Raw genomic sequence first — 53,331 nt, 5'->3', positions numbered from 1 at the left:
CAGCCCAAAATCTCCAGACGTTGCCAGGTCTCCTGGAGGAAAACTGTCCCGGGTAGGAACCACTGGGCTAAAATATTTGCTGTCTGGCCCTTTACAGAACAAGCTTGTGGACTCTAATTCTAGCGAAGCAGCTTTGTGACCCTTTTCCTGGGATGGTTGCCGCGTGGCATGGAGACCACTGAGATGCCTGAGCTGGAGACTAGTCTGGTTTGTCCCCCTGCTACGAGAATGTCTCCTACCCAGGATTGGCATAATGTGTCAAAACCAGATACAAGCTGACCATTGGGAGTGGGTTTCCTTCTATTATTTTTATGTTGTGTGTTTCGTTGTTCCCTCGTTTTATTGTGGTGGCTCAGAATTAGGTAATCCTGTCGGCATAGCGTGAGGAGCATTAGAAGGACTTAGCTCCCTCTGGAAAGGTGATTTGAGGAGAGTCCTGAAGGAACACTTGAAAGGTTGAAACCCAGTTTCTCTTCTCCAGCTTAACAGACAGGGCTGTTAAAGTAGTGGTAGCTGTAGGCTGCCATGGGAGTCACCAGCTGAGAAGGGCATGCCAGGTTGAGACCAGCCCCTGGGCTCTGCAGAGCCCCATGGGCTCGTGGAGCCTAGTCCCTGAAAGGGGAGGGGCATGAGAGGCAGTAGTGTCATTACTGAACAGTTGCTGACTGTAGGGCAGGTAACAACTGTGCTCAAAGAATTTCCCTTCTCTCCTTGTGTCCAACAAACCTGAAAGAATGTGGTGGGCACTGTGCAGCCCTCCATGGGAAGTAAGCTTCCTTATGGCAAGCGAGCAGAGCAGCTGTGCCCTCAGGGTCAGTGGCACTCCTGCCAGTCTTGGGATGGGGGCGATTCAGCAGATGAAGAAGGAGTAACATGGAAAGGCAACGGTGCAATACACGCCCTGGCTTTTGTGGCTCTGTCTGCATTGGAGAGCTGTGGCCCTGCTTGTGGCCCTTCCTCTGTACCTACTCACAGCTTCTGCACTGCGGTCCGTGTTTGGTGGGCCCTGGATGACAAAGTGTGGGCAGAGCTCACTTGTCTGAGCAACAGAGTGGATTCTGGGGGTTGGGCAAAGGCTAGGGATTCCTGAGAAATTTCTCAGCACTGGGTACGGCTCCCGCATTTGGCATCTCCGTAAGTCCCGTAGGGGACCGAGGACCGCAGGTGGGCAGTCCCTCGCCCGAGAGGGACCAAGACCGGGAGGCGGCAGGCCGGTGTGTACAGCCGGTGCACTGCCTACGGGAGCGGGACAGCCCTCTGGTCCTAGGATGGCCCTTCCTTCACCTAGCTTTCTGGAGAGGGGTAATAGGCGGGCTGAGTGCTGGCACGAAAAGGAAGGACTGAGCCCGGTCAACGGCACCCGCCACCAGGTGTCCAGGGGTATAGGTCCGCCGGCCGGTCAGGGCCCGCCTCCTCCGGGCACCGCCCCGCGGCAGCGGCGGGCCGAAGGAGCAGAGGCGGAAGTGGGGGCCTCCAAAGAGCGCTGTGAAGCGTAGGGGGCGTGTCCAATGGGGCCTCCCCAATGGGGGCCGGCTCCGGCGACGGGCGCTGTCCAGTGAGGTCTGCGGGAAGACGGGGTCGGGAGAGCTCTCCAATCAGCACCGCCGGCCATCCTACCCCGCCGTAGGTGGGCCCTCCGGGTGCGGGGCGGGTCTGAATGGGCCTCTTCCAATGGGCTGAGGCCAGAGGGGCGTGGCCGGGGCGCGAAGACCGGCGGCGGGCGGTGGCCGCAGTTCCCGGTGCGCGCTGGCTCCGGCAGCCGCTCGGCAGCATGGCTGGTTTGGGGCGGCCAGGCCCGGGCCCCCGCACCGCGATGCCTGCCTGGAAACGGGAGATCCTGGAGCGGAAGCGGGCCAAGCTGGCCGCCTTGGGTGGAGGCGCGGCGCTGGGCGCCGAAGCTGGCGAGGCGGAGCCCGCGGGGCCTGCCGCCGAGAAGCTGGTGCTGGCGGAGAGCTTGGGCCCGCTGCGCGAGAACCCGTTCATGCGGCTCGAGTCGGAGCGGCGGCTAGGGGCGCGGCGCGGCGGCAGCGCGGGCGCGGCGGGGCCGGGGGTGCGGCCGGCTGAGCAGCTGCTGGAGCTGTATCGCCTCGTGCCGGGCGTGCGCACCATCCGCGCGGACAACATCCTCATCATCGAGTCGGCTCCCGGCTTCCCGCTGGCGCCAGCACCCGCGTCCGGCCCGGATCGGAGCCCCAGCCCGGCCGCCCGCATCCGCGCCGCCGAGGTACTCGTGTACGAGGCACCGCCGCCTCCTGGCCGCGTGAGCCGCCTGCTCCAGAAGTTCGACCCGCCGGTGGTACCGCGCCGTCGCGGGAGCCCGGAGCGCGGGCGCCCCGCGCCTCCGCCCTCCCCTGGCTCCGCCGTCCCGCGCGTGGGCGAGCGCGCCGCCTGCTTGGAGCCCGAGGTCCGCGTCGCAGGTCCCGGCCCCGGGCCCCGGCGCAGCGACTTCCTGCACAAGACCAGCAGCAACTCCTTCACTGTTCATCCTCGAGGTCTGAACCGCAGCGCGGGCACTCGCCAGCTCCCCAACGGGCCCGCATGCTTGGAGTCCCGGGCCGGCGCTGCCAACGTTCTCGCGGGATCCGCGCCTGGGACGGGCGAGTGGAAGCCAAAGGTGGAGTCCGAGGAGGCCCCCGCCCACCCGTCCCCCAGTCCCGGGACCCCCAGTGCCACTCCAGCCGCGCCCCCGGCCTTGCTCACGCCCAGCCCTGCCAGTGCCACTCCCAGCCAGCGCCAGTGGGTCTCCTCGGCCACCAGCGCCAACGACTCCTTCGAGATACGGCCGGCCTCCAAGCCAGACGTGGACACGATCCCCACTGGGGACCTCCAGGCCCGGGCCCTGGCCAGCCTTCGCATGAATTCCCAAAACTCCTTCGTGTTCATCCCCAAGTGCAAGGCTTCCGGAGCCCACCCTGGGGAAGGGAGGCAGTCTGTGGGGCCTCCAGAAGGAGAGCTTGGCTGGGCCTCCCAGCAGGAGCGTGAGGCCCAGCAGGTGCCTGGAGAGGATGGTGTATTTGTCTGTGGGAGGAGCCCCTTGGAGGCTGAGGAGGGGGGCTGCCCCAGGCCAGCCAGTGCCCTTGTGGACCCGGCTGTTAGGTGGCAGAGGCCATCCTCACCACCCCCGTCCCCACTGGACGCCACTGAAGCTGAGCCTACCCAGGGCTTCAGGATTCCCGGCTTGGCCGAGAATGGTGGGGAGCCTGGGAGGCCAGGGCTGCCGGTCACCTTCATTGACGAGGTAGACTCGGAGGACGAGTTCCCCCAAGAAGCCAAACTGCCCTGCTCCGGGGCTGGTGGGCCTCCCCAGTACCACCCACAACCCACCAGGCCTGAGCAGTCCACTTTGCTCCAGCACCGAGGGAGCAACACGTTCACAGTGGTGCCCAAGAGGAAGCCAGCGGCCCGGCAGGCCAATGGGGAGGCCAGGCCTAGGGAGGCTGAGGAGGAGGGGCCAGGCAGACTTTCGGAGCCACCTGCTGCCCTGGGGACAGCACTGAAGAAGCGTTACCCCACCGTGCACGAGATTGAGGTGATTGGCGGCTACCTGGCCCTGCAGAAGTCCTGCCTCACCAAGGCTGGCTCCTCAAGAAAGAAGGTCAGTGGTGGGGCAGAGTCACCAGCAGGGAGGGGGCGAGGTGATGGGTCACAGAGCTGTGAGTGTAGCATGTACCTTGTTCCCAGGACACCTAGCCTGGGTGTGGTATAGCTTCTGTGTGGACAGAGGGGAGCTGGGGCTGGTGGCCATGCAGGCTCCAGGGGAGGCTGAGTTGGCAGGGAATCTCTGGTCTGGATTCCAGTGGAACCCTAATGACCCTGGGCCCATGGGGACAGCTTGCCTGCTCTGTACCTTGAGAGGCTGGTGGAGAGAGTCAGTCAAGCCAGTGCCAAGTCTGCCTGTTGGTTCCTGAGGCTCTGTCTGGAATTGGCTGGGCAGGCCTGTCCCATCGTTGGTCCAGCTGTTGGCCCTGCCCTCATGTGGCTTTGAGGGGGTAGCCTGGCATGTTCTTCTGGAGTCTTGGCCTATGCGAGTAACAGGTGCCAGGATGGAAGGGGAAAGGGGCAGGAGACCTTTGATTTGGGTGGGGTCAGATTCCTACCTCCCTCTCAGCCTAGGGGCACAGCACTGGGAGCCGCTCAGGATGGCTCTCAGCTCCCAGAGGCATAGTGGCCCAGAGGTTAGCAGGACTGGCCTCTTGGGAGTGTTTATCCCGCTCCTGGTGTGTGCCAGGCCTGTCTGAGCCGGGGTGTGATGCTGGGCTGTGCTGAAGACACTCCCCTCATTGGGGGGGAGAGACTTTAAGCCAGAGAGAGCCCCAGGTGCAGGGCCAGGAGCCCTCTTGGAGCCTCACTCTCCCAGCAGGGCTGCCTGGTGGCCTGGAACCCTCTGGGCACGAGGAAACGTTCCTCAGATTCTTCCTAGTCACTCTAGCAGCTAGTTCCTCAGTCTGGCCCTGGGGCAGATTCCAAGGCCATCCCCACATGACTCTAGTCAGCAGGCGCACTGGGCAGATGCACCTTCCCCTGGAGCCAAGATGGTGCCTGGCCGGCTTCTCCTGTGGCTGCCCGCACCTAGGCCAACTTTGCCCCCAGCCTGTTTCCTTGGGGCAGTGGGGGTGATGTGCCCTGTGTCACCAGAGCCCCTTACCTGCTGTTCTGCTGTTGCTGTCTACTAAGACGTGCCACCTCCTTCCTCTGCTTCCTTTTGACTTCCTGCCTCAGAGTTGGCCTTGGCCCTTCCCTCTCTCCCTGTATCACCTGCCCCTTCTTGGGTGAGGGCCTTGGCCCTCCTGCCAGCTCCATCTGCCCCATCGGGCATCCACGCTCATCGCCCACAGTGCTTCCGGTGGCCCCACCCCCACCGTCCTGCGTGCCTAACCTTGCCTCACCCTCTAGGCAGTGCTGTGGTCAGCCAGTAGCCATGGTCACCAGCCCCACCCCCTGTCCTCTCCACCTTGCCTGCTCCTCCTTCTGCTTCCTGACCCTTGACCGTGGATGCTCTGGGAGGCCGTCCTTTCCCACATTGGCCTCAGGCAGTGGAGGTGATAGTGCTCCCTGCTTGGTAGATGAGGCTGTGGGGGCCGGAGGAGGTCATGGAGCTTGAGGGGCAGGAACCAAGTGCAGCTGTTCGAGGCCCTGTCCTCACCTGGCTGCCCTTATCCTGTGAGCCCGGCTGCTTTCTGGGACTGGAGGGCTGCGGCCTTAAGCCTGGTCATTCTCTTCCCAGCTGGGGTCAGAGCTATGGGGGTCACTTGTGGCCAAGTTGGGGTTAAAAGGTCAGGGCAGGGTCCTGATGGTGGTTGGGGCAGGAAGACGTGATAGGAAGAAGCAGGCCGGGCTCCAGTCTCCATGCCAGCCTGTGTGGTCAGGGGTCCAGATGGATGAGGCCTGGCATGGCCAAGCGGCCTGGCTAGGGCCCTGCCAGAGCATCGTGAGCTGCTAGGGGTGATTTTCTGCCTGGGCACGCACCAGCTGCCCTGCCCAGGAAGAGCCTGAACACCTGTTGGGTGGGATGGAGGCATGCGGCTGCCCAGCCATTCAGGGTAACCTTGGGCTGCCCTTGGGCTCTGCCCATTCCCTGTTGTCCCACTCGCCTGCTGCTCCTCCAGGCCTCGGGCTGAGGGTCTTCATCCTCACCCATACCACCCCTGCCAGCCTGTGATTTGGATCGCCATCCTGTTCCTCCAGTCCCACACTCCAGGGACGTGGTGGCCTGGAGGCCAGCAGGACCTCAGGGGCCACCCAGGACAGTGGTGGGAGGCGCTGGTGCCTTTTCCCGGGGGCAGGTGGGGTGCAGCTCTCTAGGGGTGGAGCCTTCCCCTAGGATGGCACCTCAGTGGAGGGCGCAGTGCTCTCACCTGGCCTTGGAGGGCTGCCGCCCTGCCCTGGGTGGTAGGGGCACCCAGCCAGCCAGGCACACATCCCCACTTAGTTATCTCTTGGCAGAATTGCAGCGGCCCTATCTCCCTACCTGGATGGCCAAGCTGGCTGCTGCAAGGCGCTGCCGCCGCGCCCCCTCTTGCCCCTGCCCCTCACTGTCCCAGTGGCCGGGGCTGTCCCACAGCCCTCCACACCTGCCTCCTGTGGGGCTGGCGCTGTGGGCGTCTCCCCTTTGTGAGGTGCCGGCTGGCCAGGCTCCTGCCTGTCTGGTGGCTCCTTCCCCTCCTGTCTGCCCTCCTCACCCTCTTCCCTTGGTCCTCTGCCGAGCCCAAGCAGGCCACGTCCCCAAGGCTTGAGCCTCAACACTGAGCCATTATCCTCACCTGCGGTGTAACAGCCACCCCCACGCAGACCACTCTGGTCCTCAGACCTCCCCTCAGCCCATGCTGCTGCCCTCAGGGCCTGCTCCGCACCTGCTCTTCCCCGGGATGCCGCTGCCCCTCCTGCGTGCAGCTGCATCTCCTCTCTGTTCTCCTTTTTCACCCTTTCTGCTCCCCAGCCTTTTCCTGCAGGCCACCCCACAGTGGTCTTTCTAGAGCCCCAGGACCACCGGAGCCAGCCTGGGCCTTCTGCCACTCAGCTTCCCCACCAGCGGGGGCCTGCCCTGGGCTGGGGGCTGCCCTCGACCCCGGGCATCCCACCTGGTGGCTGTGAGAGCTTTGCAGGGACTGCGTGGGGTGGTCCCGCGGGCCCCTGAACTCAGGCTGAGTGGGGGATGGGAGCAGGCTGGGGAGTGCAGGGTGGGGCAGATGTTCAGCCCAGCCTGGGGCTGGTGGAGCCCAGCTCCCAGCCCAGAGTCCAGGGTGGACGCCCTTCAGTAACCCAAGCTGGGCGTGCATAGGCAGGGTGGGGTGAGGGAACAAAGGGTGCTCTTCCCGTGAGAGGCAGGAAGTGGCCTAGCCAGGACCCACCTGCTGGCTGCACCTTGCAGCGGGCAAAGTCCCCAGGAGCTGAGTGACCAGGTGTGTACAGGCGCCAGCTCCTGGCCACGCCCCCTCCCATTCTGTCTGCCTGGGGTCTGGAGGCTGGCCCCCGCCCATAGCATGAGTCATGGGATGTCCTGTGACCCACAGACTTGCACTCAGAGGAGGGAGACCTGTGAGCCTGGCCGGGCGGGCTCATTCAAGGAGCCTGGAGATGGAAGGGGAGGTGGGACGTGACCTGGGCCCCGGGCCCCAGCTGGGTGCAGACTGGCCTGTGAGCACTGCCCTGTCTCTGCCTGGCCAGGCTGTGCCAGGCTCGATGCCTGTCCTCACCCAGCCCCCTCAGCCTCGCTGCTAGGCGCTGGTCACGTGGACTAATGAGGGCATGTTAATCCAGCCAGGGCCTGGCAGCTGGCCCTACCCGCCTCTTCAGTGGCGGGGGATGGGCCTAGGGGACTCCAGGTCATCAGGGACAATGCCGCATGCCCAGGAGCACCGTTCCCTGCAGGGACTTGGGGCACGGGGACATCCCTGTGCTGGTGGCCCCATCCTGCCTTGGCTCCTCCTGGGGTCTCTGTCCCTGCGTCCCAGAGGTCCAGGGTCCGAGGGGCCAGGTGACTCCATCCCTGGGCTGGCTGGCAGCAGGTGGGCTGCTGCAAGCTCTGGTGATCACCCATGCCAGGCCTCTGCCCTGCTTGGCCTCCTGTGGCGGCAGCTGGAAGTTCGGGTAGGGTCCGCTTCAGGGCAGGGCAAAGTGAGGGGGCAGCACACCTTTGAGAGAGAGGAGTGAACGTCTCAATCCTGGTTTTGCCCACCTTGGTGGTGGTCTGCCAGTCTGCTCAGGTCCCTGACTGTCCCTCTGTGCAGATGGCCAGGTCAGGGGGAGCTGTGGCTGTGCTAGTGGCTTGCGCGGTTAGTGTCCGTGTGGGAGCCGTGCTGAGACGGGGTGGTCCGGGAGAGCAGTGGGCCCTGGAGGTGCCCATGGCAGTGTGGGGCTGTGTGCACACGTGTGGCTGTGGGGGGAGCGTGGCGGCATGGCAGGAGTGTGTGCCCTTGTTTCTGGATGCTGGCACTACGGAGCGGGGCATCCTGCTCCTGGCCGGCCTGCCGTGTGTCCCCTGGGGCCAGGGCCCTTCTGCCGCCCAGGGCTGCGAGCCCAGCCCTCCTGCAAGGCCCCTGCCCATCCTGCTGTCCCTGGGTCCCCAGATTCTTTGCCTGAGGGCCTGGCTCCTGCCTCTGGCTCCTTCCAGGGGAAGAGGAGGAACTTGAGCTGGCTGCCGGTGTCCTGTGCCCTGGAGTTTAATATTTCGAGCTCCACCGGGGCTGCTCCCATCTGCTGCAGGCGGGCAGCTCTCATGTTCATTACCGACCCGCGGGGCCTGGCTGAGCCCTGCTGAGCAGACCTCGAGGGGCGAGTGGCTCTGGTGGGGAGCCTAGTCCCGGGGCGCCGAGGGCGAGGATCCTGACCCTCAGAGCCTGTGGTCCCCCTGCTGGTGCCTGTTCCCACTGCCCCTCAGAACCAGCAGCCCAGTCTGGGCTCCGAGGCCACGGAGAGGGGGAGGATTTGCCTGGGCATGAAATTCTGGAGCCTGTAGGGTGGGCAGTGTGGACGGGGGCCACATGGGCAGCTCGGGTGGGAGGAAAGGGTCACTGGTGCAGCCCCGAGCTTCCTCTGACTCAGGCTGTGAAATGTGGTGACAGCACTTGGTGCCAGCTTCCTGGGGCTGGCACATGGTGACCGCCTGGCTTCAGCACTTCGCTGGGCCCTTGGGGTCCTGGCTCTGACTCTGCTGGTCCCTTGCCCAGCAGCAGCGGTCCGTGTGGCGGGCAGGATCGTCCAGGTGCCCGGCTAGCTGGGATATGAACTTGGCCCTGGAGAGAGGCCCCTGCCAACAAGAGGAGCTTCTGGAAGCTAAGGCTGTGGGCTCCGCTGGAGACATAGGCCTCCCGCAAAGACAGGGGCTCCGAAGTGCAGCCTCACCTGGACCCTGCTTCCCTGAGAAGGCAGACCTCCAATCCTGGGAGTGGCCTTTCTGGAAACCCCAAGGCTTTGGGCTCCTGGTGTTGGCTGGGGTCTGCTCCTTGGGAGGGGTGGGCCACTGAGGGTGATGTGATCCTGGGGTTGGAGACAGGGAGGGGTGGCCCTGGGCCTGCACACGCTGTGTTCTCTGGTGAGGGGCAGCCCCCCACCTCTTGCAACCTCTGAAGGGCTGATGGTGGGTTTTGCTCCTGCACCCCCCACTGCACGCTTTGTGGGTCGGGGTCACCGCACCCGGCTCTGTCTGGCTGGAGGAGCCCTGGGGGCCGGGCAGCAGGGCCTTGGCTGACGTGCCTCCTGCCCCTAGATGAAGATCTCCTTTAACGACAAGAGTCTACAGACCACATTTGAGTATCCCCCAGAGAGCTCCCTGCAGGAGGAGGAGGGAGAGGCTGAGGAGAGCGAGGAGGAGGAGCAGGAGGAGGAGGAGGACGAGGAGGAGGGGTCCGGCTCAGATGGGGCCGCGGAGCAGCCCTTCATGCTCTTCCTGCCCCGAGCCTCGTTTGTGAACAGCGCAGGGCCTGAGAACCCTCGGCCACCAAACGGCAGCTCAGGTGGGTGCCCACCTGTTGGGATGGGTGGCCCTGTGGGAGCCTGGGCCACATGTCCACGCATCCACACATCCACCCATGTGCCACTTGGCCCGCAGGCCTGTCCAGCTACACTCCAAAACACTCCATGGCCTTCAGCAAGTGGCAGGAGCAGACGCTGGAGCAGGCTCCGAGTGAGATGGAGCCACCGTCCAAAGAGGTCATGGTGAGCAGGGCGGGGTGGGGCGGGCAGATGCCCAGGGCGGGGGTGGAGGGGGGTTCTTTAAAGTCTGGATGAGCCCCTTTGTCTGCCTCTGTGCCTTTTCTTTCAGCTCACCCCTGCCAACCAGAACGACCTCTCGGACTTCCGAAGCGAGCCAGCCCTGTATTTCTGACTCCGGCCCTACCAGGACGGGCAAGGCTGAGCCCCAGTGGTGGGGCCCCGGGAGTTGGGCAGTGCCTGAGAGCACCACACTCATTCTGCACCCGCCCTCCCCCACCGCCCTGACCTGCCAGGCCCTGCCTTCCCAGCTCGCACTCTCTCTTCCTGAGGTCTCAACCAGGCTAGTAGTCGGGACTTGATCCTTAGGAACCTGGCACAGCTTCTTCCTATGGGGCTGTCTGGGTCTCGTTCCCTGACCCTCGTTTGGGGACACTGCCTGTGAAGGAGGGGTGGTGTCCTGCTAGACACCGTGCCCAGTGGCTGTCAGGTGTGTCCAGGGTGGGGGGCTGACCCGGCTGCCTGTCCTCTGTAGGACTGCAAGGCCCTAGCCCACACCCCCAGCATGAGCCACTCCGCTTCTGGTGAATGGGAAGTCTTCCCACCTCTGCTGATGGACTCAATAAACAGCACTGGACGAGGCTGCCTCCACCTTCCCTGCATGTTCTTCAGGCTGAGAAGGGGGAGCAGGAGTGGGGTCTGCTGGGCTACATGGAGGCACTGGCAGTGGGGAGGAGGCCACCCACACGGTGTGATGGAAGCCTAGCTTGCACTTCTGTGCCCGGGGGAGCCTGCCCCCGGCAGCTCACAGCCCCAGTAGTCCAGGCTCTCCCCACCCCCATGGTCCTAGATGTCCTGCTTCCCTTCCCAGCCACCCGCTTGGCCGGAATAGGGACCTCATTGTGCCTGCCCTGTGAGCATCCCCAGGCTCTGGGGCTCCCCTTGTTCCCTAGAGGTGGAGCTGTGGTTGGGGGTGGAACAGCTGCTCTCTGGGGCCTGGAACTGCATGTGCAGGGGCCTAGGCTCTAGGTAACAGGGATGGGAGTGCAGGCCAAGAGCCTAGGAGTGGATCGAGAAGGTGGGCGGAGCCTCTGGGATCTCGCCTCCGGGATCAGAAGGTTCCCTTGCCCACAGGAGCCTGTGGGAAGGCTGTGGCAGGCAGACCACTCCCCTGGGGTTGTACTAGCCTGGAAATCTGATGGATTTGGAGAGGTGACAAGACAGAGCTGCCTGCTAGGGACCTGGTGCCTGGCTGGGCTGGCTGCCTCTGGAGACGTTCTCAGCTGCCTGTGCAGAGCCAGGCTGCTTACAATCTGAGCATTGGATACAAGTCTTTTCCTCTTGGAGAGTCAGGCCCATGGGAGATGCCACCTGGCCAGGCTTGGGAGGGAGCGCATTTTCCTGGGAGGGATGGGCCCAGGTTTCTCCAGACCTTCTCAGCCAACACATGCTTCCCAATCCGCCTGGCCCAGCTCCTGCACCTCCCAGACCATGGTGGCAGGAACCCCGTGGGTGCCGACAGGTCAAGACAGATGGACCCAGAAGTGACTCAGGATGGGGGGCTGAGCCCCAGGCTGCCTGGGAGGCAGGCACAACCGGGGAGGCTGCTGTGCTGTCTCGCAGAGTCGAGTCTGGAATCACAGAGCTGGGGAGCAGCCCTTGTTGGAGGACTTGAACCCAGGAAGAGCCTCTCCCTGAGCCAGGCTTCCTGCAGGACACCAGGGCATGGCAGGGAACAGGACCAGTGGCCCTGGCAGGGAAAGATAGTGGGTGATGAAGGTCACAGGAAATGCTTAGGGGCACCCTTAGTTCTGTCCCCAAGGCCAGCAAGGCCAGTCACAGGGAAAGCCACTCCAGGCGCCCCTCTCCCCTCCCAGGAGCTGCACTGTAGCTAGGTAGGGATTCTGGGTCTGGGGGTGTCTGGCACACTCCTGACACAGGCAGCAAGCCAGCACAGGTCTTTACAAACACAACTTTTATTGATAAGTCATATGCCCCGAGGGCAAGCTCTCAGGTGAAGGAGGGCCCCAGCCTGTCCCCCATTGACCTGGGCACTTGCTGGCTGAGGAACAAGATGAGGGACCTCCTATGGTGCTGAGACTAGAAGCAGGTCCTTCCTTGCAGCCCAAGGGAGTGTGGGGGCCTCAGAGAGGCCCTGAGTAGGGCTGACCCAGCACCTGTGTGAGGGCAGGGCCAGGACCCCCACTTGCTGGGCCACACCAAGGGCTTTCTTGTCACCCAGAGCCAGTGGAGGTTGGCAGCTGCCTCCTGCAGCACTGAAGACACTAAAGGAAGGAAACTGCTGCCATGAGGGACCGGGGCTTTGAAAACAGACTTTCTGGGGGCTGACTACAGTGGAGGTGGGCCCTCCATCCGGGGCCCATCAGCTGTCCTTGCCTCCACTGCTCTTCTGCTCTGAAGCTGTGGCCTTGGTCAAGTTTCCTGCTTCCCTCTTCAGGACACTGAGCAGGGTCTGCGAGCTCTCCAGGATCTGAGAACAGAGACGTGAGACAGCTGTCACTGTTCCTCCTGTGGGAAAGCTCTGGAGTCCAGCCCTCATCCTATGCTGTGCCAGGGGACAGCAGGACAGGGGCTGTGGGACAAGGAAGCCTGAAGGGACAGGCAGACAGGGTCTGCAGGGCCCTTTTCCCTTTGAGTCTAGCTCAAAGTCCCTTCCTTACACTTTGGGAAGCCAGGCCCAGGTTGGCTCTGGCTCCTGCTGCCACTCTGTTGCTCAGTGTCTGGTAGAAGTGATGCAGTAACAAGCATGGTGCAAACAAAAGGACCCGGGCCACACTGACAGCCATGCTATATCTCACTCCACAGTGGGCCTATGGCCTATATGGGGGCGCCCCAGGCCAGAAGCCTTGAGGGACTCTGCCCAGCAAGCAGGCCCCCAGCCCCACCTTGAGGTAGGCTGCCTCTGTCTCCGCAATAGTCCGATCAAACTCGTTCCGAGAGGCGATCTTGCGAGCCAGGTTCTCGTTGACTCGGGCCAGCTTCTCGGTCAGCTGTCTCACTTCATTCTGCAGCCGCTGCTTCTCATCCTCCTCCTGCTGGATCTGCCGGCACAATTCTTCCCGCTTCTGACACAACTCCTCGATGCCTAAGGTAGGCCGAGAAGGGCACGCGCTGTGGGCCCAGGGCTGGAAGAACACCACCCCTCCCACTCTGGAGCCCACCGCTTTGTGGGGAAGAGGATAGTGGAGGGCCTCAGTGCCAGCTGGGCCACCTTCCGCCCGAGCCAGGCCAGTGTCCTACGTCCCGGGGTCTCGGGGTTAAAGAAGGCACCGCGCGCGGGTGCGGGCCCAGGACACCGTGCGTGCTCACTCTCCAGATACCCAGCACTCGGGGCGGGCCACGCTGTGGCTGTGCGCTGGACAGCGCCAAACGGCGTCCGCGCCGCCCCGACCGGGACGCCCACGCACGGACCGTACAACACGCTAGACCGCGCGCTGCGGGCCACCTACTGCTCAGGCCCGCAAGCCGGCGAGCCCCACTTCCTCCCAGTCTGCCCGGTGGGCCCCGCCGCGCGGCTGCTCACACTTGACCAGCTCGTTGTTGTAGTTCTGCAGCGCCGCGCCCTGCTGGGTCATGGTCGCCGCCCGGTGTCCCGTTCCCTCCAACCGCCGCTACCGCATCGCTTCCCGCGCACGCGCACGGGGGTGACCACGGCTGACGTCACCGCCGCGCGCCTCTCGCGTGCGTCATCGCTGCGCGCGCGCGCCCAAGCCTGCGTCATCACCGCGCGCCACGCCGGGCGGCTCTGGGAACTGGTGGGTGCAGATGGCGGCGGCGGTGGAGGAAGCGTCTGCTGAGGCGCACGACGACCCCGGGCCCGCACAGGAACTGCTGGTGGCCTGGAATACCGTGAGCACCGGGCTGGTGCCACCGGCCGCACTGGGACTGGTGAGGCCCGGGAAGAGGGCGGCGGGTTCATACGGCTTCCTCCGTCGTCCGCTTGTCTCGCCTCCTCTCTTTACGGTCCCTCCGTGTTCGACAGCCCTTCCCTAGCGTCGGCCCTGCATCCGTGCGAGCAAGGGCAGCGGGGTTTCCGCAGCCTCCCCTTCGCTCCATCTCTTCCTCGCCTCTCCCCACCTATCACCGCCCTCTCCACCTCTGCGCTGTATTCCCTTCTCCCCACAGTTTTCTGTACTCCAGGCATCCTCCCGGACCAGCGGCGCGGTCCCTCCAAAGGAGGAGGAGCTCCGGGCGGCGGTGGAGGTTCTCCGAGGCCACGGCCTGCACTCGGTCCTGGAGGAGTGGTTCGTAGAGGTGCTGCAGAATGACCTGCAGGCCAACATCTCCGTAGAGTTTTGGAATGCCATCTGCCAGCGCGAGAACTGTGCAGATGAGCCCCAGTGCCTTCTGCTGCTCCTTGATGCTTTCGGTCTGCTGGAGAGCCGCCTGGATCCCTACCTGCGGAGTCTAGAGCTCCTGGAGAAATGGACTCGCTTGGGCTTGCTAATGGGCACCGGCGCTCAGGGGCTTCGGGAAAAGGTCCACACCACGTTGCGGGGCGTCTTGTTTTTTTCCACCCCCAGAACTTTTCAGGAGATGATCCAGCGTCTTTATGGGCGCTTCTTGAGAGTTTATATGCAGAGTAAGAGAAAAGGGGAAGGAGGTACAGATCCAGAACTGGAGGGAGAACTGGACAGCAGGTATGCCCGCCGCCGGTACTACCGCCTTCTGCAGAGCCCCCTGTGTGCAGGCTGTGGCAGTGACAAACAGCAGTGCTGGTGCCGCCAGGCGCTGGAGCAGTTCCACCAGCTCAGCCAGATCCTGTGAGTACTCACACCTGCGTGGCCAGGCCCCTGTTCCTCCTGACTCCTCCTTGCTCTTCTGGGTCCAGCTGGCCTCTGTGGAGAGCTGGTGAGACAGGTGGCAGAGCTGGGAGTCTCTGCTACTTGTTGTGATAGCCAGGAACATGACAAAGGGAGAGTCCTCAGCATCCATGTGCTGTGAGTTTGTACCTTTTGTCCTGAACACAGTTGTGTTTCTGTCTGTTACACTAGCTCAGAGTTTCATATTTTGCTGAAACTTAGATTTAAGGGCTTCAGATTTAGATTACATGATTCCAAATTTCTTGGGTCTTGTAGAATTCTGCTGTGCTTTTTGTAGTTTTTTGGTGGAGAAATGATATTTACTCTATTCTGTAATTGTAAAAAGGGGCTTGCTATTTCTTTTGTCTACAGCAAGTCAGAAGTTAGACCAACATGTTAGATGAACAGGTTGCCCTTCTGACCTTTTGAGGAGGAAAGGATTTTGTTGTTAGAGTCGGGTCCTGTTGTGTGGTCCCTCTGCTGCCTGACCACGTGTGATGGTCTTGTCCCATTGAGTGAAGTGGCAGCAGCGCAGCTGCTAGTCTTCCGGCTGGCCGCAGGGTGTGGCCCTGTTGCTGGCTGGGGCCGGGGAGTCCCTGAGGGCTTTTGCTGGGTGTCTTCCAGGTGACAGTTACACGGAAACATTCTTTGTTTTCTCATGAGTCTGCAATTACTGGCCGTGGTCTGCACTGAAAAGCACAAACAGCTGCATCTCTACATGTGTGGCCAGAGTAGTAACTCACTTAGCTGCTGTTTTAGGAGTGTTTCTGGGAGTGTTCCTGCAGCTTTGGTTCTTGTAGCTAGATATGCTGGTCCCGTGGGGAAGGCCAGTGCCCCAGCGTGGGCATGGGGGCCAGCTGGGGAGGGCAGGTGGCCCCTTGCCAGCCCTCTGTCCTCCCAGGAGCTTTTCCTTGGAGCTCTTGGTGCAGCTGTGTCCCTGCCAGGAGGGCCGTGGGGAGATATGTGCTGAGGGTGGCGGTGGGTGCCTGTTGGTGTGCTCTGTGTGCTCCATGGGCAGGGCTCTCCTCTAGACACAGGCTCAGTCTGCTGGAGCGGGTCAGTGCCGAGGCCGTGACCACCACCCTGCACCAGGTGACCCGGGAGAGGATGGAGGACCGCTGCCGGGGCGAGTATGAGCGCTCCTTCCTGCGTGAGTTCCATAAGGTGAGGACGCCTTTCAGGCCCTGTCCTTTATGGACTGGAGAATAGGTTTCTGGCAAAACGGACATCCTGGCTGTAGAAGCTGCCAGGGCATGGAGACCTGGGTGAATCAGGACCTCGCTGGTGGGTGAAGCCGGCCCTCGCTGGTGGGTGAAGCCATCTGTCTTGGTGCTAGGTGCAGGCTGGTCATTCTGGGCCCACCCTGGTGACAGCAAGGAAGAGCCCATGGTGTGCTTAGTGAGGTCCGTGCGGGATCACATGGCTGGAAGCAGTGTCACAGCCTGGGGTGTCCTGGGGGGGCCTCAGGGTGTCCACGCTGTTGGGGTGTAGTCTGAGGCTCAGCTCTGGGCTCCACAGAAGCTGGGCCCAAGCATGGGGGCTGTCAGCCTGCTCCTACCTCCCACCTGTCGTCTTTCACCACTTCCTAGCCCCTGTTTCTTGAGACTGGAGAGAAGCAGCAGTGGTGGGGAGGGGTATGCTATTCAAAGCAGGTGTATCTGTGGCAGTGGTCAGGTGCGAGCCCGGAGGCCCGTGAGGCAGATGTGCTGTCCCCAGGCGGCAGATTGGGCGGCCTTGTCAGCGGCCAGACAGCCTGTGGAGGACGTGCCCTCCCCGGGTCTGTGTGGCAGCGTCTCCTGTAGGCTCATGTGTGCACGCTCGGAAGCGCCCTCACTGAGGGCTGCGCTGCCTGTGTGTGGAAGGGGTGGCTGTGCGTGTGCCTCCCAGGGTGCGCCTGTGCACTCGGACCTGCTGCCCTACCTCAGAGTCACTGTCACCAGAGATGAGCGTGGGCCCTGGGTGTGTGGAAAGGGCCTGGGTGTGCGTTGATGGAGGCCCTGGGAGGCCCCCTTTGAGCCCCTCATCCTGCTGACTTCGGTGTACTCTGGGCCTCCAGAGCAGGTGGCCCTGGGGCCAGCCAGCAGGGTGGGTAGCTGCGTGGCTTTTCCGAGCCCCTGTTCTGGGCTCAGCCCCCAAATCCCCACACTTGTGCTCTCCTGACAGTGGATTGAGAGGGTGGTCGGCTGGCTGGGCAAGGTGTTCCTGCAGGATGGCCCCAGCAGGCCCACGTCCCCAGAGGCTGGCAACACACTGCGCCGGTGGCGCTGCCACGTGCAGAGGTTCTTCTACCGCATCTATGCTGGCCTGCGCATCGAGGAGCTCTTCAGCATCATCCGAGGTGGGCGAGCCTGCCGGGGAGCCGCCTCCCCGAGCCTCTGCCCGTCAGCTCTCGGGGAGTCGGGGCGGGTGCACCTGGGACGTGGTGTCTCCCGTCCTGGCTCTGGGCTGGCCCTTGGGAGTTGCTGTCTGCCTGCCCTGCAGGGCAGTCATGGTCAAGTGTGTGCGCACGGAAAGGTGCGAGAGCCACACGAGGCCTGCAGCAGGCGCCTCTCCCTGGGGTCAGGTGGGGGCGTGGCTGCTCACCCCCCAGCCCATCTGAGTGTCTTCTCACGTGCACAGCGGCTGTGTGCCCTGTGTGCACGTGCCAGGACCCGCCCTCTTCCTTCAGACTTCCCAGATTCGCGGCCAGCTGTCGAAGACCTCAAGTACTGCCTGGAGCGGACCGACCAGAGGCAGCAGCTGCTCGTGTCCCTCAAAGCTGCCCTGGAGACACGGCTCCTTCACCCAGGTACCTTTTAGCCTCAGGGTCCAGATCCAGGAGCCCTAGGGTCCAGCCTCCCAGCCTTGGGGCCTGTGGAGGGAATAGGTTAAGAAGCAGTTTGTGCAGTCTATAGGGAGCAAGGGCAGTGCCCGATCCCTTCAGGACAGACCCCACTCAGCGCAGGGAGAAAGTGCACGTGAGCGGGTGGGAGGTGAAGAGTGGCAGCTGGCTTCCTGAGGGGTGAGGTCACAGTGGCGGCTTGCCAGTCACCTGACCAGCGTGGCTGCCTCCTGTCCCTGTGCCCTCCCGGCCATAGGAGTGAACACGTGTGACATCATCACCCTCTACATCTCAGCTATCAAGGCGCTGCGCGTGCTGGACCCCTCCATGGTCGTCCTGGAGGTGGCCTGTGAGCCCATACGCCGCTACCTGAGGTGAGTGCTGGGCTGGCTCCCGGGAGCTGCTCAGACTCGGGAGCACTGGGCTCCCAGCTCCACTCAGCCAAGCTGCCCGCATTGGTGGTGGAGCCAGACGCGGCCCAGGGGCACCAGGGCTGCTCCATCTCCCGGGCCAGGGCTCCTCCCTTTTGCCAGTGCCGGCTCCTGTGCCCGTAACCCAGGGTCCCCATGCACACCCCCACCTCTCTCTGCCTGGTGCTGCCCCCATGGGGCCAGGGCTGACACGGAGGAGTGGACCTTTGTGCCTGGCCCTCCCTACCACAGGGAGCAGAAACCCTTAGGCTCTCTGTTGGAGAACGTGTTTGAGTGGGTGCCGTGTCTCAGCCACCCAGAGACCCCAGGGTGGGCAGTAGAGGCTCAGGACCTGGGCTGGGTAACATCTGGAGCTGCCCTGACTCACACCTACTGCCTCTTGGTCACAAATGAGTCTGTCTGATCATCTCAGCTCCTGCCCTCAGAAAATGGTGGCTCTTTGACTTTGAGGGTCATGGGAAAGTCTACTGGGCTTGCTGTTAGCATGTGGCTGACCGGAGCTGGCTGCATGGGTCAGGTGGGGTCGTGTGGTCAGGTGGGACAGGCAGTGAGGAGTCACACTTGGCAGGACACGGGAGGACACGGTGCGGCAGATTGTGGCGGGGCTGACTGGGGACTCGGATGGGACCGGGGACTTGGCTGTTGAGCTGTCCAAGACAGACCCGGCCAGCCTGGAGACCGGCCAGGACAGTGAGGATGACTCTGGCGAGCCAGAGGACTGGGTCCCTGACCCTGTGGACGCAGATCCAGGTCAGTGCCTGCCAGCCCTGCTGCGCTCTGGACTGTTGGGGGTTGTCTCCAGCTTGTTGCTGCATGTGCTGTGGTGGTGGACTGTGTCCCCGTCCAGACCTGTAGGAGGGCACCCTGCCTGCCCCACCCGCCTCTGCTGTTTTCGTGGGGTTGGGGGAGGAGCAGATCTCAGGGCAGCTGGTGCACCCCCCACCCCAACCTGGGATCCAGACCTGGGCCTCATGGGCTCCGCTGGGCGGGCCCTCCCCGGGCACAGATGGCTCTGCCTCTGTCTCTGAGAGGTGCCAGTGGTGCCCATGCTGTGCAGGGAAGTCCAGCTCTAAGCGGCGCTCCTCCGACATCATCAGCCTGCTGGTCAGCATCTACGGCAGCAAGGACCTCTTCATCAACGAGTACCGCTCCCTGCTGGCTGACCGCCTGCTGCACCAGCTCAGCTTCAGCCCTGAGCGGTGAGGCCTGACAGGCCACTCTGGGTCTGGACGAGTTGTGGCCTTCAGTCCCGAGGGTTGCCCTCTGCCACCCCAGTGGTGTGGGTGACGATCTGGGCCTCCTGGGGAGGGAGTGGGCCCAGGGATGTGCAGGCTGGGTCTGGGCGGTGCTCCCTGGCTCTCCTCCTGGCTGAGGGGCATCCCTGCACTGGGGAGGGCAGTGAGGCACTGCTGCAGGTGCAGGTGGGGACGGGGGCATGCCACAGCCCTCAGAGACGCACCCTTCCAGGGAGATCCGCAACGTGGAGCTGCTGAAGCTGCGCTTCGGTGAGGCCCCGATGCACTTCTGCGAGGTCATGCTCAAGGTGGGCTCTTGGGGCTCCTGCCACTGCCCAGTCCCCGCCCCCACCAGCCCAGCCTTCAGGAGGCCTGGTCTCCCCCTCAGGACATGGCGGACTCTCGCCGCATCAATGCCAACATCCGCGAGGAGGACGAGAAGCGGCCTGTGGAGGAGCAACCGCCGTTTGGGGTCTACGCCGTCATCCTGTCCAGTGAGTTCTGGCCGCCATTTAAGGATGAGAAGCTGGAGGTCCCCGAGGACATCAGGGAGGCCCTGGACGTCTACTGCAAGAAATACGAGAAGCTGAAGGTACTGCTGCGCCTCCAGGGGGCCGATGGGGGCCGTGTCCTGACTGGGTGTCCCTCCCCGGTGCAGGCCGCCCCCGTGTCTGCGTCCTGCACTCCACCCACACCCGCCCCTCCCCTCCTGGGAGTGTGTGTGCACATGCGCTTTCTCTCCAAAAGCACTTGGGTGGGCTTGCCCCCTGGGCTGCTTCTTCCACAGTCCACACTCTTGACCTCAGGACCAGGGCCTGGGGTGCTGTGCTCTCCCGATGAAGAGCCAGGGGTGGGGGCCCCTCTGGCATGTGCCCGGGGCATGTCCAGGGCGCGTCCAGGCTGCTCTTGAGGTGTTTGACTTCTGTGCCCATCCCGCCCCTCCCCTGGCTTGTTTCTCTGGAAGCAGCTTTCTGGTCCTGGGGCACTCAAGGACCAGGACTGTGCCATCTGCTGTCAGGGCCCTGGGCCACAAGGCTCTGGTGAGGAGGAGAGAGGGGGCAGTGCCACAGGGTGTGTGGGTGGTCAGGGCCATGGGCTCAGGGTGGTCCATTGGCTGAGTTTATCGCTTGTCCCTCCGGCGGGGCCGAACCCAGCAGTCCCGGGGCAGGGGGTCCAGGCAAGAGGTGTGGGCGGATGGAGCCTGGCATGGGCAGGGGTCAGTGGCACAGAGGACCTTTCCTTCCAGGTGATGCTTCGGTGGAGGCGTGTTGGGAGAGAGAAGGGAGTCAGGACGCCTGTCTTAGGTTTCTGGGGACAGGTGGAAAAGCAGGGTTCTGGGGCATTTAGTCTGAGGAGTGGGGTGTAGGGCCCAAGAGGCCACAGGCCTGAGGGGATGCAAGGCACCCGAGCAGAGAACGGAGCCACAGGTATGCAGGATGCATATCTTGAGCCCTGGGGGGACCTGGGACACCCCTGGAGGTGAGGAGCCAGAAACTGAGGCTCAGTGAGCCCTCGGGATGGAGCCCCAGGAAGGCAGCAGGTGGGGGCTAGGCCAGGCCTGGCTGCAGGAGGGGTGACAGCTTCTGGAGGTTTGCTGTGAGGTGGCCCTGGGTCTAGATGCAGCTGCTATGAAGGCCGAGGAACCTAGCATCTGAGGGTGGAGGGCTGAGCACAGGACTGCCAGTCCCTTGAGCGGCCTTACTTCCAGTGACAGATGAGGGCGGGGGGCCCCGGGGTGGGGAGGCTGGGCAGTGGCAGCACCGCAGGAGCCGGCCTGCAGCCTCTGAGAGTCTGGTGGCTCCCAGCCACCCCCTGCTTCCTGCCCCCGCTCCCGCCCCCGGAGCAGCGCCTCTGTGGGGCCTCAGCACTGCTCCCCACCTCTTCCTGGTTGAGAATAGGTACACGGCTGGCCCCACCCATGCTCGGTGCCCTCCCCCAGCCCTCTGGCTGCCCTGTTGGCACGCAGCTTCCCTCTGCTCTCCAGCACCCCTGCTGGGAGCGGCCCTGCTGGCTTCCACCTGAGTGTGACCCTGGTTCTGGCGGTATCTCAGACACGGCATGCTTCCCAGCCTGATGGACCCGACATGCCGGCCACTCCAGCACACCTCATCTCAACGCCAGCCGGACGCTGGAGTGGCCAGGGCAGGCCCCAGGGAGGCCCCAAGAGGTCGGGCCTGTGGCCAGGGTGCCTCTGCCTCCCACCGACTGGGCTCCTGGCCTGAGGACTGTGCCAAATGCGTGTGGGGGACCGTGTCGTCCGCCGCTGGGCCTTGCACCTGCCCTGCTGCAGCCTGGAGAGGCGGTTGTGGAGGGCACGGCCTTGGAGCTCGAGTGCCTGGTTATGGCCCAGGCAGGCTCCCAGCCTGGCCTCCCTTCCCTTTCTGCAAAGCGGGGTCGGTTGTTGCTTTCCCCTACAGGTTAGGGTTAGGGTTAGTGGAGGGACTCAGTGGCGCTCGGCCCAGTGGCTTTATCTGTGTCCTGGGGATGGCCACAGCTAAGTACCATGCCGGTAGGCCTTCAGAACACAGAAATTTATTGTCTCGGTGTTGGCAGCCAGAAGGCCAGGATCAAAGTGCTGGCAGGACCATGCTCCTCCTCCAGCTGCTGGGGGTGGGGGGGCGCCAGTGTTCTTGGCTTGTAGGCGCATCCCTGCAGCCCCGGCCTCTTGTCACGTGGTCTCTCCCAGCATCTTTGTGTCCAGGTTTCCCTCTTCTACCAACAGACCAGTAGTAACTTGAAGAGGGGCCCACTCTACTCGCGTATGACTTCGTCTTAACTAACTACATCTGTACTGACCCGATTTCCAAATACAGTCACTGACGTTCTGAGGCCTGGGGACTAGGACTTTACTTCTTTAGAGGTCACAGTTCAACCCATAAGAGTCCACCATCTGGCCTCCAAAATTCATGTCCTTCTCACATGCAAAGTACACTTAGCCAAGTTCAGCATCCCCAAAAGTCAGCTGTTGCAGCCCCAGTGCAGAGCCCCACAGCTCAGCGTCTAAGTAGCATCCAGGTTGGGGCAGTGTGAGCACTGGCGTGCAGTTCTTCAGCTATGAAGCCAGGTAAGTATCTCTCTGCTTCCAGAGTCCAGTGGAGGGACAGGCACTCCCGTGGAGAATCCGGAAGGGAACAAAGGGCCCCAGGCCTAAGCAAGCCTGAAACCTAGTGGAGGAACTTCCACTCAGCTTTGTGGCCCAGCTTTGCCCTTTGAGCCACACCACCCCTCCCTTTCTGTCCAGGGCGGCATGAAATCCTCAGAAACCTCGTTTGCCTCTGTATGGCTCACGGTGCCCAGTCTGCTAGACTGGGGCTCTCACACCATTCATGGACCCTCTCTGTCCCAGCTTCCCGCACACTGCTGGTTGGCGTCACCTTGACACAGCTCCCCACTGGGACCACGCTCTTGGCTCTGTCCATGGAGTGTGTGGGCAAAGGTCCACATCACCAGGTGCTGGTTCCTTCTTGCTCCCCGGCTCCTTCGGTTTCCCTCTCAGTTACTGCAGGCAGTGGGGAGAAACCAGGTTGCACCTTCCACTTTTTACTTGGAAATCTCAGCCAAATATCCAAGTCCATCCCTCAAAAGTTCTGCTTTCCACCCAACAGAACAGGTCTCTTCCACCTCTTAGTAAGGGCCACCTTTACTCCAGTTTCCAGTGATACGTTTCTTGTTTAAACAGACCTCAGGAGAATGACATTTATTGTTTGTGTTTCTACCAATAAGAGGGCATCCCAGGCTTGAAACACGTGGCCCAAAACTTTCCCGGCCTCTTCCAATCCTCCAGCACCACAGCCCTTTCCAGGTTTTTAAAAAAGGATTATTTGTACAGCAGCACCCCCTCCCAGGGCTGAGTTCTGTGCCACTTCCCTGCAGCTACTGTAGCAAAGTGCCACTAACCAGGCGGCTGAGACGGCGCTTAGCTCTGGAGGCTGGAGTCGGCTGTCAGGGTGTCAGGGCTCTGCTCCTGGAGGCTGTGGGCGAGTCCTTCCCACCTCTTCCAGCTTCTGGTGGTGCCTGCGTCCCTCCAGTCCCTGCTGCTGTCTCCCTGTGTCTGCCTGCACACCGTCTACCCTCTTACAAGGGCACCGATTGGATTAGATTAGGGCCCATGTGACTCCAGGGTGACCTCATCTTTATGACCTCTGCAAAGACCCAGTTTCCAAGTCAGGTTCCATTCTGAGGCTCCGGGGATTAAGACGTGGACATCTCTTTCGGAGATACAGTGGCTCTCAGTAAATTGTGCTGGTTGAGGATGTGGGAACTGGAGCCCCGCCACGTGCCTGTCCACCTGCCTGCTCAGGGATGGGGAAGCAGGTCAGGGAGCCCCTTGCTCACCCGGTGCTGCATAGCCAAGCCTAGTTCAGCCAGCCCAGCCCGGCTGCCTGTGCTAACCCCAGCGCTCCACAGGCCATGCGGACGCTCAGCTGGAAGCACACCCTGGGCCTGGTGACCATGGATGTGGAGCTGGCCGACCGCACCCTGTCTGTGGCTGTCACCCCTGTGCAGGCGGTGGTCTTGCTGTACTTCCAGGACCAAGGTGAGCCCACCAGGGCACTGCTCAGTGTCTGGCAGAGGGTGGATGGCCTGGGGCCACCCCTCCCAGGCCCCTTTCTGGGCGGGTCCTGCTGAGCGGAGCTGGCGAGGCCGAGGGAGGCCCAGCCCCGCCCAGCGTGCCCACCCCTACCCGCAGCCAGCTGGACCCTGGAGGAGCTGAGCAAGGCGGTGAAGATGCCCGTGGCGCTGCTGCGGCGGCGCATGTCGGTGTGGCTGCAGCAGGGCGTGCTGCGCGAGGAGCCGGCCGGCACCTTCTCGGTGGTGGAGGAGGAGCGGCCTCAGGACCGGGACAACATGGTGCTCATCGACAGTGACGACGAGAGCGACTCGGGCATGGCCTCCCAAGCCGACCAGAAGGAGGAGGAGCTGCTGGTGCGGGGGCGGGGCTGGGGGCGGAGCGCTGGGTGGGGCGTGGGGGTGGGGCGTCAGGGGGCGGTGCCAGGGCGTTGAGGCGGCAGCCAACCTGGCCGCTGTACCCCACAGCTCTTCTGGACGTACATCCAGGCCATGCTGACCAACCTGGAGAGCCTGTCGCTGGAGCGCATGTACAGCATGCTGCGCATGTTCGTGGTGACCGGCCCCGCGCTGGCCGAGATCGACCTGCCCGAGCTCCAGGCCTTCCTGCAGAAGAAGGTGCGGGACCAGCAGCTTGTCTACTCCGCCGGCGTCTACCGCCTGCCCAAGAACTGCAGCTGACCGTCCCCGCCGGGCCTACCCTGCCCGGTCCCGCTGGCGGGGGCATCCCTACATCCCGCGCAGCCCCGAGTGCCGAGTAAAGCAGGTGGTTCTTCATCCTTTCACTGTCCTGGTGGCTTTGTGGGCCCCTCGTGGGCACGTGACCGAGGTTCTCCCACCAGACCGGCGTCTCCACGTCAAGCTGGCAGAGCCTGCCCCCTCCTCCCAGGGGCAGATGAGGGGAGCCGCACACTTGTGTTGGACCTCCCACCAGGAGTCATGGCACGTGGCTTTCCCAGGCCACTCCAGCCAGCCAAGGCGCATGCCGGGCTGGTGGCTCAGGCGGGAGCTTGCTGTGGGTTGGCTGCCTGGGAGACCTTCCTGAGCTGCCCTCCAGAGGGGCCTCCTGCTCCAGCCTCACCCTTCTGACCTTTGAAGGGAGATCTATGCCTGGCCTAAGGGTCTGGTGGCCACCTGCTGGGCTGAGAGCCCCAAGGCTGCTGCTGGGACTCAGCTCCATCACCACGTATGAGGCAGCCCCTGGTGAGAATTTCTCAGTTCCAGCACCAGGGGCTGCCTGGGACACGCCTTGTGGTGAGAGGGACCAGGCATTTGTCCACCTGTCCCACGCTAGTGTCAGGCAGCGGCGGTGCTCAGGGCTTAAAATGAAGTGAGCTTTCAGAAAGGCCAGTTCCTTCCACAGCCCTAGATGTGGGGCCAGGAAGCACGCCTGGGGCCTCAGTGTTCCCAGCACAAGGTGTCCTGCTGCACAGGCCTGTTGTGTCCAGGGTGCAGGGTCCTGCCAGGCCGGCACTGGGGGCCCGGCACGGCCCTCGCCCTGAGGTCCCAAGAGGTGGGGAAGGTGTTGGCTCTGCGAGGCCTGAGGCCTTCAGAGCTGTGCTGGGTGCCACAGCCTCCGTGGCCAAGACCTTTGCTTGTCTGGCGGGAACTGCTCTGTCCTGGTGGTGCTGTCCCTGCAGGTGACAAAAACTCTTTGGAACGAGTGTCTCCACTGTCCTGCTCCTGCCCTCGGTGCACTGCCAGGCCTGAGCCACGCCCGCTGCCCCCACCCTCCCTCTGGCTCCAGCCAGTCCTCTCCTCAGTGCTCACCCACACCTCTCCACTTTGGCCTGCTCTGCACAGGGGCCCTTAGTGTCGGTCTGGCTTCTAGGCCTTTCCTTCTTACTCCAGAGGATTCTGCCTGGGGGTGGGGTTGAAGGAGGAAGTGGCAGGGGTTAGGCACGTAGCCTTAGTGATCTGAGGGCAGGCTGATGGCTCTCTCCCTTGGGGTCCACCTGTCCATCTCCTCTGAGGCAGGCTGTGCCCTGGTTACAAGAAGCGGGGCTTCCTGCCTGTACCGGGCTGAGTGTACCTTTGTCACCCTAAGCAGGTTGCAGACCTGCTGGACTGGTCTAGCAGGGTGGCAGTGCCAGCCCCCGGGCTCCTGGGCCTTTGGACTCAGCTTGCGAGCGAGTGTGGTAAAACCCAGCGTCTCAGGTCACAGCATCACTCAACAGTTGCAGAGGTGTGCCAGGCACTGCCACCAGAAGAGGACACTTGTGTGAAAGTCAGGGAGGTCCCCAGTGGTGAGGACTGGCTGCGGCCCAGCTGTGCCCTCCCCCAACCCCATCCCCTGCGAGGACAAGGCGGGTATTTCCTCCTGCTGCCTAGGCGGTTTGATTGGCATGTCCTTAGGGACAAGGGAGGAGGCCTCAAAGGGGAGGAGGCAGGGAGGAGCTAGGTTAACCCCAACCATGCCAGCCTGTGACAACTCTGGGCACTACTTACCTGGTCAGGGGAAGTGGCACAAGAAACAGACCTCCGAGGGGCAGTGGGCTCTCCCCGTGAAGACACACTCGAGCCAGAGCCTCAGTTGCTGGCTGCAATCATTTCTGAGCCACCTGCTCCTACAGGGTGTTCTGGGAACATCACTGGGACCAGCATGGGGGCAGCGGGTGCAGGCCCGCCCCGGGCCCCTCAGCCCCTGTTTGTCCCAGCCTTTGGGGATGGGTGGTGACAACAGGTAGCAGGACCCCAGGCCCTGCCTCAGCTGCTGCAGCCCTTATTCTGACAGGGAAACTAAGGCCTGGGGTTGCCCACTGTGGACCTCTCTGGGTTTCCAGGCCACTTCCTCCATGAGCCTAGGGGCCTAAGTGCAGGCCCTGCCCCTTCACCACAAAGCGCCTTCCCCTGGAGGCCAGGGCAGCCCTCCAGAGTGACGCCCCATCCACCCTACCTGCCCTACCCCGGGGCTGCCTGCCCAGGGCTCTTAGGCCTAAGGGCATTGAGGCACCAGATGAGGCCCTGCCCCCACCCACCCTGCCTCACAGCTCCACTGTGAGGTCAGCGCCTTCCGACAAGTTCCGTCCAGAGGTATGGCGTGGGGCCGGGGGCTGGACATGGCCCCCTGTCCCCAGCCTGACTCCTGCCTGGTCGGCAACCCCCTCGGCCTGATATGTTTGTCCCTTTTGCTCATCCCTGCTGCAGGTGCCTCCTCATGTCCCCAAGCTCTGCCCCCCCCCCCAGCCATGGCCTCTCCTATGTCCTTCTGGTGGCCGCCAGGGTGGGGGGTGGCCTCAGGAGTCAGCCACTGGCAGGTGACTACGGCCCCTTGGCCATGTGGACCCTGTCTCTGCAGCTGGAACCTACTGTGAGTGCAGCCTTGGCCTCAGCCGAGAGGCGCTCATTGCCCTGCTGGTGGTGCTGGCAGGTGTCAGTGCCAGCTGCTTCTGCGCCCTGGTCATCGTGGCAGTTGGCGTCATTCGAGCCAAGGGGTGCGTGACCCCCAGGGCCAGGGCGGGTGGGTGAGGGCTGCAGGGCCATGCTGTCCACGCTAGGCCCTTGGTCTGGCCACAAGAGGGCCCTCCCCTGGGTTGGGTCACCAGGGGCTTGGGAACGGCGTTTCCCAGACTGTGGGTTGGGGAGAGGGGTGGGGTGCGCTGCTGGGCTCCGGGGGACCAACTCCACTGTTCTGGGATTCACACCTTACCTTTTTCCCCCAGTGAAACATGCCCCGGACACGTGGACAGCAGGTGAGTGACCCTAGGGGAGGATCCAAGGGCGAGTTGTACCCCTGCCCTGAGGCGGTGTGGTTCACAGAAGTGTCAGGTGCCCTGGGTGGTCGAGGCCTCATGAGCCCACACTGATGGCTACTAGCAGCTGGCCTAACCTGGACCATGTTGTGCAGGTTGGTGGGGCACTTTGGGGTCCAGGAAGATCACATGGACCTGCACACGGTGCACGTGGAGTCTCACCTCATGGACCCTGAACTTGGGGTCCCCATGATGCCACCCCTGGAAGATCAAGGCCTCATGACCATCGCCGTAGACTCAATGGCCCCCTCCATGACCCTAGAGGATTCACCTCCTACAACCCCTGCCACCTGAGTAGGGCTTCAGGCAGCTGGGGGATGGGAAATTAAATGATATTTAATGATTCTGTGCTGTCCTCCCTGCGCCTGTGCAGATGCATCCTGTGGTGGGGGAGGGGGCTGCGCACCCCTGGGTCATCTCCTGGGTCTTCAGTGGGGGTGCCCAGTGCTTATGCTGGGCCCCTGCTGTCCACCCTCCAGGGCCGGGAGTCGCACCCTGTGTTTCCATTTCCTCCTGTCCTGTTGCGCCAAGCTCCTCCCTGCATCTTCCTGCTGCTTTGTCCCATGAAGTTGGCAGGCCCCCTGGGTCCCTGTCCACCTCACCCCCACTCTCACCCCAGCAAAGTGCCACGACAGTACCTGCAGCTCTGCTGACTCCAGAGGGAGAAGCATCTGACAGAAGGACTTGGAAGCTGGTGCCCCATCCCACCTGTGCCATCTCCTTGAAGTTCTGGGAGAGCCCTTGGAGGGCGGAGTGGGGCCAATGTGACTCTACCTCCCCTTTCTCAGGTGTGCAGCCCCCCTCCACCCACAGCCTATCCCCTGGGCTCAGGCCCCTATCCTGTGCTAGTGCCTGAACAATCGCCACCACGGGCACCGGACCACCCCTAGGCGGGGGCTACTTGGTGGGAGCTACTGGCTAGAATCACTTTGCTAAGCTGGAGACAGGCAGAGTTGCGGTGAGGAGCAGGGTGCACTGTGTTGCATTCTGCAGTCGCATCCATGAGTTCGTTGGGAGGTGAGGGGCAGGGGCTGGTGTGGTCCAGTTGCTCAGGCCTCACCTGGGCACTGGGTGGTGGACCAAGCAGGTGAGGAGGGGTGTGGAGGCTAGTCATGCTGCTGCTGGCACGGAGCCAAGAGGAGCCTGGCGCTTTGGGACAGGTGGCTGGCAGTGCCGGGTGCTGGCTAGGTGCCCAGCCTCCGCCCTAGGCGCGAGACCAGTCGTGGGACAGGAACTGAGGGTTCTCCGGTTGGAGAGTTAACATTTGTGCGGACGCTGCCGGGACGAACGGTCTCTGGGGACACGCAGGCAACTGGCCTCCCAACTGTTGCCCCCATGCAGAGACCCTCCTTTCTCTCGCAGCGGCCGCTATTGCTGCTGCTGCTGTCGCCGTGGCCAGTCTGGACCCAGACGCCTGCGGCGGCCTCCCGCTGGGGAACTCAGGGCGCCCCCCACTGCCCCGAGGCGTGCGCGTGCGCGCCAGGCGGCCAGGCCAACTGTTCGGGGCGAGCGCTGCTCGCCGTGCCAGCGGGCCTGAGCCGGCCGGTGCGCGCGCTGCTGCTGGACCACAACCGCGTGCGCGCGCTGCCGCCTGGCGCCTTCGTGGGCGCTGGCGCGCTGCTACGCCTGGACCTGCGAGAGAACGGACTGCGCTGGGTGCACGCGCGGGCTTTCTGGGGCCTGGGCGCGCTTCAGGAGCTCGACCTCGGCGCCAATCAGCTGGAGGCGCTGGTGCCCGGCACCTTCGCGCCACTGCGCGCGCTGCGCGTCCTCTCGCTGGCGGACAACCAGCTGGCGCGCCTGGAGCCCGCGGCTCTAGGCGCGCTCCCGCTGCTGGGCGCGCTCAGCCTGCAGGATAACGATCTGTCTGCGCTCGCGCCCGGCCTGCTGGCCGGCCTGCCCGCTCTCAACACGCTGGGCCTGCGCGGCAACCCCTGGGCCTGCGGCTGCGCGCTGCGCCCGCTCTGCGCCTGGCTGCGCAGGCACCCGCGGCCCGCGCCAGGTGAGCCTTTGGGGGCGAGCGCGGGCCGGCGCGGGCCGGCGCGGGCCGGGGCGGGCCACTGCGCGGCTGCCGCCTGACTCCGTGCCTGTGTCCCGCAGAGGCCGAGACGCTGCTCTGCGTGTCGCCCGGGCGGCTGACGCTCAGCCCCTTGACCGCCTTCTCCGAAGCCGCCTTCAGCCACTGCGGGCAGCCCCTTGCCCCGCGGGACCTGGCCGTGGTCTACGCGTTCGGGCCCCTCTCCTTCCTCGCCAGCCTGGCTGCCTGCATGGCTCTGGGCTCCGTGTTCACCGCCTGCCGCGCGCGCCGCCGCCGCCGCCGCGCCGCCGCCGCCCGCTGCCCGCCGAGGAGACTGCCGGATCCCAGTCGCGGCCCGGCCTCGCCTGCGGACCCGGGGAGCACGGAGAACGCCGCTGCCCAAGCCTGAGAAGGCCGCGGCTGCCCTCGAATCTTTCCCTACCCCGTGCCCTCCTCCACACTCCCTGCAGGCATCAACAAGCGACACAGATCGAAATTTTCGTGACATTCCTTTAGGCATCACCACTGCACACACCGGATCGGGGCGGGGGTGGGCGGTGCGCGCCCGGCCCCTGGGGCAGAGAGGTGGCCCGCGGCTGCACACAGGCTGCTGGGGGAAGGCACGCGCCGGGACACGGGAGGGGCTGGGCCTGTACAAGGTGGGGCGCAGGGCTGAGGACAGTCCTGAGCCAGCGTCTGGGGAAGCCCATCCTGGGCTGCAGGCCAGAGTAGGCAAAGAGAAGGCTCAGCCCTTGCAGAGTCCAGAGAAGGTGGGAGGCAATGGGGAGCCGGAGCACCCCCTGGGAGGCGGCTGCCAGCTGTGGGGGAGGGTCAGGGTCTGCAGAAGGGAAAAGGCAGGGCAAGCTCGGAGGATGGGGTCAGGCGGAGGAGGGGCGTGAGCAAGAAGAGGAGAGGTGGAGCAAGGCGGTGAGGTGCGGGTGCTGTGGGAGGGGGTGGCCAAGGGCCCCCACTGTGGCTCTGGTGGTGGCTGGGGGAAGGATGGGGCTTCAGTCTCTGCTCCAAGCCCCTCCGCCTGGGGCCAAGTCAGCCCGTCTCCCCACTGCTCAGAGACCCCAGGGCCCTGACTCTGCCGGAGTGCCCTGCGGCCCTGCCCAGCCCGCTCAGCTCTGGCCCGTCCTCAGCCGCTCTGGTCCGTGCCTCAGTCCAGTAGGGGCTGCCGGCCAGCAGCAGGGCAGATGTAGGGACGGGAGGCCCAGGGTGGGCAGTCTCTGGCGGGTGGGCTTCCCTCGGGCCTTCCCGAGCTGCAGGACCCATCAGTGTCCTTGGCCGGGCTAACTGGGCAGGTGGGCGCCTCCGGGGGCCTTACACCACGGTGCTGACCGAGGGATCTGAGAGGTTGAGCGGGCCCGTGATATCAGTGGGATGGTACTGCTGCAAAATAGAAATACACAGACAAGGCGCCCATTAGCCCGACGCTCGGGGGCACGCGCGGGGCCGGGACGGGTGGACCGGCCAGCCGGCCGACCAGCAGGCAGGCGGGCGCGGCCTGGGGGAGGCTTGGGGGGCGCTCCTCCCCTGACCCCGTCGTGCTCCGGGACTCTGCGTGGGCCGGGCCGCTGTCCCGTCCGTCTGTCTGTCTGTCTGCGGGGGAGGGGGGCAGAGGAGGGCGGGCAGGGCGTCTCAGCTCTCCCTATGACGGGCACACATCTGCAGCTGGCCCTCCTCCCTCTCAATAGCGCGTCGCGGCAGCACTGTGTCTTTTTGGTTTTGCAAAGCGCCGCGTCCACCCCCGGTGCTCTATAAATAAGAACCAACAATCAATACCCGCTAACCCCGCCGGCCGCCAGGGACCCCAGCCCTGAGCGCCCAGTGCCGCCCTGGCCCGGACCGGCCACAGGACAGGGGCAGAGGATCTCAGCAGCCGGACTGACCCCACCCCTCCCGACAGAACCCCCCACCCAGGCCTCCCTCCGAGCAGGCGCCCAGCCTGGAACAGTGGGAGCTGGGCTGCCCTCCCCCACCCAGCCCCAAGCTGGCAGTGTCCCCAGTCACCCTTGCAGGGCAGGCCAGCCCCAGATGCCATGTGCCACCAGAGCTGGCCTGGAGGAGGATCCCTGGTGCCCAGGGAGGCTTGGGCAAGGAGTCTGCTGGGAGCGTGTCCCCGGAAAGGCACCGTGAGTGTCTCTGAGCTGCACCTGGACCAGCTAAGGGGCGTGTGTGTCTGCTCCAGGCTGGGGCTGGGGGGGGCACTCAGTGATGCCCTCAGGGAGTGGCTGATGGCCTGCAGGACTTTCGTGCTCCCCCTTTCAGCTGCCTGCCCCCAAAGTGCTGTCTTCTGGCGTTCTTTCTCCCTGGATTGCCTCCCCCCAGCCCTGCTCCTCTCTGGTTCTGCACCCCCTGGTGGGGTCCCTGGCTCAGGCTCTACCCACTTTCCTGGGCTTAGACAACCCCAGGCCTGTGCTCCCAGCCCCGTAGACCCTCATTGTCCACCCACCCTGCCCGTGCTGAGCTCTGGGAAGTGGAGCAGCCAGGCCTCATGGGCCCCTCTCAGTGCATCTGGTGGCTTCACCCTGGACTCACATGGCTGTGCCAAGCCCTGTCTGTGTCCTGTGTCTGCCCCTCTTCCCATGAGCTGGGGTGGGGAAGGAAGCTGCAAATCTTGCTCCCACCTTTGAGCATGACCCTGTGGGGTGATGCTGCCTATGAACTGGGGACTTCCTGTGGGCTGGAGGCCAATCTGCCCCTGGACTGCAGGGAGGCCACTGGGCTGAGGGCAGTGCTGGCTCTGGTGGCCCCTTCCTCACCCGGGGATGCTTCTAGTGGGGCTGGGTCAGGTTTGGGGTTCAAGTGCACACATCTGGGGCAGTGAGGGGCTGCCCAAGGCAGGGCAGGGAACATTGGCTCAGGCGGGAGGCCTGGCTATGAAGAGGCCAGGGGTCAGGAGATGAGGCGCTGGTCTTCTCCGGGGAGGCCTTTCCTTCCCAGGCCCCTGTCTGGGAGCCTCAGTGCCCACGGCTTGCAGGGCCACCCCTGCCTGTTCTCAGACCTCTGGTGCTGCCAGCACGCCTCTGGCAGGGCCCCTGCTCGGCCTGGGGTGGGAGCCACCCACTCAGGTCCCACCCATTCCCACCTGACGGTCCCCTGTGGCCAAGGGCCTGTTCCCACTCCAGGCCCCAGCCGTCCACCCAGATGGAGCCAGGCCCGGCCCCCAGCCCCGGCCCACACAGAGACCACATGGAGGGGGTGCAACAGGCATGGCTCTGGTGAGACACGTGAGACAGGTGTCTGGGTGGCGGGGCTGGCAGCCAGACAGATGGACGGATGGGACATCACAGCCACCCCTCCACGGACGTCGCAGGGAGGGAGAGGGCGGCGGGCCCCTCTGGGAGAGGCTGGAGAAACGGACGTGACAGAGAGGTGGTGTGGCCTCCTGACAGGTGAGGAGCCTGGAACAGGGTGGCTCTGGGCTCCTGGTGCCCCGGGCACAGCCCCGAGGCGATGAGCCTGACTGGCTGACCAACAACATGACACAGCTTCAAGATGGTGCATGGTGTCGTGGCATGGCGGGGCAGACTGACGCAGAGACACACGGGGAGAGGACCCAGTGAGGGCCAGCAGGAGAAAGGACCAAGAGAGGAAGGTCTAGAGAGTCAGAGAGAGAAGACCTAGTGTGCTGGGCAGATAGAGGTGAGGGCAGAAGGGCCAGGGCAGTCAGCGGTGGGGGTGGTGGGATGGCGAGGGAGGGGAGAGGGCACGCCTGATGCACGGGACACAGACACGGAGGGCGGGCGAGATCAGAGTTGGAGACGTGGAACTGGGCGCTCTTCCCCTTACCGTGTCTTTGGAGGACCTACGTCTCTTGAAGCTGGAAGCCAGGGTGGAGGTGATAGCCCTAAATGTGGCTTTCTTTTTAGGGTCGGGCTCTGCTCTACCACTCTTTCTATCCTAAAATGAATATGTATAAGTGATTAGACGGCTAAGGGTGGCGGCCACACCTGCCCTCGCCTGCTCCTGGGGGACTGCTGCCTGGCCTGGCTGGCCACTCAGGCCCTCGCGCCTGCCTGCCTCCATGTGCTGGATAGACCGACCGACCATTGGACATGCGCAGGTGGCCTCTGCTCCTGCCCACTTCTTGGGCCTGACCTTGCTTGAGCTGGGGCTGGGCTTAGGGTGTCCCATTTGGCTTTCTTGCTGGGAGATCCGCCTGGCTCCCTGGCTCCTAGGGGCCCCTGGTTTCCGGGCATCCCAAAGAGGAGGAGCCCTCCGAGCCCTGAAGGGGTTGCCTGCAGGCCCCACCATCGATTCTGACCCCCAAGGAAGCACACTGAGATTCAGGAAGGGGCTGAGGGGCCAAAGGCAGGTGGCGAGATGAATTGGAGCGATAGAGAGACAGAGGCAGCTCCGGGGACACTGGCCTCAGGTCTGAGGGCCAGGATGGCCTGTGCCTGCCAGTGAGAGCAGCGGGCAGCGGCCAGGTCCCAAGAGCAAGAGTGGGCAGATGAGAGGTGCAGGGGCTCTGGCAACCCCGTCCGCCCATGGCCCTCCCTCTCGGCATCACCAGCTTCTTCCCAGGACGCAGGCTCTGGGGAGGCACCCAGAGAAAGAGAAGAGATGGGGCAGACTGGGGCTGGACCATGGGGCACAAGCCCAACCCAGGTGGGCTGTGGCCACCCCACACACAGCCTGACACAGGCTGGGGTGCCAGGCAGGACCAGCCGGCTAGTTAAGACTGGAGTAGTAGGCAGCACAGGACACAGCAGGGCATCAGGGGAGGGGTCCCCAGAGGGTGCCAAGGAGGGGCTTGGGCGGCGAGGGCAGGATGCGTCTTGGAATCACGTGCTACACCCAGGTGGGTCCCTGTCTTACCCTGCCTCAGTTTGCCTTCCTATGGAATGGGTGCAGGTGGGCGACTCTGGAGACAGAGGGGCCAGGCAGATGCTTGGAGCCCGGCTTTGCAGTGGCGGCCACCTGCAGGTGGCCCTCCACCAGTGCTGCCCCTGGCTGGGCTCCTAGCTCCAGTCTTGCCCACATGGGCTCCTGGGAGCCAGAGCCAGTGCTTCGGCCTGTGGGGATGGAGGAGGGCCGGGGCCAGGCCGGGCCATGGGCACCAGGCCTCAGAGGGTGTCCTGCCCTACCTGCAGGTTCTTCCTCCACACGTTCACCGCTGCGAAGGCCAGCTGCATCTGCTTCCGGCGAGCGTCCTTGTGCCTCTTGTAGGCGATCTCGATAAAGATCAGGAAGATCCCGGCCACGATGCCCCCAGCCACCAACATGAAGACCCCTGCGGGCCAGGACCCAGCGCCTCAGCTGTTGGCCTGCCAGGCTGCCGGCCCCCTGGGGCACCCACCCAGGACCAGCATGGGTGTTGAGCAAAATGGGGGGACTCACCTGCCATGTTCTCAAAGGTCAGGGTAGCAGGGGCGTTGCTGCGCGAATCACACTCCTGGTACCGTACCCACGTCTTGTCCAGGTCTTCCATGAAGCCGTTCTCGTGCGACCTGCGTGGGCAGAGCGTGTGAGCCGAGTGGAGTCTGGCACTGGGAGCCGGTGTGCCTGGGGCAGGGCTCAGGAGGGGGTCTTCGTGGGGCAGAGATACAGCAGGTGAGGAAGACTCACTTGAGGATGGACAGGGAGACATTCTGCTTCCAGGGGCTGTCCTTGCGCATGCCGATGCCAAAGCCGGAGCGGAAGAACAGCTCACCCGTGGTCACCAGGTCACACTTCTGCGAGGCCTCAAACTCCAGCACCGCGGAGTCCCAGATGAAGGCATGCAGCTTGCTGTGGGCAGGGGCAGGGGTCACCGGAGCCTGAGCAGTTGGGCTGCCCTGGCTCCTTCTCAATCCTTCCTCCTGCCAGGCTGGAAACCTCGTTTCTAGCCCCTGCCGTGGTTCCCATCTGGTCTGGACATTCCGACTTTTACTGTAAAGGTGTCGCCTCACTTGTCCCGCCCCGCCCGGTGCCCCTCCCCCTCACTTGTCCCGCACGGCCTGGATGGCCTCGGCCGCGCTCTCGTAGTTGTGTTTCTCCATGTGCCGGTACATGGTGCTCAGCTCCACCTGCCGCCGGAAGTAGATGTCCACCGAGCTCTGCTTCACCGTTGCGTAGATGAACTTGTCAGAGGGATTCCTCAGCTGCGGTGAGAGACGGGGCTCGCAGCTACTCCCCGGCCCCACCTGCCGCAGCCGCTGACCTAACCCCCCTCCCCCTCCGGGTCGGGCCGGGCCTCACTCGTGGGTCGTTGATGCCTGTGATGCGCTCTTCCGGCCGGTCCAGCACCAGGAAGGCCGCCAGGTTGGCAGTGTAGGAGGCCACGATGATCATGGCGAACCCAGCCCACACCATACCTAGGATGCGCGCGGAGAAGCTCCGGGGGGCGCCTGCGGGCAGAGAACCCTCAGTTCCTGGCCGGTGGAGGTGGGCGGAGCGGGATGGGCCCCGGGCATGGCCTCACCTTCCCCGATGCCAGAGTTGAGCAGGACGCCCCAGGAGAACCACATGGCGGAAGACAGGGTCAGCGCGTCCTCCTCTTCCTCCTCGCTGTTCACTTTGAACCGGCCGAAGGGGCTGCGGGGCGCAGAGGGCGGGCGGGAGAGGGCGGGAGAGGCAGCCTCGCCCCACCCTCGCCGGCTGCGCCCAACCCGCAGGTGGAGGTGTCCGGCCCCCAGGCTTCGCTTACCTGAAGCGGTCCAAGAGGTAGAGCATCACGGCCACCACGTGCACTGACAGCCCGACCAACAGCCACAGCGTGCTCTGGAAGGGCTGCATGAACGAGTCCAGCGTGCTCCGGGGGATCTCCTGCAGGAGGACAGGCGGTCAGCTCCGCCCAGGCCCTCCGAGGGCCGCGCCCCACTCCGCGGGCCCCGCCCACCTTCTTGACCAGGATGGTCAGGCCCTGGTACTTGAAGGGCTTGGAGAACTCGATGTACTGCGCGCGCTCGTTGTTGATGGTGAGCGGCGCCACGATCATGTCCGCCTGCCCGCTGAGCAGCTCGCCCATCATCCCGTTCCACTCCTTCTTATTGCTGTTGTTCACCTGCGGGGCAACACAGCAGGTGGGGACTCGGACCCCGGCGGCCCCACTCCCGCCACAGGCGCCGGCCCTAACCCATCTTAGGGTTCGCCCACTCCAGACTCCGCCCCAGCTCGCAGGCCCCGCCCACCCAAGGCCCTTCCCCTAGTAAGGCCCGGTCCGCCCCACCCGGTCCCACGCCGGCTCCCAGCGGTCCACACGCACCCGCTCCTGCGTGCCGAACTTGCCATCGGCCACCAGGTGCACCTCATAAGTGAAGTTCATGGTCCGCGCCAGCTTGATGAGTAGGTCGATGCAGAAGCCGTAACAGCACTGAGGCACTGTGTGGCGTGCTGGGGGGGCAAGGGGAGGAGAGGTAACCGAGGGGCTCGCCGCCGCCCCGCCCCGCCGCGCCCCCACGGCCCGCGCACCAGCCCGGCACTCACGACTGCCTGGCGACGTGTCGTTGGGCCCCGTGCAGATGACCTTCTTGACGGGGTCCCCATTGACCGTGAACTCCTCCTTGCACGTGCCGTCGCTCAGCGTCGGCTTGACATACACGAAGGGCTCCTGGTGGATCGTCACAATCTAGAGGGGAGAAAGATACCCAGCGTGGCCCACCCAGCCTGGGCTGCCCTGGGAGTGCTGTCCTCTCAGCGCCCAGACTCCCCTGGAGCCCCTCCAAATCTCCCACGTGCCCCCCACCCCCCACCCAACAGTGCCCCTTTCTGGAACTTCAGGGAATCAGTCCGCCTGCTGCCCGTGCACTGCAGCCTTCAGAAGGCGCCTGCCCCTCTGAAACACTGTGCTTTTGTCTCCCCCACTTTTCCTCCCTTTCTTGGCTTACACATCACTCCCTCCGTTGGAGGCACTTGCTGGAATGTCCAGTCTGCCCTGGGCGCCTCCTCTGACCTCTCAGGGACAAGAAACTCCCTGTCCTAGCCCAAGGCCTGCCCCGTCGTGAGGACAGGCGCACGTCCACTCAGAGCCTGCGCAGTCCCAGGGACCCAGAGGGCTCCCCTTGTCTGATCCCTGGGCCTCTCCCGGCCCTCAGCCTCCCCAGCAGCGGGTCTTGGTCTGATGGTCTGTCTTTCCTCCCTTCCTCTTCCCCCTACGGAGGCTGCACTCTCTTCTGTGACCTGCCTCTTCAATCCAGGGGCTCCTTGCGGCCCGTGCTGGAACTCTCTTTCCCCCCTGTCCTTCAAGGGCCTTTAGCCTGGGGGTGGGGAGGACACAGACAGGGCAGAGGGGACTGGACCAAGCCTGGCAGAGGATGAGGAGTCCCCAGAAGCAATGCTGGGGTTAAGCATGCAAAGTAAACAGGGCTTAGCATGAGAGGTCCCATCGCCTGCAGGGTGGGCAGGCCCAAGCCTCGGCTAAGGGGTAGCATTTTGTTTTTTTTCCCGCAGGGGATTGGGAGCCCCTGAAGGAGCTTATTTGCTTTTAAAACTTTCATCATGTTTTTCTATTATACAAGCAATATGCCTGTGCTTGTAAAAACTCAGTGAAGCCCCCCCCCCCAAAAGTTATAAATAGCCATTTGCCTCGCACAGCCTGTGTGGGACCATCTGGCCATCTGTTTTGGCTGTTTTACTTTCAGACTTTTCAACATGACATGTCTGAATGGCACGAAGAGGTGTGCCAGTCGAGAGGGGTGGTGACCTGTGGGCAGGTGCTCACAAAGGGGTCCAGGTGAGCGGCCATGGGGGTGGGCTCAGAAACCAGAAAAGATCCAGAGACATTTGAGGACCTGGGGACCCCAGGAGAAGGCTGACTGAGCACATTGCTTGTGAGGTCCTTGCCTTGGGTGAGCTAAGATGCCAGCTGGATCTTGTATGGGAGGGACTCACAGGAGAGCACCCTGGGAGGAGCAGGGGCCCAGGGATGAGCCCAAGGGGCATGGAAGAGTCAGGCCAAGGCAGAGAAGCTGGGAGAGATAAGTCCAACCAGGAGAGGGGGCTCCCAGAGGCCCAGAGTCATGGCGGGGACAGCCTGCCGCGGGGAGTGCTGCAGGGAGGCCAGGGTCAGAGGGACAGCTTGACCCAGTGTTGGCAGGGGGCCACGAAGGCTCGGGGGGTGAGGACCACCTGGGGGAGTGATAAAGAGTATGGAGGTCCACCCCCAGGAGCAGGACTCAGGATGGAGCATACTGAAGCTGAAGTCCACAGAATGGCCACCCATCTGTCCCTCTGTCCCCGATCAGCTCATCCCCAGGGGAGTCCTGTCCCACATAGGGTGGTCAGGAGGGACACTGGAGAGGGTCCTTGGGATGGGGAGCCAGCGGCTTCCTCTCCTCCCTCCACTCACTTCCCACTCCCCGGCAGGGCCAGGTGTGCACCGTGGCAGCCAGGCCGGTCCTGCTCCCAATTCCTTCAGTCCCTCTCATGGCCTCACTGTCCTCTCATCTGCGCCTGAGGGGCTGGAGGGAGAACACAGGGTACGGAGGCTGTGGCACAGTGGCGGGCCCCCACCTTCAGTCTGGTGGACATCTGGTAGCCTCGGGGCTTCTCTGTCTCTCCACCAGGCCAGATGATCTTCCTGTCATTGGGGATGACCTGGGGGTGGGAGTATGAGATGGAGGGTGGCCACGCAGGGGTCTTGGCCCCAGGACCCTAAGGCCCCAGCCCCCACCCCCTCATGACCCCCACCTACGTGGGTGCCGTTGTAGACGCCGACTTGCACCAGCTTGCGGTTCTGCAGGTTCATGATGCTGTAGTTGGCGAACTTGCGGTCCCCGTCCTCATTGAACTCCACGCGGCCAGTCACTCCTTCCGCGTACTTGGAGGACATCAGTACTCTGGAGAGGGCGATGGGTTGGAGTCTCCAGGGGCACAGTCGGACCCTCGCAGGGTGAGCCCGACGGGTGGTGTGCCTGTCTGCCAGCACCGATGGACAGCACAAGCAGCTCCCGGGGTCAGGACCCTGTCTGGAGGGCTTTCCATGGGTTGGAATGTTTGATTCCCAATAGCTGTCCTGGCTGTAAAGACGAGGAGGCAGCAGCCCAGGGAGGATGCTGCAGCCCACTCAGCAGCAAGCAGGGGAGGCAGGGTTCAAGTCCTGTCTCCCTGTGTGGTCGCACTTGTGTGTATGTGTGCGTGCCCTATATGTGTGCACACAAGGTCTTTGTGTGGGTGCAACATGTACCTGTGGCACATGTGTGATGTGCCATGTGCCTCTGAGTCTGTGTACACACACATGTGCATGTATGCACATATGGTCCCTTTATCTGCAGTGGTGTGTGTACTCCTCTTGTGGGCACCAGAGGCCACGGCTCTGCACATGATACTTGGGGGTGGGGATGTTGGTGATGGGTAGGGCCTCCCCACCCTAGTGGCATGGTGTCCAGGATTCTGTGAATTAACTCCTGCCCCACTGCAGCCATCCGCCTGGGTCTCTGGCCAGCCCTGCCTCTCTACAGGCTTGTGTGTCATCCCTGGACTTGTGGTCTGACCTCCTGGGCCTGTAGAGTCTCACAGCCCCCCCTGCAGCAGGATTCTCCTCCCCAGGGCTATTAGCCACCCTGGTGAGTGGGGTGGAGTCTCACGGTTGGCTGTAGTGTGAAAAGGTGGTGGCAGGAGCAATGGAGGCAGCCATGACTTCAGTGACATTCAAGGCGTGGGTGCCAGCGTTGGAAATGGGGCAGATAGATGATTATCACAGTGGAAGTGAGGGTGCAGGGGAGGTGGGGGCAGAGGAGGAAACTGGGGAAGATGGCTGTCTCTGTAGGATACAGCAGGCTGGGCTGGAGCACTGGGCGAACAGCGACTATTCCCAACCCTGGAATGGTGCCCCCCCTACTTGAGGAGAGTAGTTTTCCCGCCTTAGAAGAGCGGCCACGCCCAACTCAGAAGATTGGCCCTGCCCACTCAGAAGAGAGGCCCCGCCCCCCGGGGAGAGGCCCCGCCCACCTCTTGAAGAGCGGCCCTGTCTTCCAGATGTTGGTGTTGCCCACGCAGCCCCGTGGCGGGTCGGTGATGTTCTCCTTCTCCAGAAGCTCGTGCACCGCCTGGGCCACCACGCCCACGGCGTCGCTGATGTGAGCTGACTCGTTCTTGCCGTTGATGAGCTGCAGCCCGATGATGCCTGGGGCGAGCGTCTGCTTAGAGCCCGTGGGGGACCCCTGCCCACCGGGACCCGGGAGCCCAGCACTCACCGTCCGGGGCGTAGCGCAGGGCATTCCCTGAGATCTCGCGCTCCCCCACCAGCCACACGTACCCCGAGCCCGTCATGTTCAGCATCGCGGCTGCGCGGTACACGGTGGCAGCGTCGTCCTCGCTGTGGGGCAGAGAGGGGTGACGGGCCAGGACTCCAGTCCTCCCCACCCATGGCTGGCGGCAGCTGCTCCAGATTCCCAGGGCCTCCTCCGCAGCGTGGCCTGCCCCTGCCCCTTCCCCAGCCCCTAGCCTGCCTTGAGGCCTGCAGACACTGCAGAGATGGGGGACAATTCCCATCCCAGGCCCCCGCTCTCAGCCTGCACTGCTCCTGGGCCAGGAGATTCCCACAGAAGTGATGGGGGTGGGGCAAGACCCCCAGAGCTTCACAGGGGTCTCTTGCTGGCCCCTGCCCTTGGTGGTAGGGACACATGGGATGATGATGGTTGATAATTGATGGATCAGTTGCTCAGCATGTACGAGGCACCATTCCGAATGCTGCCGTGGACTATCTTATTTAATTCTCACAACATTCCTGCGAGACGGGCTTTAGTACCATCCCCATGTCAAGAGGGGAAATTGAGGCCCCCAGGACACACCAGTGGTGAATGGCAGAGACACTGTGCCAGGACAGTCCACCCCTGAGCCCATGCTCCTGCAACTTCCTGGACAAGCCGTATCCTCTCTGGTCCTTCATGTCTAAACTTGTGAAATGAGGGGCTGGGGGCTTTCTGGAGGGTCAGATGCTGCTGGGGCCGAGTGCCTGGGAGCTGCCTGGGCATTGCTGCAGAAGCCACTGGAGAGATGAGGGCTTCTGCTCTCCCATTTGGATTCTGCACAAGTGGCCGTGCTGTCCCTGCCTCCCAGGGCTCAGGCCACTGGCAGGACAGAGCACAGACCTCGCCTTGCAGGCACATGTGGTCCTGAGCTCTCGGTTTGTCCTCACAGGTGAGCCCCTGTGGACCCGGTCCTCTAGGGCTGGCGTCTCCCTGGTCAGGAGAAGGACCGTGGGCCTGGTGGCACTCCCACCTTCTCTTCCCCATTGGGCCAGACCTGGCCCCAGGTGGGCCTGGACCACAACTGGCCCTTTGCTTCTCAAATACATGGGCATTAGGGTACTGATGTCCAGAGAGGCTGGACAGATTGTCCAAGTGGTGGGTTATTTTCACAATGGCTGACTCTGGAAACCAAGGTGACTCTAGGTTCCCTAAGAGGTCTGCCCCCAGTCTTCTCAAGGATTAGCCAACGAAGAAATGCAAATCTCCAATGTTTGCTCTCAAGAAGAATGTTACTGTTGGATGTAAGCCACACAGAATAGGGTGGCTCCAGGCAGCCCCCAGCCAGGATTGCCCGGCAAGACCTACACCGTGCATGTCAGGGTGCAATGTGCCCACTCTCAGCGGTGCCCACTAGGCCTGGCAGAGAAGATTGCCTGCTTGACACCATTCAGGTCTGTGATGCTGGGTTTGGCAGCAGGAGCACACGCCTCTGCTCAAGTCCAGGGAAACTGATACCTTTAGTAAAACAGTTCCCGACAAAAGTCCGATCAACCCATCAAACTGTTTTATGAAAAGAGCGGATCCCAGTAAAGACAATTTCAGAAAGTTTTTTTTTTAAAGTTTTGGAAGCAAATTAGAAACTCGGAGGCTCCCTGTAGCAAATTTGTCAAGGACTGATCGGCTTGATGAGGCCTCTCTGCAAAACGCTCTCCTCAGCCCTCATGAAGGCGGAGCCAACATGTGCTCATTCAAGAAGACCTGTCTCTGCCCTGCCCAGGGGACAGCCTGTCTTCCTGGGCTCCCGGGAACTGGGCGTGCTGGGCAGGCACGTCTCCCTCTGCCGTGCGACTCTGGCCTCTCTGAGCCCAGCGTGGGAGGGGAAGGGTCCCTTCCTGCCCTGACGATCCAGAGGCCTTTCGTGGATTCAGGAGGGGCCATGCTGTGCCTCTGGGAACAGTATATGTGCATGGGTGGGGTTGTGTGTGTCTGGAGGGTGTGGTATGTACATGGTGTATGTACACACGTGTGAGGGCATGTGTCCTGTGATGTGCAGAGCATGTGCGTGTGGTGTGCATGCACACGTACATAGGTGAACGTGTGTCTGTGTGTAAGCGTGTGTGTTGTGTGTGTATGCCTGGTAATGTCCTGTGTGCTTTGCGTGTGTGGTGCACACACATGTATACGGCACGTGCCTGTGTATACAGCACATGCATGTCGTGTGTTCATGTGTATGCCTGTGAGTGCGTGTGGTGTGCCCATGCATGGAGGGCTGTGGGGGATCAGTGTCTGTTTGCCACACCCGGCTGGCCCCCTGGAGCGTGAGAAGGAAGCTGCTTCCTGCTGTCTAGCGCGAGGAGCCCTGGGGAGCCCTGGGCGGGCCCACCCTGTGCTCTGCCTCTGGGGGAGGGGCGCACCTGGCTCTGCACCAAAGGTTTGTTGACTGAATGTGCAAAGGACACCTGCCTGCCCTGCTACTCAGAGTACTGCTGGCTCTTTCTGGCCTGCTGCGGGGTGACCCCTGCTGTTTTCCCCTGCTTTGTTGGAGACTGCAGAGCTTCTGGGATAGGGAGACAGTGTGTGTGTGGGGGTCCACACAGGCCCTCCCATGTCCCATGGAGCAGAGCTCTTCCTGGGCCAGGCCTATCCCTTCCCAGGAGTTCACAGCCACTTGCAGAAAGGGAGGCTTTGACTGTGGGCTCGTGCCCACGGTCACAGCAGGGCCAGGCTGCAGCAGCCTGGTGTTACGGGTCCCCATCTGCCTCCCCACCTTATGCTGCCCATTCCAGCTGTTCTGCCTTCAGTCCCAGGACACCAGCCCTCTCCCTGCCGTGGGTCCCCCCCTCCATGCCCACAGGTCACTTCCTCGTCCCTTTCCCAGATCCCAGCTCCCAGAGTCCCGTGTCACCCTATGTATTACCTGGGCCACGTCTGCATTCACAAGGGCAGGGGCTTATCCATCTCCCATCCCCAAGTCCCGGTGTATGTGGGCGGGGGCGGGGACTGTCCTTGGCAAGAACATCTTGGAAGTTGGGAAACTCAGATCCAGCCCAGCAGTGCCCGGGCCCCAGCCCAGCAGTGGAGCAGGGGGAGGGGCGCAGCCTGGCCTCACCTGGCAGAGAGGATGATGACCCGGGCCTCCAGCTCCCGTGCCTCCATCAGTAGGGCCGTCACGTTCTTGGTCCCCGGGTCGAATTGCAGCACCTTCTCAGCCTGTGGTGTGAGCAGAAGTGTTAGCAGGTGGCCGGGGCTGGGGACATAGCGCCTCAGGGGCGAGAGTCGAGCCGCAGCTGCTAGAAACCCCGAGGCAGCTTAGCTAGGGCTGCCGCGGCCTGCACCTGCCACCTGTACTGTCCACCTGCCTTCCTGGCTCCTCGCCCGGCCGGGCCTGGCCTCGCTCGTCCTTTCTTCGGCCTGCTTGCTTTCCTGCGCTGCTCTCTGCTCTCTCTGTGTCTGTCTCTCCACCTTTCACTCCTGGCCTCACTTTTGCACTGAGCATGCAAGCTGAAGTGGACCGAGATTCAGAAAGAGGCGTGCAGCGGACAAGAAACAGAAAAGAGTTTTGGAATGCAATCGGGAGCGGAGACGGGGCCGACTTTTCCAAAACCACGGGAGTTCCTCTCAGGCCTGGTCCGCAGGCCCTGCGGGAGTGGCCCCGACCGCAGGCAGGCGGGCGGCTGGGCGGGTGGGCTCCCTCCTGGGCTCCACGAGGAAACCCGGGGGGTCCCAGAGATTCGCATGCACTTCCCAGAGAGCAGCTCCTCCTGCGGCCGGGCCTGCCTCTGGGGTGCAGGCCGAGGCCGAGGCCGCCGTGGGTGGGCCGCAGGTGCCCACTCGGCCTGCACCTGCCTTCTCCTGCCTACGGCTGCTGCCTCACGACCTCGCTCTCCTCACTGCTCGGGCCTGCGGCGCGGCGCGGCGGGGCCGGACTGCGGCCCTAGTGGCCGAGGCGCCGGAGGCCAGGGCTCCCTAGTCGGTGGGTGGCGTGCACGTCCATGCATATATACCTTGGGTCCGCGCTTGTTGTCATAGGACAGTTGGTCGAGGTTTTCATAGTTCCTTTTTTTACTCTGATGAATAATGTGCACAGAGAAAATATGCAGACACAGAAGAAGATTATAAACGGTTGAAAATGACGGCGCTAAAGCAATCACACCACCTCCTCGGCACGTCTGCAGACGGGCACGTACCTGGAGCTCGCAAACACCTAGGCCCGGGGCGGGGCTGGGGGCCGGGGTGGTGCTGGGGGACGAGGCGGCCTGGGGGCCACTGAGTCTCCCTGCCGTGGAGCTGTGCTCTTGGAGAAGGTCACACTCAGGACAAAGGGAGGCCCTGTCTGCGTCCAAGCTGAATGTGTCCCTCTGGGGTGCCACCTGCCCCCCCACCCCTGCCATGAACCTGCTACGTGGCCCCAGCAGTACCCACCCCTCCCACATCAGTCCTGAACGGGGGTGACAGCCCCTCCTGGCCCTGTCCCCTCTTTCCCTTCCCTCCCAGCAGCCCCTTCTGCCTCTCTCAGAGGTCTGGGTGTTCTGCTTCCGCTGACCGGTGTGTGACGGGTGCACACTGTCTGTCAGTCTGCACTGGAGAGCTGGTGTGAGGGAGTCTGGGAGAGCACATGTCTGTGGGCATCTGCATAGGAGCGGCAGCCCACGTTAGCCTGTGGTGGGGGTGGGAGTGGGGACCAGGGCTCTCTGAGCACTTGTGTGTGTCTGTGTGTGTGTGTGTGCCCATGTGTGGGAGTCTGGGTGAGACTGCCCGCGGACGCATGCTGTGTGTGAGCCTGGTTGGGCCGTGGGGAGGTGTGGAAGGCACCTGTGGTCTGGTCTGTGGCAGGAGGTGTGGAGTGTGGGGCAATTGTCTTGGGGAGGGTGGCGTGTCCTTGTGAGAGTGAGTGCGTGTGGTTGGGTCCCAGGGGGTGTGCCTGATGAGCGTATGTGTGCCCTGGGCATGTGTGAGGCCACAGGTGGGCCCACCAGGAGGTGACATGCCTGCCTGGTGTTGAGGTGCTCTCTCTGGGTGGGCGGCCTGCGGTCCTGCTGGCCAGCCGCGCCTCCTAGACTCAGCCAACTCCCCCCAGCAGGACCCCCCAGGGCCCTCTGGGTCTGCTCTCTGGCTTCACCCCCACCCGGGACCCTCTATTCCCTTTGGAGCCTCTGGTGCCTTGGAGGGCCCGGGTTGGCACTCAGTTTATTGAAGCCAACTCTAATTTCACAGACAGAACATGCGCCCTGCCACCCCTTGGTCTGGCCTCCCAGGGCCCTCCCCAGCCTGGGCCTCCCTCCCTCTCTGCCCAGCTTGGCCCCCACCCAACCCGGGGGCCACGGCCTGGGTGCTGAGCGCCCAGGCCTCTGGGCTGGGTGAAGGCGGGACCCTGGGCCTCCTGTGGCGAGCACCTGCTCTTCCTCAGGCTGGCAGTGGTGGTGGGGGTCACCTGGACCCCCAGAAGTAGCACTCCAGGCTATTTCTCTCCACGCCCCCCAGATGGGGACTGGGCTGGGGCAGAGCGGTGAGTGAGAGCCAGGCGGCTAACTGGTCCCCAGGAGGAGCCTGGAGCCCAGCCTCCACAGTGGGAGGTGAGGAGAGGAGGGGCAGGGCGCTTAGTGGGGGAGCAGAGGCCTGAAGGCGCAGGGCCCAGACTCGGGGTGGGAGGTGGCAGGTGTCCGTGGATGGGGTTCCGGTGAGGGTGATGGGCAGCTGTGAGGTGGCGGCTGCGACGGAGGTGAGGCCAGCGCGAGGACATGGAATGGGTCACAGCAGAGAGGGGACTGGGTCCTGTGGGAAAGGACGTGGTGTGTGGTTCCATCTCACTGAGAGCGCCGCCCGAGGGGAGGCCGCTGAGGACCGGAGCAGTGTTAGGGGGCAGAGGCAGCGCCCGAGTTCCGAGCCTGACCTCGGCCTCGGCCTGCGTGGGCTGGGGACTTGCGAGCCGCGCGCCGGCGCTGCGGACCCGTGTGAGGGCAGGGGGCGGGGCGGGGTGTTTGCGGAGCTCCAGGTGGTCCTGCCCTCGCCCCGCAGGGACTGACACGAAGGAGATTTCGACTAATGGCAAAAGCGAGTGAAATGAGCCGAGGACAGGCTGGGGCGGGCGCTCGCCAGACGTAGTGGTGCTGACCATGCACGATGAAAAGAGAAGGGTGTTCACACGGGCCACAGACACAGCGGCGGCTCGCCGGCTCCTGGATCTGCGCGAGGCGCCCCGGCCCGGGCCTCACCTTGGACTCGCGCTCCTCCAGCAGCGTCTCCAGGCGCTTCTGCGCCGCCCGGCCCTCGTGGTCGTCGCTGACCAGGAGGATGATGTGGTTCCAGCTGTAGACGCGCATCATCTCGAACCAGACGCTCGACTGGTGGGAGTAGGGTGGGACGGTGCGCAGGAAGCTCAGGTGGATGCTCTGCGGCGACATGGGGAGGCTGAGGGGCCGGGCCGACACCGCCGCCAGGGGGCGCTGGCGGGCCGGCCGCTTCCGCTCTTCGCTGCCTCACCCCGGACCCCGGGACCGGCTCCCCCACCCCCACACTCCTCCCTGTAAACATCTGGCTTCTCTCCCCACCGTGCATCACCTAATCCGAGACACGGAGGCTGGGTTTTTGCCCTGCAGCACCCTGACAGAGACAGTGGGTCTGCAGAATCGTTCCTGGGGTGGCTCCCCTCCTCCCCAGCAGCTGCTCCTCGCTGGGCAAGCTGGGCTCAGAAAGTCCTTGCTGACACTCAGCATCTCAAAGATCCCCACTGGATCCTTCCCACGTTTAAGGAACCGTAGTCTTTTTTAGGCAGTCTTCGCTCTTGGGGCTAAATATTCCATCTAGTCACCAGGGCGAGGATGGACCCTGCCTTGGTTCTCTGAGTGCGCTAACTGGAGGGGGCGGACCGCAGGCAGCAGGCTGCGCCCTCCTCAGCACAGGCCCTTCCTGTCCTTCCAGGCAGCGCTGATCCTTTCAGGGCTCCTGTGGACCCACACTGATCTTGGGGTCCTCTGAGCCCTCCAGATTACTTTCACCTGCTCCCTCTGTGTGCTTTGGGATCTGAGTGCAAGCGTGCTCCTTTGCCACTGTCTGTTACCCACCAGGTGACATGGCTGCAAGGGGGCTGTAGGTGGGGTCTTGGACTGGCTCTGACTCATGGGTTGGGCACAGATGGTCTGTGGGTTGGGATGAATGGAGTCAGAGTGGAGCTCTGAGGTGTGGCCATTAGGTTTGCCCTCATGCTGGACCAGAGAGTCGGGCCACAATCTGGACCTGGGGTGAGGGCACTTGATGGGCTGGTGTCCTGCCCTGGGAGGGGGTGCCCCCGCCCAGCCTCTCCTGTGCTCCACCTGCTGCTCTCCTTTGTGGAGGTATTTTTCGCCCATTTGCATATGAGTGGACTGGCGCCCAGAGAGGGGAAGGAGGCAGTGGTGGAACCTGTGCGTCTGGGAGCAGTTGGGGTGCCTCAGCTGTGTGCGGGGTTTCCAGAGCCTCTGGAGGGGGTGGCTCCCTCCCTTGGGGTCCATCTCAGAGGACCCTCACTTTGGCCTCACTTTCCCATTACCTCCAGGCAGACCCATCCCTGATCATCCCAGACACCTTGGGCCTGGCTGAGATGACCTCTGTGCCTCAGGCCGTGCTATCTAGGACTCCGGGCTCCCAGCAAGATGACAAGAAAACCGGGAGAGCTGGGAAGCATCCCGCAATAACCTAGCCCTCTGGCCCCTCAGCTCAGGCACCAGGCTAGGGTCCCTGCCCAGCAGGCTGTGGGACATTTCCAGCCTTTTGGTGGCCAATTTGCATCCCCAGCTGACCAGTCCTCCCCGAATCATGGGCAGACACTGCTGGGGAGCTGCATGACCTAGTGCAAGTTCCCCACTGCTATGGGTGTGAGTTTCTTGCAAAACCTACTTGGTGACCTCCTGACTTCCCCAGCTGCTACTTCAAGACTGGACAGCTCCAGCCAGACCCCCCAGCCAGAACCCCCGGCCTGTGGGCCAAGATGCTGAGCAGTGGGACCTGCAGCTCTGAGACCTGAGGCCCCCAGGCCAGTCCCTCCAGCCACAAGCTGCCTCCGCGTTCACCTGACACAACGTGGACATTCTCTTCCATCTGCGCCCTCCGGGGGGAGGGGCTGGTAACCAGCCCTCATCATTCCCTTGTGTATCGACCTCTTCTAGGCTTTTCCTCCTCCCGGAGCCCCCCTTCTCCAAAATCCCCTCGTCCCGCTGTCTGGGAAGCTGCCCTGTCTATCCCTTCTTCTGGCCAGGAGGACCTCTGGTGCTTCCAAGGGCTGGCTATTGGTGCCTGTCTCCTGTCAGTGGGCCAAGTGTGCGGGTGTGTGTGAGCATGTGTGTCAGTGAGTGGGTGTGCATGTGACTCTGCCTGAGTGTGGGTGTGTATGAGTGTGTGACGCGGGATGAGTGTGGAGGGCAGGGAACACGTTAGTGTTATGTGAGTGTGTGCGTGAGCATGAAGGAGTGGGTGATGGTGTGAGTGTGTGTGTGCATGTGTAAGAGCATGTGAGTGTTCTCACGAGTGTGTGTGGATGGCTGGAATTGTTAGTATCTATGAGTTTGTGTGCTGTGTGTGTTGGTGTGCACGTGCATAAATGTGGGTGAGTGTGTCTGAGACTGTGAGTGTGTATGGGTGTGAGTGCATGAGTGTGCTTAAACAGATCACTGTGTTGTACCTGGAGCCAGAGCCCAAGGTCTGAGTACCTCTGCCCGTGGCCCCCACCGCTGTCCTGGCATAGCACCTACCCCCCCACCCAGCCTCCCGGGTGGCTGCTGGTGCCCCTGGGCTGCAGGAATGAGCCGCCAGGTCTGAACAACCGGAGCAGAGCTGGCTGGGTCCCCATCTAGCTGCTGGGCTTACCTTGTCTGAGTAGATGGACATGCGGGTGGTCAGCCCCAGGACAGGGATGCGGTAGAAGCCGGCTGTGTAGGAGACGGGGGTGGGAGTGAAGTGGTCGTTGGGGGTAGGTGGGTGGCTAACTAGGATGGCGTAGACCTGTGGACACAGGGGACAGGATCAGCTCGCGCAGGGGAGCAGGTGGGGCCCTGCCCTGGAGCTGGCTATCCAGACTCAGCAGAGGTGGGGCGGGGGCCGTCCGGGGGCGCTTGTGCTCACGCAGCCCCAGGAGCACATATCCACGAGGCAGGGGCGCAGGACTCCCTAACCATCTTCTGAGTGTAAATGAATCGTGAGTGTGAGTCAGAAGTGGAGAAAGACCACGAAGGCACGCAGGAAGACCACAGACCTCCCCATGCTCCCCCTGTCCTCGCACAGGAGGGCTGCCCTGAGGTGTGTGGTGAGACCCTGAGACCCCAGTGCTGGCTGTGGGGACTCACACCCAGACCACCCAGTGACCTCAACCTGGGTCAGAGATGGGTGGGGGCCAACACTCCAGAGCTGGAGGGCAGCGCCAGAAGGTCTGTGTGGAACATGGCAGACCAAGCATTGGCCGGAGGAGCCGGCAAGGAGCCACCCAGAGGCCACTGCTTGCGTCTTCCAGGGCCAGGCTGAGCTCTGCCCGGTTTGGGCAGGCCCCAGTGCTGACTTGGGCACTGACCACATCCTCAAGGATGCCTGGCCTTCCTGCCTGCACCAAGGCACCTGCAGGCAGGTCTGAAGCTGGTGGCTTGGTCCCCGAGGCAGGGAGTCCGGACAGGTGGCTTGGTGGTTCCCTGATGCCCTCACATTAGAAGGACCGGTGTCTGTCCCAATCTGCCTTCTCCTCTCTGAGCCACAGGGCCCACAGCACGCAAACAGGGTGCAGGCTGCACGGACCCCACATGGTGTAGGCATGCACAGTGCCTGGACCACAGGGTGTGACAGTGAGTGACAGCTGCTACTATCACCTTTGCTCCTGGCATTGGCTGTTCCCTGTGGGGACTGTGCCCACAGACAGCAAAACTGAGTAAGTTGGAGGAGGGATTCCCAGAAGGGGCCCTACCTGGATTCCCTATCTCCACCTCGTCGTGTCCCTCCCCCACCCCAGGTGGGGCATGTGACCGAAGTTGCTGGCTACAGAGACTCCACCCACTCCTGTCCTGTGGTGCCCTGGGCTGGAGCATGGGGAGAGGCTTGTGAGACGGGGAGTTTTCCCAGCAGAGCTCTGGCCTGGCCTCACAGTTGGAGCTGTTTGGACTGGTTCGCCCTCCCTTGGCCCTTCCCTCCAGTTTGCACCCAGAGGTGCCTGGTCAGTCTTTGCATGAGCTTGTGTGTGCACACGTGTGACCATACAGATACTCACAGTGTGTGCTGGGGCATGCATGTGTACACTGCGTGCCAGCATGTCTCTACATGTGCATGTGTATGCATGATTGAATGTGTGTGAGCGCCTGTGTTGGCATGTGTGGCACATGAGGGTGTGTGTCCATGGATACGCACATGTGTGGGGGCAAGTGTGTGTCAACGAGCATGCGCAATTGCCTGGAATGCTGATGTGCATGTGTTAAGTCTGCATCTCTGGGCACAGACATGGGTGAATATGTGCACATGTGAGCGTGCGTGTCTGTAGATACGGCGTGCCTGTCGGAGGGGCATTGTGAGCAGCACTGGCACCTGGGTCAGTCCTGCCTCTTACATAAAGGGCTGCATTGCAGTGATCCCGTGGCTTCATTGGAATTCAGCAGGCAGCACAGCCCAGGGGCGGACAGCTCCGACAGGCAAAATCCCGGAGCCGTGTCCTCCCCCGCAGCGCTGGCTGCTGGTGGCTGCCATGCTGTGCCCGGATGCCTCCCACACTCGGAGGGCCTGTTCCTACCCTACGGAACAACACCCTGCTTCAACGCCTGGGCCATTTCGCATCTTAGGCAGACCTGTGGATGGGGGAAGGGGAGGGAGGAAGGGAAGGAGATCTCGAAGCAGAAACAAAGATGGCCCCAGGCCCCATCCAGTTTAAAGCCCTGCAGTTGTGCCTGGGGCTGGGACAGGCACCAGAATGCCCGCCCACAACACTGATACACAGTGACCAAACAAACAGGCCACATGTCTGCACATGCCAGTCTGGGCCTTGAGCCCTAGAACCCTTGTGAGGACAAGCCAGGATGACAGGTGACCAGTCTGGAGCTAAGATGGGGAACTGGCAGACACCGGTGTTTGGCTGCTAATGAGACCAGCCCTCCGGGGGTCCTCTCCTAAGGGGAGGGAGCTGGCTAGGAAAGGATGGAATGAAACTGGGACAGCGGGAGGGATGGAGGGTGAAGGAGGGAGGATGGTGGGGGGAGGGGCTGGAACTGGTGCAGTGTGAGCCCTGGGGGTGCTGGCACCTGGCTGGAGATGAGGTCTTCGCACACGGACAAGGCCATCTGGATGGCGTTGGGCTTGTGGGTGACGGAGGTGGCGTTGAGCTGGATCTTCCAGGAGCCATGCCGCTTGTTGGCCTGATTCACAGCCTCGCGGAACATCTGCTCGTGCTTCCGCGTGCTCAGTACCGCTCCGATGTTAACAATCTTGGGGTCGCAAGCGGCTCGGGCGAAGGAGCAGGAGAAAAGCAGGGCGAGAGTCAGCAGGCGCATGGTGCTCATGGGCTCCGGGCAGCGCCCTGGCTCTGGGCAGTGCGAACGCGGGGCTCTCGGCACATCCCCAGCGGGACGCCCCGGCCGTCCTGCGCGCGCCCGATCCCGCGGGCTAGGGTCGCCACGTCTTCCCCGGGAGCCTTAGACCCGGGACGTCTGCGAGAAGGAAGGGGACACCCGAGCCTTCGGCCGGCGGGGGCCGTCCTGGGCGCGTGTGGGTTCCCCGCGCTTCCCTCCGAGCAGCTGGCGCTGTCCACGGTGCTGAAGCGGGTCTCGGCGCTGCTCTGGGCGCCGCGCACCGAGAGCACACACAGCTCCTGCGGGCGCGGGCTTCGCTGGTCCCGGTCCCGACGCTGCGGCGACTGCGACAGCTGCGGAACGGCGAGCGGGGCCAACGTCTCCTACCCCTCCCGCCGCCCCCGCTTCCCAATACGGAGCCGAAGGTGGGGCGCCTCCCGCTCCAGAGTGTGCGCCTGCGTTCGTGTGAGCATTTTCCAGCGCGCGCGCGAGCGGGGGAAGCCTGTGTGCGCGTATGTGTGCGTGTGTGCTCTCGCGTGTGGATGGGTCACTGAGACAGTCACCTGGGCTGTCTCGAACCTGCAGGGAGCCGAATTTGGGGAGATTAGAGGGGTCCGTGTCACCGGGTGCAGCCTTGCTTGTCTTTTAACATGACCGAATGTCTGCCAGTTAGTGTGTGTGCGCGCGTGCGCGTGCACGAGTCCTCACCCACAGTCAGTGGTATTTCAGGGCCTGACTCCGCCGGGTGGAAACTCAGGTGGTTGGAGAGGCCCTAAGCCATGCTTCTGGGGGAGGGGCAGTGGGGTTACCCTCTCCAGAAGTCTCAAAAATGGGACATCAGCAGCCCCACCATGTGACTTGGACTCCCCCCGGAAGGCTGAGAAGAATAGAAGGGGTGACAGTGGTCGCCCCATGTTGAGCTGGATCTTCCAGAAGAGTCTGGGGGTCTGAGCCCAAACCAGCTGTAGGGAGACCAAGGCCAAAGGGAGTTGGGTCTGCAGCAGGTGAGACTAATGCTAGACGTCAAGAAGCACTTGCCCCAGTGAAGTGTGTCCCTGGATAGACATTCCATGTCTATCCTCTGTTTCCACTCTTCTCCCCTCTGCAGCCCCTCTCCTAATTTACTCCAAGCAACCCCTTCCACCCCTTTCCAGAACCTCCTTGTCCTTCTGGTCCTCATGATCCCAATTCTTTGTCCTCATCACCCGTGGAGTGTGCCTCCCCCTCCCTAACTCAAAGGATGGTTGAAGCTCCACCTCCTGCCAGTGACATCACCGTTTCCAATAGCAACCGAGGATTCTGCAGCTCCAACAGCAGAAGCCCCCAGTGGGGACAAAGCAGGTTGTCCCCACACCTTAGTGATGTCCTGAGCAGTGGAGAGGGGAGGAGCCATGTCCCTCACAACAGGGTC

At 63.2% G+C, this 53,331-nt stretch overlaps 6 protein-coding genes across 14 annotated transcripts; 4 read left to right on the top strand and 2 right to left on the bottom strand.

Moving 5' to 3' along the window:
• Positions 1-1,714: 1,714 nt before the first annotated feature.
• TPRN (taperin) lies at positions 1,715-10,299 on the top strand. Of its 2 annotated transcripts, XM_064490798.1 has the most exons (4): positions 1,717-3,595; positions 9,206-9,452; positions 9,548-9,654; positions 9,761-9,970. In XM_064490798.1, the coding sequence occupies exons 1-4, from the start codon at positions 1,772-1,774 to the stop codon at positions 9,821-9,823; spliced, it is 2,241 nt and encodes a 746-aa protein (XP_064346868.1). In that variant the 5' UTR covers positions 1,717-1,771; the 3' UTR covers positions 9,824-9,970. The 2 variants fall into 2 exon arrangements, with proteins under 2 accessions (XP_064346869.1, XP_064346868.1); XM_064490799.1 differs by lacking the exon at positions 9,206-9,452 and having other exon boundaries at positions 1,715-3,595; positions 9,761-10,299.
• Positions 10,300-11,608: 1,309 nt separating this feature from the next.
• Positions 11,609-13,333, bottom strand: SSNA1 (SS nuclear autoantigen 1). Its single transcript, XM_031451010.2, has 3 exons — positions 13,193-13,333; positions 12,555-12,754; positions 11,609-12,139 (listed from the first exon to the last, which is right to left on the bottom strand). Exons 1-3 carry the CDS (start codon positions 13,242-13,244, stop codon positions 12,032-12,034), a joined length of 360 nt encoding a protein of 119 aa, XP_031306870.1. The 5' UTR covers positions 13,245-13,333; the 3' UTR covers positions 11,609-12,031.
• Positions 13,334-13,394: 61 nt separating this feature from the next.
• ANAPC2 (anaphase promoting complex subunit 2) lies at positions 13,395-24,312 on the top strand. Its single transcript, XM_031451003.2, has 13 exons — positions 13,395-13,557; positions 13,810-14,432; positions 15,503-15,635; positions 16,635-16,809; positions 17,140-17,259; positions 17,549-17,666; positions 18,292-18,473; positions 18,781-18,922; positions 19,191-19,266; positions 19,347-19,550; positions 23,366-23,495; positions 23,649-23,884; positions 23,996-24,312. Exons 1-13 carry the CDS (start codon positions 13,435-13,437, stop codon positions 24,206-24,208), a joined length of 2,475 nt encoding a protein of 824 aa, XP_031306863.1. The 5' UTR covers positions 13,395-13,434; the 3' UTR covers positions 24,209-24,312.
• A 321-nt stretch (positions 24,313-24,633) lies between these two features.
• TMEM210 (transmembrane protein 210) lies at positions 24,634-27,596 on the top strand. Its single transcript, XM_064490899.1, has 5 exons — positions 24,634-24,730; positions 25,555-25,773; positions 26,826-26,961; positions 27,190-27,219; positions 27,375-27,596. Exons 1-5 carry the CDS (start codon positions 24,634-24,636, stop codon positions 27,571-27,573), a joined length of 681 nt encoding a protein of 226 aa, XP_064346969.1. The 3' UTR covers positions 27,574-27,596.
• A 963-nt stretch (positions 27,597-28,559) lies between these two features.
• LRRC26 (leucine rich repeat containing 26) lies at positions 28,560-29,705 on the top strand. Its single transcript, XM_031450995.2, has 2 exons — positions 28,560-29,281; positions 29,380-29,705. The coding sequence occupies exons 1-2, from the start codon at positions 28,615-28,617 to the stop codon at positions 29,703-29,705; spliced, it is 993 nt and encodes a 330-aa protein (XP_031306855.2). The 5' UTR covers positions 28,560-28,614.
• A 127-nt stretch (positions 29,706-29,832) lies between these two features.
• Positions 29,833-52,368, bottom strand: GRIN1 (glutamate ionotropic receptor NMDA type subunit 1). Of its 8 annotated transcripts, XR_004136492.2 has the most exons (22): positions 51,654-52,368; positions 49,255-49,389; positions 46,629-46,805; positions 44,421-44,483; positions 43,526-43,626; positions 40,420-40,541; positions 40,175-40,349; positions 38,919-39,063; positions 38,738-38,821; positions 36,713-36,854; positions 36,492-36,619; positions 36,126-36,290; positions 35,934-36,052; positions 35,709-35,821; positions 35,486-35,634; positions 35,231-35,388; positions 34,874-35,035; positions 34,646-34,755; positions 34,393-34,538; positions 33,092-33,202; positions 30,838-31,054; positions 30,616-30,688 (listed from the first exon to the last, which is right to left on the bottom strand). XR_004136492.2 is itself a non-coding variant. In XM_031450977.2 (21 exons), exons 1-21 carry the CDS (start codon positions 51,909-51,911, stop codon positions 30,620-30,622), a joined length of 2,832 nt encoding a protein of 943 aa, XP_031306837.1. In that variant the 5' UTR covers positions 51,912-52,368; the 3' UTR covers positions 29,833-30,619. The 8 variants fall into 8 exon arrangements, 4 of the variants coding, with proteins under 4 accessions (XP_031306837.1, XP_031306840.1, XP_031306838.1 ...); XM_031450977.2 differs by lacking the exon at positions 30,838-31,054 and having other exon boundaries at positions 29,833-30,688; XR_010382856.1 differs by lacking the exon at positions 33,092-33,202.
• Positions 52,369-53,331: the final 963 nt, after the last annotated feature.

The sequence above is a fragment of the Camelus dromedarius genome, chromosome 10 (genome assembly GCF_036321535.1).
Source record: "Camelus dromedarius isolate mCamDro1 chromosome 10, mCamDro1.pat, whole genome shotgun sequence".
NCBI classification, from domain to species: Eukaryota; Metazoa; Chordata; class Mammalia; order Artiodactyla; family Camelidae; genus Camelus; species Camelus dromedarius.
Note: the sequence above shows the minus strand (reverse complement) of the source record. Positions and strands in the feature narration are given on the sequence as shown.

Excerpts from the sequence above, each read along its gene's own strand:
- TMEM210 (XM_064490899.1), top strand. The coding sequence starts at position 24,634 with ATGCCTGGCCTAAGGGTCTGGTGGCCACCTGCTGGGCTGAGAGCCCCA. Across the intron at positions 25,774-26,825 it reads AGTCAGGGAGGTCCCCAGTG|CTGGAACCTACTGTGAGTGC; the intron begins GTGAGGACTGGC and ends CTGTCTCTGCAG. Across the intron at positions 27,220-27,374 it reads CCCGGACACGTGGACAGCAG|GTTGGTGGGGCACTTTGGGG; the intron begins GTGAGTGACCCT and ends CATGTTGTGCAG.
- TPRN (XM_064490798.1), top strand. The coding sequence starts at position 1,772 with ATGGCTGGTTTGGGGCGGCCAGGCCCGGGCCCCCGCACCGCGATGCCT. Across the intron at positions 3,596-9,205 it reads CTGGCTCCTCAAGAAAGAAG|ATGAAGATCTCCTTTAACGA; the intron begins GTCAGTGGTGGG and ends TCCTGCCCCTAG. Across the intron at positions 9,655-9,760 it reads CACCGTCCAAAGAGGTCATG|CTCACCCCTGCCAACCAGAA; the intron begins GTGAGCAGGGCG and ends CTTTTCTTTCAG.
- LRRC26 (XM_031450995.2), top strand. The coding sequence starts at position 28,615 with ATGCAGAGACCCTCCTTTCTCTCGCAGCGGCCGCTATTGCTGCTGCTG. Across the intron at positions 29,282-29,379 it reads GCACCCGCGGCCCGCGCCAG|AGGCCGAGACGCTGCTCTGC; the intron begins GTGAGCCTTTGG and ends TGTGTCCCGCAG.
- ANAPC2 (XM_031451003.2), top strand. The coding sequence starts at position 13,435 with ATGGCGGCGGCGGTGGAGGAAGCGTCTGCTGAGGCGCACGACGACCCC. Across the intron at positions 15,636-16,634 it reads TCCTGCGTGAGTTCCATAAG|TGGATTGAGAGGGTGGTCGG; the intron begins GTGAGGACGCCT and ends CTCTCCTGACAG. Across the intron at positions 19,551-23,365 it reads AGAAATACGAGAAGCTGAAG|GCCATGCGGACGCTCAGCTG; the intron begins GTACTGCTGCGC and ends AGCGCTCCACAG.
- SSNA1 (XM_031451010.2), bottom strand. The coding sequence starts at position 13,244 with ATGACCCAGCAGGGCGCGGCGCTGCAGAACTACAACAACGAGCTGGTC. Across the intron at positions 12,755-13,192 it reads CAACAACGAGCTGGTCAAGT|GCATCGAGGAGTTGTGTCAG; the intron begins GTGAGCAGCCGC and ends GGCCTACCTTAG. Across the intron at positions 12,140-12,554 it reads CAGAGGCAGCCTACCTCAAG|ATCCTGGAGAGCTCGCAGAC; the intron begins GTGGGGCTGGGG and ends CTCTGTTCTCAG.
- GRIN1 (XM_031450977.2), bottom strand. The coding sequence starts at position 51,911 with ATGAGCACCATGCGCCTGCTGACTCTCGCCCTGCTTTTCTCCTGCTCC. Across the intron at positions 39,064-40,174 it reads ACAGGGCCGCTCTTCAAGAG|AGTACTGATGTCCTCCAAGT; the intron begins GTGGGCGGGGCC and ends CGCCCTCTCCAG. Across the intron at positions 35,389-35,485 it reads CAGGCATCAACGACCCACGA|CTGAGGAATCCCTCTGACAA; the intron begins GTGAGGCCCGGC and ends CTCTCACCGCAG.